Genomic DNA, 52,374 nt, shown 5'->3' with positions numbered 1-52,374 from the left:
TTTTTGCTTATGGCCCTATTCCACGGAACGTTTGTCGTTCATAAATTCGCTAAAACGACCGCTCGTTAACGATTAATTCACGACTATATTTTGCGAACGACAACATATAACACGTGAACGATAACGATTACTTTGCGGTCGTTACATGCTCGTTTAAAACGTTCGCCGGGGTGATAATTTGAATACAACACACCTAGTTTTTCAACACATTGGGTGAACGATTTCACGATTTCTAATTCAACAAAACGATTAGCGAATTATCGTTGAAAGACTAACGATTTTTTTTCGACATGTTGAAAAACATTTTATAACGACTGAACGACGATTTTGCTGTAGTAGTTCGATCGTTTACATCTATTCCACGGAACGATTATCGTTAACGAGCGGTCGTTTTAGCGAATTTATGAATGACAAACGTTCCGTGGAATAGGGCCATTAGTATTTTGGTCAGTATTTTGCAACCAAAACCAGGAGTGGATTGAAAACACAGAAAGGCTATGTTCACACATACTGTTAATATTTAGTGAATGGCCGTTGCACCAAGTGCAATCCTTAATAATGTCCCCCTATAGTATATCACTGCTAAAATAGGTCAGGAACTTTAGAATAGTGTGCAACTTCTACAGCCCAAATATACATATTATCAGTAGAGATGAACGAACCGGCCGAGGTTGGGGTTTGTACGAACCTGAACTCTCGGCTTCTGATTCCCGCTGTCTGCCCGCCTAGGGCTATGGCTGTATCCCAGTTTTCCAGGCGGTCCTCCGGCTGTATCCACCCTCTTCACGGAGCGGGCAGACAGTGGGAATCAGAAGCAGAGAGTTCAGGTTCAGACGAACCCGAACCTCGGCAGGTTCGCTCATCTCTAATTATCAGCTGGGTATATATATATATATATATATATATATATATATATATATATATATATAATTATTTCAGTTTGGATAAATTTCACAGACTGATAGTAATTTGGATTGAGTTAAACTCCAGGTGTTCCCTTGTTACCCATGCAGGATGTTATCTGAAGATGCCTGAGGCTTATATTGTATGACTGAGATCATTGTGTTGCTAAACTTTAGCTATGTGTGCCTATCTGAAGGGTACAGCACAAACTCACCTACTGGAGGGCATCTGGGATTGACAGCGCAACAGCCACATTCCGAGAAAACTCAGATTCCCAGCCATTTGAAATGGAATTCTGGAGAAAAAAAAAAAGTTATGAAATCAACTGGAGCCAGAAAGTTGTACAGAATTATTAATTGTTTCTATTTTTTTTTTTAAAATCAAGTCTTCCAGTATCAGCTGCTGTATGTCCTGCAGGGAGTGGTGTATTCTTTCCAGTCGGACACAGTGCTCTCTGCTGCCACCTCTGTCCATGTCAGGAACTGTCCAGAGCAGTAACAAATCCCCATAGAAAACGTCTACTGCTCTGGACAGTTCCTGACATGGACAGAGGTGGCAGCAGAGAGTATTATGTCAGAGTGGAAAGAATCCACCACTTCCTGCAGAACATACAGCAGCTGATAAGTACTGAATTTCGTTTTTTTTAATAGAAGTAATTTCCAAATATCTATCATTTTTCGGAACCAGTTAATCTGAATAAAATCTAAAAATATATATATTTTAGTACTTAAAAAAAAACATGTTTTTCACATTGCATAACCAGAATATTTTTCTAATAATTCCCTCTTTTTACAGGCATTGTTAGAATGAGATCCTCTTACCTGATCCCCTGCCTGGTGCTTATCCTGATGAATATACACAGCGGCCTCTCTCGTATTAAATCAAGGGGCAAGACATCAAGCAGCGATAAAAAGCCCGGCTCATATCCACGCACCTCAACTGTATCTAAAACTGTCCACAAACCCGGACAGCTCTTCTTTGCAGGTAGTCAACTAACCATCCAATTCAACATGACGGATGAATCCCAGGCTTATGCTGCAAATTACACAGTGTTCCCTGACGGACTGCACTATCCCCGGCCTGGCACAGTCAAGGACTATGAAGAATTCCTGGGTCTCTGCAAGAACTCCACATTGGACCTGGAAGCAAACAAGGACAAGCTGTCAAAGCTCCGCTCAGATGTGGAGACGAGGGTGACATTGCACATTATAGATTTTCTATGCACAGAGAATTATAATAATGCTGGCCCTTGTCCAGGGGGATCATGGGTAGTAACAACAATAACCGCCATGATATTGGTTATCAAAATACTTGACTAATGTGATTGTGTTATGTAATACACTGCGGCTTAATCTCACATTGCTTTCCTGATAAATGAAGTATTTAGGTTATCCATCCTCTTCAAGGCAGAGTTCAGACCTCATAGACACAGCTCTGTTTTGTATGGAGTCATAATAAGGCACCTATAAAATTATAAGGGAGCTATAACGGACCTTTGCATAACAAATCTAGGTGTTTCTAGTCAGATTACATACTGGTCCAAAATGAAAATGTGGTATGCTCCACCTGATGATATGGTGCAGTTATTTTACCTTAAGGGCTTTAACTTAAAGGGGTACTCTGAAGAAAAAAAGGTTTTTAAATCAACTAGTGTCAGAAAGTTATACAGATTTGTAAATTTCTTCTATTTAAAAATCTTGTCTTCCTGTACTTATTAGCTGCTGTATGTCCTGCAGGAAGTGGTGTATTCTTTCCAGTCTGACACAGTTCTCTCTGCTGCCACCTCTGTCCGTGCCAGGAACTGCCCAGAGCAGGAGGGGTTTTCTATGGGGATTTGCTACTGCTCTGGACAGTTCCTGACATGGACAGAGGTGGCAGCAGAGAGCACTGTGTCGGACTGAAAAGAATACACCACACAACAGCTGATGTGTACTAAAAGGCTTGAGATTTGTAAATAAAAATAAATTACAAATCTGCATCACTCTCTGACATCAGTTGATTTTAAAACATTTTTTAATCAGAGTTCCCCTTTAAAGTAGGAATGGAAAACCAAAAAAGATAAGCAAATTTACATTATAAAGCAAAGCACTTTGTTTGTTCAACAGCCGTCTGCCTTTGATTTCTGCGTCACTCCCTGACGCTCTACCCCGGGTGCCTGGAAAAGCTGGATTCAGTCCTGGGAAACTTCTAGTTTTCCAGGACTGAACCCAGCTTTTCCAGGCACCCGAGGTGGAAAGGAAAGGAGCGGCACAGAGAGTATAAACCAACTGCTGAACAAACAAAGCGCTTTGCTTTGTGTGTAATGTAAATCAGCGTCCTCCAGCTGTTGCAAAACTACCATTCCCATCATGCCTCTGTGTCCACACTGTCCGTGGATGATGGGAATTATAGTTTTGCAACAGCTGTAGGGTCAAAGGTTCTCGTTGCCTGCTTTAATATGACCCACAGGTAGAACGGCGCCGCCACGGGGAAGCCGGTGCCGCGGTAGGTTTTTTGAACCTCGGCCCGGTTCCACGGGTACCAGGCCAGGGCCGAAGCACTGAAGGTGGCTGGCCCACCCCCCCAGTGGGAGGGGATTTCCTCCCCTTTATGACGCAGCTCCTTTAGAATCAATGGAGCCACATCATAGAGGGGCGGGGATTCCTTCCACTGTGGGCGAGCCGACCCGCCTCCAGTGCTTCAGCCCTGGCCCGGTACCCGTGGATAGAACGGCACAATACACGGGAATCGGGCCGAGGTTCAAAAAACGGACCGTGGCACCAGCTTTCCCATGGAGGCGCCGTTCAATCCGTGGGTGATATTAAAAAGGTAAGCAGTGTGAAGTGGCACATGAAGTCCGCTTATTGTCCCTGTTCATGGAGCCATTATTGGTAAAGTATTACTTCATTTACTATTTTAAAACACAATAAAACTCAAATTTTCCAAAGACAGACAATCCTATAATGGGCAAAGGGGGGGCGCATATTTCTGGAATGTAATCCATGACAAATGTAATGTAGTAGAGGATAAAGAAAGCTCTGGAATGATTGTATAACTATACCTATCAATGTAACCGATCTCCTGCAACCTATGTATAACAGTCAATACTATGATCATTACTTGAAGCCTAAAGTATAAGCCATGTCTTTATGTATCAATAAACTGGGTCTGTGACGTATACATAAAAAACACTTGGCTCTTTATATAATTACAGTATGATACCGTATAAACACATTATTAGGCATGCATTTTGCCTGTATGTATTAGCTGCTGCTGGATTGCATACAGAGAAGGTGAGCAACAGGGAAAGGGGAACCCCATAAATCTATTCTGGTTCCTGCCATGATCACCACACATTATAACCCTTGGCTAGGACTAGTGTGAGGTGCAAGTGTAAGTGCAGCGTCAAGGAGAGTCCCACGGGATGTGTGCTGTTTCTTGAAAGAAGTCTTCATACTCACGTGTAGATAAGTCTCGGTTATCTCATCTAACCGCCTTCTGCCTACACAGTCTCGGTGATGGCCCTGGTAAGTAGTACTAGTCCCAGGCCTCTGTCTCTGGGTGGAGCTAACTAGTAGAAGTTTTCCCACATATTCGAGCATTGTCAGTAGAGAGCGGCTAACTTGCATCTGTGCTCTACTGCGGTCAAGTCCCTCTTCCTGTGCTTCTAGGGGGTGACTGTTCAGAAGTTAAGTTCCATGGTGTAGTTCCGCTCAAGGCTCAGGCCTAAGCCAAGCCTGCTGGGCTACTGTGACAGGAACTAGTGCTGGTTAGAAAAAGATAAATCCAGCAGCTTCCAACATAGTAGAAAAATCTTCAGCTCTTTATTAGCTCACATGTAAAATATGATGTTTCGACTCTTCGTCTTTGATGCTGGGCGGAATAGACTGAATAGAACACTTGCTGTTGGTGATGATGAGAGAAGTAGTGTCTGAAGAACGACACCCAGATCTTTAAATATAATGAAGAATCTTGAAGATGAGACTGGTCAGGACTGGACCGGAATCTGTCTCTGGAACAGGGGAGCGAATCACCCTGAGTTGCGGCCAGGGCCGGTTTTAGACTAAATGTGGCCCTGGGCAAAGTTGAAGGTGGGGCCCCAAATGCTGAAATATTGTAGCAACAATTTAAGGTCCCCATACATGTTACTCTTTTGTTGGTGGTACCTGTTGCTCCTGGTGGGTTCGGCCATCAGTGTAAGGTGTATGGGGCTCTCTGGACAGTCCTCTGACAGATGATATCAGTGGACATAGGGGATCAGGCTTGGTGGAAAATCAGCCTCTTTGTTCTCAGAGACATAAGCCGCCATCAGATCTGTCTGGCTATGGCTGCCCCCTCCCATAGAGAACACAGGAACACTTAGATGTGCCAAATTTCTGTGTATGGAAAGGATGGGGTCGTATGGGAGAGATAATTGTCAGCTGAAGGATTGTTCAGCCAGCAGTTATTACACGGCCTGATATTCAGGATAAGTGAGTGCCAATCTGGTAGAATGGAGCTCGCTTAGAGAGCCTACTACATGGCTCAATTATCATGCAGCAAAAGCTATGGAGGAGATTTATCAAACTGGTATAAAGAAGAAGTGTCTCAGTTGCCCCTAGCAACCAATCCGATTCCATCTACTCAGAATCTGAGTAATGAAAAGTGGAATATATACAAAGTGTATATATACAGTATATCATTAGTGATGTCTGTGCAGCCCTTGCTGTATATAGTAAACAATAAAGATATATACTACCTGATTATGTTCCCCAGTGTCCTCACAGAGCGATATCGTCCTGATTCGGACAGTTTTCACTCCATGGATTAGGGCCCTTACTCAGTTCAGAAGGTTACATGCCGGGACTGCCCCTACATGCCAGGACTACCGCTACATGTCAAGACTGCCGCTAGTGGTGTAAACACAAAAACTATTTATATGAATTGTTTTAAAAAAATGAAATAAATATCACTATTTCAGAACCAAATATTACCTCCATACCGTTATTGAAGAAAACATACTATATATAGGCCAATATTACCACCATAGAGTGACCACCACATAATGACTATATACACTATATACAGACTAATATTACCGCCATAGAGTGACCACCACATAATAACTCTATATACAGACCAATATTACTGCCATAGAGTGACCACCACATAATGACTCTATATACACTATATACAGACCAATATTACCGCCATAGAGTGACCACCACATAATAACTCTATATACAGACGAATATTACCGCCATAGAGTGACCACCACATAATAACTCTATATACAGACGAATATTACCGCCATAGTGACCACCACATAATGACTATATACACTATATACAGACGAATATTACCGCCATAGAGTGACCACCACAAAATGACTATATACACTATATACAGACGAATATTACCGCCATAGAGTGACCACCACATAATAACTCTATATAAAGACCAATATTACTGCCATAGACTGACCACTCTATAATGACTCTATATACTATATACAGACCAATATTACCGCCATAGATTGACCACCGTATAATGACTCTATATACACTATATACAGACCAATATTACCGCCATAGACTGACCACTGTATAATGACTCTATATACACTGAATACAGACCAATATTATGTGCCGATCAGTCTATGGCTATACTATTGGTCTGTATATAGAGTTATTATGCGGTGGTCAGTCTATGGCTATACTATTGGTCTGTATATAGAGTTATTATGCGGTGGTCAGTCTATGGCTGTACTATTGGTCTGTATATAGAGTCATTATGTGGCGGTCACTGTATGGTGGTAATATTGGTCTGTATATAGTGTATATATAGAGTCATTATGTGGCTGTCACTCTATGGCGGTAATATTGGTCTGTATATAGTGTATATATAGAGTCATTATGTGGCGGTCCCTCTATGGCAGTAATGACTCTATATATACGCTATATACAGACCAATATTACCGCCATAGAGTGACCATCACCTAAGGACTGAATACCACCTTATCTTTTCCTCAATAAAATACACTGTACTGCCTTAGTGATGTCATCATACACTATACATAGGAGCTGCAGCCAATCAGCGGCTTCAGTGGTCACCTGCAGCAATTACATAGGACTGATGAGGCCGGAGAATGGCTGCAGCTCCTATATACAGTCTATTCACCTCAGTGCTCACACAATATATTTATATATATATATATATATATATATATATATATATATACACACACACACACACTAACACATCCATGAAAACACATTATACAGATCCAAACCATCCAGTCCATCCACCACACACATGACATGTAACACACACTACATTCGTCCATCATACACATGGCATTCATACACACACTACACCATACCTCCCAACTTTTGCAAAGAGCAAAGAGGGACATGTGCGCCACGGTCCCCATAGCCACGCCCCCATAGCAACCCTCCATAGCCACGCCCCCATAGCAACCCTCCATAGCCACTCCCCTACAGTCACCACATGCTGCTGACTGAATAGTGCCCTATACAGTATCCAATTCCGCCAAAAATGCCCTATATAGTATCCAATCCCCCACATAGTATCCAATCCCCCACATAGTGCCCCACATAGTATCCAATGCCCCCATATAGAGCCCCACATGGTAGCCTATGCCCCCATATAGTGCCCCACATAGTAGCCAATGCCCCCATATAGTGCCCCACATATTATCCAATCCCCCATATAGTGCCCCACATAGTAGCCAATGCCCCCATATAGTTCCCCACATAGTAGCCAATCCCCCATATATGCCCACATAGTAGCCAATCCCCCCTTATAGTCCCCCACATAGTAGCCAATCCCCCCATATATGCCCCCACATAGTATCCAATCCCCCATATAGTAGCCAATCCCCATATAGTGCTCCACATAGTAGCCAATCCCCATATAGTGCCCCACATAGTAGCCAATCCCCATATAGTGCCCCACATAGTAGCCAATCCCTCCATATATGCCCCACATAGTAGCCAAACCCCCATAGAGTGCCCACATAGTAGCCAATGCCCCCATATATGCCCCATATAGTAGCCAATCCCCCATATAGTGTCCACATAGTAGCCAATCCCATATATGCCCCACATAGTAGCCAATCCTCCATATATGCCCCACATAGTAGCCAATGCCCCCATATATGCCCCACATAGTAGCCAATCCCCCATATAGTGCCCCACAGAGTAGCCAATACCCCCCATTTGTGTGGCCCCAGCGGAAAAAACAATAAACCAGTAACTCACCTGTCCTCCGGTCCCAGCAGCTCCTCTCCCGGCAGAGCGTGCACTCCCGTCATCCTCTGGGGCGGGCAGCGGGGTACAGAGACACTGACTGTACCAGAAGTGATTCATGACAGAGGCTACAGGTCACTTCCGGCACAGTCAGTGTCTCTGTACCCCGCTGCCCGCCCCGGAGGATGATGGGAGTGCGAGCTCTGCCGGGAGTGGAGCTGCTGGGACCGGAGGACAGGTGAGTTACTGATTTATTGTTTTTTTCGCTGGGGCCACATATAATGCGGGACACTGGGGGCTGTTCCGGGACCGTGGGACAGCACCCCGAAAACGGGACTGTCCCGCGAAATCCGGGACGGTTGGGAGGTATGCACTACACTAATGAATTATACACCTATATTCATACACATTACACACTACATGTACAGTATACTTACTCCCTCTACCATGCTGGGTGCAGTGGTGCATCCCCCTCATGTTCCAAAGCAGCAGGCTGTCATCCTCACCCGGCAGCCCTCTCCTCCATCGTCCCGACAGCTCCACACCAGAGGAGGAAGTCACCTGCAGTAAGAGGAGCTGGAGGGAGGGGGAGGGGGAGCTACACACACACAGGGAGCAGACACTGAGCAGCGTCCTGCAGCCTCTGTGTGACCCCTGATAGCAGCAGCCATTAGCTGTAGTCAGGGATCACTGCCAGACGATGCAGGACGCTGTCTGTGCTCTACTGCCCTACTGTAACTGGGGTAGGGGGCGCCTGGGGGATGGGGGCCCTGGGCAATTGCCTTGTTTGACCCCCCCCCCCCCCCCCCCCCCCTAACGCCGGCCCTGGTTGCGGCCTTGCTTGGAAGCAGCAGAGCACGTTCTACCTCCTGAAGGTGGAGGAGAGAACAACACTACCTCCTCTCTTAAGGGTAGAGAGAAGACTACTCAACCTTCTCCCTTGAGGGTAGAGAGAAGACTACTGAGGTAGAGAGGAAGTGACAAACTGACCCCAGCCAAAAGCTCGACAGCTATTGGGGTTACTATGGCAGCCGGGGAAGTCACATGACACTGGCCAGTTGCATCATCATACCATTAAATAATAGGCAAATGAATATGCATAGAGAAATATAAGAAATACCAGACTCGAACACTGGGGGCAGTACAATACAACCAGTTTGCAGTGGCCATTATCCCTTTCCAGTACAGGGACAAGTGAAATACTGATATACACAGAGACATGCAGAGAGATGGAGAAACACAAAGAGAAATCTTCTGTACTGGGACACTGCATGTGTACATTGCAGAGGTGTGTGTGTGTGTGTGTGTGTGTGTGTGTGTGTGTGTGTGTGTGTGTGTGTGTGTGTGTGTGTGTGTGTGTGTGTGTGTGTGTGTGTGATTAGTGGAGGCTGCGGTGATGGTGACAACTGGAAGTTTCTCACATCTGCACACAAGAGGGGAGATTTATCAAACATGGTGTAAAGTGAAACTGGCTCAGTTGCCACTAGCAACCAATCAGATTCCGCTTTTCATTTTCCAAAGAGTCTGTGAGGAATGAAAGGTGGAATCTGATTGGTTTCACTTTACACCAAGATAAATCTCCCCCAAGATCTATAGAGCTAGAGTGACCATTGAGTTCTTTGACACTTCTCTTTCCGAGGCCCTTCTTTCCAATTACCTAGGCTGCATTCACATGTTCCGTGTTCTGTCCGTGAAACACAGAGGACAACATAATGCCAGGAGCGAGGAAACTGATTGAATCGCTGCTGCACTGTAATGGAGGCTAATCATGTTATTGGGGGCATGTTTGTCCCCTTCTCCAGATCTATATCTATTACAACGTACACATAATAAAGTTGTGCTCTCTAGAATGCCAAGGTGGAAAAATTTTGAGGGGTTTTTAATTGTGTTGAGCAGACTTGCCAAACGGTTTGGGTTCGGCAACGTTCTCGCGAACCGCGAATATACGCACGTAGTTTTGAGGTTGATGCGTTCGCTTGAAAGTATACGATATACGCCTGCACAGTGCACACTACGTAAGAGCTTACGGCCGGATCGTATACGGCGCAGTGAAAAATGAACAAGACCATTGTTTGAGGACGGAAATGTTCCAACTCCCGGCCGTGGATTTCCATGCGGTCCCGTACGGAGTACTTATTTCAGCTAAATTGACCCTTGATTTTTCGATTCAAAAGGTTCTGTGAGTTTTATTGGGCTGGGCGAAGATTTCCAAGTAAATGACCTGCCTCAGACCGCTTCAAATCAAGCTAGGGAAGCATAACTGTACTACGGGAATATGTTCGCGGTTCGTACGCATCCAGCCGCATGTTGATTTTTCCCATGCCCGTAGTTTCAGCCGCACATGTACAGCGGCGTACGAAATGCGGCCGGACTCATACGCAGTGTGAACATAGCCTAAAATGGTATAAATGTGCTTTTTAAGGGGTTATCCAGTGCTACAAAAACATGGCCACTTTCCCCCTACTGTTGTCTCCAGTTTGGGTGGGGTTTCAAACTCAGTTCCGCTGAAGTAAATGGAGCTTGCAAACCACACCTGAACTGGAGACAAGAGAGGGGGGAAAGTGGCCATGTTTTTGTAGCGCTGGATAACCCCATTAAACTTATGAAAATATACGACTTGAGGGAACCACTGACAAACCCTTTCAACCATTAGCCATCAGTGAGGAATAAATAGAACATAAGTGGCTATATTGATCCAGGTTTGTCCTTCTTCAGATTATAGATGTTGATTAAATTTTCAAATATCCAAAAATATTATTCTAATAGAAAAAAAAAACCAGGAGGTTAATAATAAGTGTGCAGGAGGTCAAGGAACAAAAATGGAAAACATCCTTTAATGCAACTATCAAGAAATCCTGAGAGGATGTAATTAGAAGAAGAGCTTATTATAGACACACGAGGATGAGAAGGAGAAGATCTTGGCTTCTATTACATTACCTTATCACAGATTTAGGAGATGAGAGGAAACCAGGGATTACACTGCGCCTAATGATAGGTTCTATAACAGGAATGGGGAACCTTTGGCTGCCCCCTGCTGGTGTGATAATCTAAGAAGCCATCGCATATGACAGTCGGTGATGTGAGGGATACTAACAGCTCGTTGACATGTATGTACAGGCTGTATCTGCAACTTTGTAGCTTCTTTGTAATGCTGGGTGGGTTAATCTATGGTCATGTTGCTGATGAAATCACTGTGATTATTATCCTGGCATTACAAAGTTGCAGATAGGGACTCGTTTATATCACCCGTCTCAGAAGGGAGGGGGAAGGGGAGGGAGACGGAGAGAAAAGCTCAGATTTCTGTGTCTTTGGCAGAAAGCAGCAGCTCAGAATTGGGGGAAGGAGAATGAATAGATAATAACAAATATGGAATGAATTGTTCGTCTTGCTATGGGCAACAACATATGAAAAGTTACGTTTCAGCGGAATACCCCTTTAATGCCTTGTACACTTTTCTGTATTATGGCTCTGTATAAGTTGTATGAAGCTGTAATACTCTTCCCATATCAGTCTATGGGTTCCTACTATACCGCTTTTTGTATGAAGACATAGAATCTTCACTGTTGGACTTTACCACTATTTTTTTATAGAAATGTATAAGTAACCAGGTAGACATCACAATGTTATTATAAATTGAAACACTATGTACATTTTACTGCAAAGTGCTTTATTCCAAAGGGAAGGGGGCAATGGGCAAGTAAATCAGCATTCCCTGCTGCAAAAATTCACATTTGTTAGATAGAAAACCACACAGACATGACACGTAACTCAGAAGCTCAGCACATATAGTTTAGCAGTATTACGAAAACACAAAACATTTGCCAACAATGGCCATTTTCATTATACATCTCATTTACTTCATCTACATACAGCAACATCGATCCGGTAAGGTGTCTCTAAAGACTTACTATAACGTCTAGTGCTCCGACAAGTGCCAGCAGTGGCCCCCAAATATCCCTGATACTTCTGGTTGTCATTAATACTTATATAGCGGTGATGACATGCAGGGGCCCAGGAATAGGAATATGGTTTGGGGACCTTAGGTCTTATAGTAATTTTCTGGTTTAGACCTTAAAGGGGTACTCTGGTAAAACAAAAAGGTTTCAAATCAACTGGTCAAAACAAAATTAGCCAATCGACACTCTGAAGATCGGTGGTGCTCGTAAAAGGAGGGAGCAAAATCCCATACATAGTCATTCACAAAAATCTCGGCCAATAGAATTGCTCGTGTTTTATAGAAAATTCAACATAGGAATAATACTCAGGATACGTTTCGGCACAATACCTTATTCAACTGTGGCAGTTGAGAAAGGCGTTGTGCCGAAACGTGTCCTGAGTTTTGTTCCTATGTTGAATTTTCAATAAAACAAATTCTATGGATGAGTGCTGAGTTTTTAGTCACTGTCAAATCAACTGGTCTTAGAAAATTATAATTATTATAAATTATAATTATATTTGTTAGGGATGGTCCGAACCTGCCGTTGATGGTTCCCGCTGTCTGCCCACTCCGTGGAGCGGGCGGATACAGCGGGAGGAACGCCTGGAAAACTGGGATACAGCCTATGGCTATGGCTGTATCCCAGTTTTCCAGGCGGTCCTCCCGCTGGATCCGCCCGCTCCACAGAGCAGGCAGACAGCGGGAATCATTACCGAGGGTTCGGGTTCATACGAACTCGAACCGAACTCGGTTCAGACCATCCCTAATATTTGTAATTTTACTCTCTTTAGAAATCCCAAGTCTTCCAGTACTTATTAGCTGCTGTATGCCCTGCAGGAAGTGTTCTTTTCTTTCCAGTCTGACACAGTGCTCTCTGCTGCCACCTCTGTCACCAGAGTGGGAGAGGTTTTCTATAGGGATTCCCTACTGCTCTGGACAGCCCCTGTGAAAGACAGAGGTGGCAGCAGGATATACATAGATTTGTAATTTATTGTATAATATAACTTGCTGACACCAGTTGATTTGAAAGAAAAAAAAAAATCACCAGCGTTCCCCTTTAAAAATAGATAATACCTGGTCTATACTTTTGCATGGAGATGATACGTACCACCAGGACACTGCTAGGTACACTAGATTTTGTGCATAATTTGGAAGGTTCTTCTATCTTTGGAGATATTATTGCAGACTATACATATAGTATTGCCGACTAAACTATAGCCAAGAAGTTTTGTAAGACTCTAACACTCTGCAAGTACCTGTTACCTCTCCTGACTAGTCTGTTAGTAACTGTTTGTATTCCCTGTAAAATAATAGCTCTTCTTTGTGCTTTTCCTCACTTATGTATAAATACATTGACAGCAGGGTTCAATTCATGCATACATAGGAATGACATGTTATATTGTTGGGAATACAGGAGATAGTCAGGGCAGCAAACAGTAATCCCTTCATACATTCTGTACAGAACCTCCAATGATAGAACTGCTCCCTAATATACCGTAACACTAGGATTGGTCAGGTTGACAAAGGCAAAAATGTATTTACAACTTGTGCATTTGAAACTGGGAAGTTCTGCAAAAAATTGTGTCTTCATTATCATAATTACCCATAAGCCTTTGCTGCAGGCTATAACAGTAGGGATAGGAAGCCATTGGTTCCACATACATTCATATGGTTTATACAAACCTTTCCTTAATTTGGTTAATTTTTTTTTTTTTCAGCATAGAAAAACTTGGTCCATTTCTGTATTGCTACTGGCCGAAGGAAACTACGACATCCCCTATGTATCCTTTACTACCTCTAGTATGAAGTGATAGTTCACCTTTACATCCGTTATACAAGGGCTACCTATTCTAGCTTGGAAGTAATGGTCTATTCCCTGGATGACTGGAAGCCTTACAATACAGCGTGGTTAAGAGGTTAAGCGGAATGTAACGTCATTGTGTTCATATTGGACATCTTGGTTGATTCCTTCCTTGGTGCAAGGCCAAGCAGAGGAAGGATCTGGTATGTTTGATCTCGGCTCATTCACATAGATGGTCTGGCGTCTACATGGTTGCAGGAGTGCGGGCCATGTCGTGCAATCGTTGTTCAATAAGCAGGCGGAGCGACATGTACCTAGAAATAATACAGAAAATAATTAGTTATACAACAGGCATTTAAAGGAGAAGTCCAGGGTAGGACATTTTTGTCAAAAGTCAACTGTCGATCATCAGTTGGAGGCCAAGGGGGGAGGGGTGCAGCAAGAATCCTATTGCCCTGCATATTAAGAGAACAGGGTCCGCTGTCCTCCACTCCAGTTCCTGGTCCTTTCTGTGTAGAGATGAGCAAACCGAGTTCGAGTTCGAGTCCATACAAACATGAACGATCAGCATTTGATTAGCGGTGGCTGCTGACCTTGAATAAAGCCCTAAGGCTATGTGGAAAACATGGATATAGTCATTGGCTATATCCATGTTTTCCAGACAACCTTAGAGCTTTATCCAAGTTCAGCAGCCATCGATAATCAAATGCTGATCGTTCGGGTTTGGATGGACTCGAACTCGAACCTGGTTCGCTCATCTCTAATTCTGTGCAAGTCATGTGGCAGGCCTCTTATTAAATCCAGCCAGGTAAATGATGATGGAGTTTTATTAAAAGGAAATCTGTCACTACCTTTATTCTGCCTTAAATGAGGGTGGCATAAACTAGTGACAGAAATGCTGAACAGATCGGTGTATTACTTACATCATTCTGTTCAGCTGTTCTCCTAATATGCAGGAGAGTAGGATTCTTGCCACACCCCTCCCCCCGCCCTCCAGCTGCTGATTGACAGTTGACTGCCTATACACAGCACGGATAGATAACTGCCAATCAGCAGCTGGTGGGCGGAGTTTTCTGCTTCTCATGAATATCCAGGACTACTGGGCTCATGCACATAATGGAGAGGACTACTTATTGTTTATTTTATTCAGGAGGAAATCTCTGAATTAGCTGCACAGGACAATGAATGTGATACATCATTCTATTCAGCTTTTCTGTTGCTATTTTATGCTACTCTTAGATGGGAAAGCAGAAACCTAGTGACATACGTATGCCAGTCTTGATAAATGTCCCCCTATATATGGTAGAATGGCCTGTGGAAAAGGTCATAATAGTCATGTGTATAGGCACTGTACACTACCACACAAACAGTAACCACTCTATCATATGTATGTGGGGAGAAACAAGCTATTTCACTCACTTATTTTTATGTGGACAGAAGTAAAAATCCAGATTCCTGGCATTACCTTCTCATGAGTTTGGAGATTTCTCTGTCTTCCTCTTCTTTCAGCTTTTCAATGAAACTACTCAGAACTGGCATCTCAAACTTTATATACTGAGCCACCTAAGAAATACAGAGACACATATAAGAACTATATTTATACATCTGGAGGTCCCGAGACTTTGCTCTTATGTGTATGGTTACCTTTAGACCAGGAATGGGGAACCTTCGGCCCTCCAGCTGTTGCAAACTACAATTCCCATCATGCCTGGACAGCCTTTGGCTGTCCAGGCATGATGGGAATCATAGTTTTACAACAGGTGGAGGGATGAAGGTTTCCCATCCCTGCTTTAGACCATGCTCAGTGACCAGAGATTAAGCTTAAAGGGACCTTTACTTATCCACCTATAGTATTAACTCCCCCCATTTCTCCTTTGCCTTCTTCTGATTCCTTTAACAATGACCCCTAAGGCTGTGTCTCCTCCATACATTTCATGTAATCCAGGTTTTTTTTTCCTGTGCTTCCTCCATACTCTGGAACTCGATAAACATAGTATAGAGGGACCCTCTTAGGGATTTTGCATTGGTCCCAGAAGTTTCCAGTTCCTTTTCCTATAACATACCACTAACCTATAATAGCAGACATTGGAACCCATTTATTATGTAGGCTACATTTCTGGATTAGGAAGGAAACTTACATCGTAGGTGATTTCTTCTACTTGATCTTTCTCCATAAGAAACACTTTGGACACTTGTTCACATGGACCTTGCAGAATCCGAGCAATGAGTGGATAATCTGAGTCCTTCAGTTTGCTTTTCTCTTTGCAGGTGGGAGGACAGAAAAAAAGACTATGCAAGTAAAACTGAATGCATTAGAGGACATTTAATATTGGGTACGGGACTACATTGTGTGTAATGGTTGCTGTATCTGCAACACAGGTGTCAAACTCACAGCCCTCCAGCGGTTGCAAAACTACAATTCCCATCAAGCCTGGCCAGCTAAAGCGTTGGCTCTTCATGATGGGAATTGTAGTTTTGCAACTACAATTCTGGTTGTCGTTTTAGGACATCAGCTTATGGGATCATAATGATCCCATAAGCTGATGTCCCTATGTCTGCCCCCTCTCTTCTGTCCCCTGCCGCTGTTACAATCTTGTGAAAGCGACAGGGGAGAGAGGGGAGGGGGCAGAGCTCACAGGCATGCACCCCTGTGCGCCCAGCCTTCCCTCCCCCAGCCGACCTCCATAGCCAGGAAACTGGAAGCCTGAGGCCTCCGGTTTCCTTTGCTACCATCGTCCGATGGACACCGGACAGAGAATTCTCCCTCTGTAGAGGGAGAATTCCCCATCAGAAGCCTTATAGATGCTGCGGTTGTGCTGACCGCAGTATCTATAAAGTTAATTCTTAGCACCGGCGAGAGTTGCTGTGCCGTGGATGACACAGGCACAGCTTCTGTGCCTATGTCATCCTGCATCGTAAATTAACATCACTGCAGCATCAGACATAGGCTGCAGCAACGTTAATTTACAGTGCGGCGGGAGGGGGCTCATTTGAGCCACTGGCTAGATATCATCTTGGAATTGAAAAGTAATTATCATTTAGGGTATATTCACACGGACGGGCTCACAGTGAGATTCTCGCTGCGAGCCCGGCAGGTCCTGGCAGTTCCCATACACTACATACTTGCTGCGGTCTAAACGACCGCAGCGAGTATGTAATCATACCGCCCTTAACCCCTTCTGCTCCCGCCCGGCTCCCCCGCTGTAAGCATACTTTACCTGTCCTTGCTGCACGGGTCCGGCGTCCTGCTCTCCTGTCCGGCCAATTAGTGTGTTTCCCAGCCGCAGCCACTGATTGGCCGGGCGGGAGAGCAGGACGCCGGCCGGACCCGTGCAGCAAGGACAGGTAAAGTATGCTTACAGCGGGGGAGCCGGGCGGGAGCAGAGGGGTTAAGGGCGGTATAATCACATACTCGCTGCGGTCATTTAGACCGCAGCAAGTATGTAGTGTATGGGAACTGCCAGGACCTGCCGGGCTCGCAGCGAGAATCTCGCTGCGAGCCCGTTCGTGTGAATATACCCTTAAACAAACTTCTGACATGACAGAGGTTTGTATCGATGGGGGTCCAGGTGCTCATCACTAGAATGATAGAACAGAAGCACTATGCAGCCTGCGTTTTGCCCCTTCATCTCCACTGTAACTGGGAAAGTATGACAGAATTATAATGGAGCTTACAGAACTTCCGGTAGGCGCGATTGCTGGAAGTTCCCATAGGCTCCATTATAATTCCGTCCACCACTACTTTACCATTGAGAGAGGAAGGAGCGCATGCTGCAAAGCGCTTCTACCACTTCATCGCTGCTCTCACTGGTGAAGTAGCGGTGGACGGAATCATAATGGAGCCCTATGGAACTTCTGGTAGGCGCAATTGCCGGAAGTTCCATAGGCTCTATTATAATTCCGTCCACCACTACTTTACCAGTGAAAGTGGTAGGAGCGCATGCTGCAAAGTGCTTCTGCCCCTTTGCTGTAGCAATCGTCAGGGTCTCAGCACCCCCATCAATATAAACCTCTGACATGTCGCTATGACATGTCAAAAGTTTGTTTAAATGATAGGTACGCTTTAAATTATCTAGGGAACATACATCTAAACTTAGGGCCAAGTGTGAAGGGATATATTTAGTGTTTGCCAACCCAGCATTAAATGTATCCTCCTCGGGAGCTAAAACCTTGGAGTGTGGACAAATGGTCAATTACAGCTGGGTTATAAATATGCCATAAGACAAGCATCAACTGACCGCTTTGTTACTTTAGTAGAAGATCTTACAGTTTTATATGAAGTGATGAAAGGTTATATTTTGATGAGGCAGTCTTGGTTTGTTAATAGTCCCTGGAATCATTTTGTAGCCATTGGTTTATGGTAAACCGCTGTATTGGTATATAACTGATCACTTGTCCACATCTTTAATGAGTGGGTATTGTTATCCACAACGCAACTCTATGAAAGGAGTTATCCAGGACTGGGAAACACAGGTACTTTCTTGCAAAAACAGCGCCACTTCTGTCCTCTTGTGTGTGGTATTACAATTCAGCTTCATTAGCTTCACGTGCAAAACCCACACCCGATAGGAGAGGTGATGTTTCTGGAAGAAAGCGGCTATGTTTTTCTAACCCTGGATAACCCCAGGTTTTCTTACAAGGACTAACGAGTTCTTGTGGCAGGAGCAGGGCCGTTTCTATAACCGAACGAGCCAGGCCATCGCACGGGACGCCGGAAGCTAGAGAGCGCCTGGCAGGGCCCAAGAACGCCCGCCTCCCTCGCACTTAGTGCACGGCCAACATCAGTGAACCCCGACACCACCCCTGATAAACCCCAACCCCCCTTCTCAGAGGGCAGTACAACGGACCTCCCCCTCCTACTCGGTGCCGACCCCTCATCCCCCTCGCTTTTATCAAGATTCACCCTGTTGCCAAAAAGACCTAGAATTTCTTATTTAACGATAAACTGATTAACTTCAAATCCATCCAGTAACTTGTACAAGAACAGTTGGGAACACCTCACTTCTAGCCACAGTGTCTCTTACCTCCACTTGTGTGCACTATATAAAGGGAGAACTCCGAGGCTGAATTCTCAATCTAAAGTTCAATAAAAACAAAAACAAAAAAATTACATTTTTTAAAAAGAAAACACTATGATGGATATAAACTCAATGTTATAGGTATATATGGTCCAATGAAAAAAGTATGGCAATCCCTCAGGATGCACAAAAGAAACACCTAATAGGGTATACTGTATGATTATGGGGGTTCAAAACCAGACAACTCCTTTAAACTAGTAAAGAATTTTTCTAAACAGAATTTTGCTGATTGTCTAAAGTGTATAGAGCGGCTCCGGCGCAGGGAAGCTGAGGACGCAATCGTTTTTTTTAATGGCTCCATTGACCTCAATGGAGCGTATTATTATATTAAAAATATGGCCGTATCTTAACCTTAAAATTGCAGCCCTATTTTTACTCTATTTTACTGTGTGTGGACATAGCCTTACTGTGACCAACGTCAAACAAGGGAGTTATTCTTTTTACAATAGATTTTACATGTACTGTACAATAGGGCAAGCTATTGTATCACAAGAATATGTAATTTATCTGAGATAGAATACTGGCGCCACCTGGTGGTCAAGATCAAGAATGCAGCCATGCTTTATTTTTTATTTTTACAATGTATTCTTACATTTCAGCTAAGCAGTGAAGTTTACTTATTCATTGGAATTGTATGAAGAATAGCATGGAGTGTTGTTTTTGGGGGGTAGGAGGTGTTTTTTTTTAAACCTAACCAAAAGGTAAGCTAATAACTTGCCCTAGATTCAAGAAGACGCCATGGCTGGAGTGTCACTTTAGCTCAGTAAGCAATAGGACACCTTGTAACTCACCTTGAACTTGTTGAGTAGCAGTTTCAGGACCTGCGGAGTGGACATGGTGCTATTTACCCTGACATTGGTTACAGAGCCGTAAGCTGGAGTGAAGACGGATGTCTACACGGAAAAAGATTAAGAGGTCAGCACCATTTATGTCCAGAAATATTATAGAAGAGATTATTATTTTTCACTAGCTTTATACCTTGTGGTTGTAAAAATGTCCATTTATTGAAAACCTATGGCGTTTGATCCGTCTCTGCTCTCCTGGGGTGCGGAGATTACCTCTGCGCCGTACCCCAACATCACTCCTTGTGCGCATGAGCTGGGGTGTGTCATCCTGAGAGCCTTTATCTCCTTCTTCAACATCTGTGGTTAAAAAAGAAGGGTCATAGTCATATGAGGAAATGAATTTCTCGGCACTCACCAATCAAATGAATTTGTAGTATTTATTGCATCTTCAGAGATGAAAAAAAATGGTACAGGACGCATTTCGGCATATTGTCTTGATCAACTGCAATACGCCGAAACACGTCCTATACCGTTTTTTTTTTTCATCTCTGAAGATGCAATAAATACTACAAATTCATTTCATTGGTGAGTGCCAAAAATTATTTTATTAGTTGAACGGGACTTGCTCGTATCTGCGTGCACCACCGGAGAGAAACCCAGTGTGCCGAACTGAACTTTTGGTTTGCTTTATAGTCATATGAGGGTCATATGGATCAGATGAGGGTCATAGTCAGAACCTTGTTCAATGGAGATCTTTGTTCAAGGGATGTTTAAAGAAATGTATAGTAATCTGCATATAATGAAAAGTTCTAGAATTCTACTATATGATTTTAATATAAATTCCTTATAAGTCTTGAAGATCCCTGCTCGCCGTCAAAGATCTCTTAGAAAAAGGTATTTGCTTTTTTCCTAGAACAGTACCACCCCTGTCCTCAGGTTGTGTATGGTATTACAATTCAGCTCCATTCACTTCAGTACAGCTGAGCAGCAATACCAAATCCAAACTGAGGACTGAGGGGTGGTGCTGTGTCTGGAAGAAAGCTGTTACTTTTTTTTTTTTTAATCCTGGACAACCCCTTTAAGGCACTTGGCTAGCCTTTTCCATTTTCCATTTTTTTTTTCTTTTTTTTTTTTTTTTTCCTTTTTAATGTTTCCATTTTACATTCTTTATTCTATAAGGTTTAATTTCTCATCAGTTCTGCCATATTTATGCAAGTCCCTCTGCCATTTATAGGCTATTCAGTATTTGAGTAGGGAAGCAGTGGCTCAGCTTCTTGGTTGAAGAATGCGCTGACCTGACCGCATGGAATGCGCTTACATTTTATTTATTTGCATTCCTTTGTTATTTGCATTCCTTTACTGACAGAATTTAAAGGAGGTTTTGCAACAATGGACACATCTTACTTATCCTGTAGATAGGTGATAACAGTGCTTCTTGATTCCAGTGCTCATGGCCACCAACAGGCCATGTTTTGAGGATTCCCTGAGTATTTCACAGGTATTATAATTATACTCAGTGCATCAGGTATTATCACAGATGTTGTTTGAATGGGATATCCTCAAAACATGACTTATTCTATAAATATATATATACACTCACCGGCCACTTTATTAGGTACACCATGCTAGTAACGGGTTGGACCCCCTTTTGCCTTCAGAACTGCCTCACTTCTTTGTGGCATAGATACAACAAGGTGCTGGAAGCTTCCTCAGAGATTTTGGTCCATATTGACATGATGGCATCACACAGTTGCCGCAGATTTGTCGGCTGCACATCCATGATGCGAATCTCCCGTTCCACCACATCCCAAAGATGCTCTATTGGATTGAGATCTGGTGACTGTGGGGGCCATTTGAGTACAGTGAACTCATTGTCATGTTCAAGAAACCAGTCTGAGATGGTTCTAGCTTTATGATATGGCGCATTATCCTGCTGAAAGTAGCCATCAGATGTTGGCTACATTGTGGTCATAAAGGGATGGACATGGTCAGCAACAATACTCAGGTAGGCTGTGGCTTTGCAACGATGCTCAATTGGTACCAAGGGGCCCAAAGAGTGCCAAGAAAATATTCCCCACACCATGACACCACCACCACCAGCCTGAACCGTTGATACAAGGCAGGATGGATCCATGCTTTCATGTTGTTGACGCCAAATTCTGACCCTACCATCCGAATGTCGCAGCAGAAATCGAGACTCATCAGACCAGGCAACGTTTTTCCAATCTTCTACTGTCCAATTTCGATGAGCTTGTGCAAATTGTAGCCTCAGTTTCCTGTTCTTAGCTGAAAGAAGTGGCACCCGGTGTGGTCTTCTGCTGCTGTAGCCCATCTGCCTCAAAGTTGGACGTACTGTGCGTTCAGAGATGCTCTTCTGCCTACCTTGGTTGTAACGGTTGGCTATTTGAGTCACTGTTGCCTTTCTATCAGCTGGAACCAGTCTGCCCATTCTCCTCTGACCTCTGGCATCAACAAGGCATTTCCACCCACAGAACTGCCGCTCACTGGATGTTTTTTCTTTTTCGGACCAGTCTCTGTAAACCCTAGAGATGGTTGTGCGTGAAAATCCCAGTAGATCAGCAGTTTCTAAAATACTCAGACCAGCCCTTCTGGCACCAACAACCATGCCACGTTCAAAGGCCCTCAAATCACCTTTCTTCCCCATACTGATGCTCGGTTTGAACTGCAGGAGATTGTCTTGACCATGTCTACATGCCTAAATGCACTGAGTTGCCGCCATGTGATTGGCTGATTAGAAATTAAGTGGTAATGTGCAGTTGGACAGGTGTACCTAATAAAGTGGCCGGTGAGTGTATATACAGTATTTGTATATATAGTCCCAGTATGGGTGGTCCACTAAGTCTTATGTCACCTGGGTAAAGGTAACTGTCAGGTATCATACAAAGGGGAGGAAGCTGCCGTTTGCAATTTCGCCATTTGGTGTCTCACTCTCCTGTATCTGGCTTGTAAGAGCACAGCTATAAGTATGCCAAGGGTTAACTATGCTGTTTTATGCTCACTGTTTTCACCAAGCACAGGTGCAGGTACCACACACAGCCACTTCTTCTTACATAGCCCCACCAAAGGGAGTTCACCCCCTATATAATTTTCTGTATAATTTTGGTTAGTTCGTGGTGGTCTTTTGTCTTGTTTATGGTGGAGAGAGCAAGACACCCAGAGAGTTCCTGCTAAAGTGATATCCGGGACTGGCCCAGGGGCCACAGCCCTTGTCAGGGACCAAAAGAGCAAGGGAAAGATTTTCCTTATGAAAGAGACTCTTATAAAGATGAAGTTCTAAACCCACAAAAAGGGTAACAGTTCTCTAGGGAAACCTTGTCAACGTCAGGCATCCTTCTCCAGTATTGTTAGGACAGTCTAAAAGAAGTCAAGGGACTGATCTGCAGTAAGACAAAGAGCACGAACTGAAGTATCTTGCTATCTTAGGAGGTCTTGAGGGGTCTGCTACGCCTAGTTGTATAGGCCTGAGGCTCACTCTACCCAACCTGGCACTCTCTGGACTGGTTGGGCGGAAGGTGTATGTACTGTTCGCCTGTTACGGCGGTAAAAGTGTATTGTGAGGGGACAAACAGCACCATTGCTAATTGGCAATGTCAAAACTGAAGAGTATGGATGTAAGAGGTGATAGTGGATTATGAAGGTTCACAAGGGTGGACCAACACACAACAGTGAAGCAGTTCACCACCAAAATGAACCAGGGGGCTACCAGATGTGTGTCTAAAACGAGAACACTACTGCGTATGCAGCTCTGAAACAGGCGGATGGTAACTTCATCTCTGCTAAAAAAATAAAAAATAAAAAAGTTGCAGAAAAGAACCCAAGCTGGTGGTGGCAGCGTTATGATCTGGGGAATGTTCTAATGGCATCCTCTGGGCGCACTCATCCATGTGGAAGGCAGTCTCAACTAGTTAGGGCATATATCCATCCTTACTTATCACGTACACTCATACATGCTGATGTGGTCTTTTCTGAGGTGGCTTAGATGTTCCAGCAAGACAATGCGACATGTAACACAGCTAGAAATGAGCAACACTGGTTTGAAGAGCATGGCCAAGTACTACCCTGGTCCTGTAATTCTGCAGCTCATTCTAAAGGATGCAACAAGGATAGGGGTTGGCATATTTGGGGGCATGGTTGTACGCACACTGTTCCCCTGAATAGAGATGAGCGAACCTGGAGCATGCTCGAGTCCATCCGAACCCGAACGTTCGGCATTTGATTAGCGGTGGCTGCTGAAGTTGGATAAAGCCCTAAGGCTATGTGGAAAACATGGATATAGTCATTGGCTGTATCCATGTTTTCCAGACAACCTTAGAGCTTTATCCAAGTTCAGCAGCCCCAGCTAATCAAATGCCGAACGTTCGGGTTCGGATCGACTGGGTTCGTTCATCTCTAGCTACAAACTTTGCTCCCTGCTCCAAATGTACATAGCTCTATTCTATTACTGAAAACACAGTGTGGGAAAGTGCAGAACCAGTGAGAAGCTGAAAGACATCTTGGCAGTAAACTTTACAGAGATGAGTCATGGTCAGGAGACGTCATCATGGCGGTCTGGGAGAATATAGTAGAAAAGAATAGGGTATGACTTAAATTGAGGAAAACATCAGCTCTAGTGATAGGATGGAAGACAGTATTCTCTATATACCCTTATTATTGTTTACCTCTAACTGGGAGTTGTAGTTTTACATGGCATATCTCTGAATAACTCTTCCATATCTTTTTACTGAGCTTGGTTCTGGTGTATGTGTCGAGCTTGGTTCTGTTACTGAATTTATAAAGCTTATTCAGTTACTGTATCCTTATAATTTTTTTTTTTTTGTTATTACAATAGTCCTAATTTTTATGGTTGTTCTTATGATAGTGTTGTGTGCGGTGTCCACCTACCCCTCACTGGATGTGTGGCTACTAGCTGCTGAACCATGACAGTAAGCGTCAGACCGTGACATCATCTGCGTATCAGCTCCTTGTGTCACAAATGTGACAGGTCTAGAGAGAGGAATCAGGTTGCTATGAGCTCTGAGTTCAGCAGACATGCAGCGCCAATGTTAGAACCCATTCCTGAATTATTCACATGCCCAGGCTACGACCAGCTGATATCATCCATAATTCATAAGGAAGGACCAGCTGTCGGTGTGACCTTGCCATGAACGAGTAAATCGCTAATGCTTGTGTCATGTGACGATAATGCTGCCAGGCGAGCCACAGTAATTGATTGACTAAACAGGTGACTTCATTGTGATTTAACATGTACTGGAATATAAAGTCATGTGACAAACGTGAAGCAATCCTATGTAAACTTCTAGTGTAAAGTGTGGATATAACAATATTTCCTTTGTCAAATAGTATATAGAGCAGAACAATACAGACGCTTCGCAATGGAAAAAAAAGCCACAAATGTTCTACCACCTTCTAGAAACTAAAAACATTGGTATTGGTGAGGTCACTTGTTGAATGTCGCAAAACTCTCTGCTAATGAATAGTTTTTCTTGAAAATAGTCATTTTGGTGGTCAGTTATGTCACCCTTCCTGTGTGCCAATGTGGATTTCAAATGAGGAATTCCATAGCTTTTTTCCACCTACGCACCACTTATGGGGTCGCCCCTAGTCACTTAGCCAGTCTCTGACTCCCCGCTGGTCTCCTCTACTAAGGGTTGGTGTAAGGGGGTTCGGTGCATTCAGGTTCTCCAGGTCTCCCCACCTCTGGTTCTAAGCCCATGCTACACGAGTCCACTCATGCTGTTCTTGTCTCTGCCTGCAGCACTTGGCCTACTCTCTAAGTGCAAGCTATATAATCACCCCTAGCAATACAGCGCAACAAAATGATCCCCATCAAACAGGCAAAATAAGATGGTTGTATTAAAATAGCCTTAAATCTGTAGACATCATGTTGTAGAGCAGGAGCTGAGCAGATTGATATATGTATATCCTTGATCAACCGATCGAGGGTGCATACCATTGTGGGAGATGTGTGCATGTTGCTGGTTTGGAAGCCCAGATCCTGGATCTAAATGAGCAGCTGTAACGATTGAGATGCATTAGCAAACTGGAAAGGGGTCTGGTGCTCACTGAGCAAGCACTCCAAGGGGTAGATGGGGGAGAGAGTGATAGCATGGAGGTACAGGAGGAAGAGGCAGCTAGTTGGGTCACAGTTAGAAAAAGGGGTAGAGGGAAGAGTGTGAGGGAGGCCAGTCCTGACCTGGCACACCCCAACAAGTTTGCCAAATTGGCGGATGAGGGGGATGTTGATTCAGGGGTGGCATTGCTGCAGCAGGACACTGCCTCTGAAAGCCAGGGGGGTGTCTGCTCCAGTAAGGTGGGAAACAGGAGTTCAGGGCAGGCCAGGCAGGTACTGGTAGTGGGGGACTCAATTATTAGGGGGACAGACAGGGCAATCTGTCACAAAGACCGGGATCGTCGAACAGTGTGTTGCCTTCCTGGCGCTCGAGTTCGTCACATCGCGGATCGGGCTGACAGATTACTGGGAGGGGCTGGCGATGACCCAGCAGTCATGGTGCACATTGGCACCAATGATAAAGTTAGAGGTAGGTGGCGGGTCCTTAAAAACGATTTCAGGGACTTAGGCAGGAAGCTAAAAACTAGGACCTCCAAGGTGATATTCTCTGAAGTATTACCTGTACCACGAGCCACACCTGAGAGACAGCGGGAGATTAGGGAGGTAAATAAGTGGCTCAAGAGCTGGTGTAGGATAGAGGGGTTTGGGTTCATGGAGAACTGGGCCGACTTCTCGGTCGGTTACAGGCTGTACGGTAGGGACGGGCTGCATCTCAATGGGGAGGGTGCAGCCGTGCTGGGGGAGAAGATGGCTAAGAGGTTGGAGGAGTGTTTAAACTAGGGCCCGGGGGGGAGGGCAACTACAATATAGTAAGTGAAGACAGAGTAGATGGAGAGCTGGGCCTAGATTATGGAACTGGGGGTGGAGCGGCGGGAGGGGTTAGAACAGTCACTAGTGACAAGAGGAAAGGGAATATGGACAAATATATTAAATGTATGTATACTAATGCTCGAAGCCTCACTAATAAAGCTGAGGAATTAGAACTCATAATGGTTGAAGAGAAATATGATATAGTGGGGATAAGCGAGACATGGCTGGATGAGAGTTATGACTGGGCTGTTAATATCCAGGGTTATAGTCTATTCAGAAATGACCGTAAAAATAAGAAAGGGGGAGGGGTCTGTCTATATGTTAAATCATGCCTTAAGCCTATTCTGCGGGAGGATATATGTGATGATAATGTGGAGTCTCTTTGGGTAGAAATAAGGGGAGGGACGAAGAATAATAAAATTCTTATAGGAGTGAGTTATAAACCTCCAAGTATAGTGGAAAAATCAGAAAATCTTCTTATAAGACAAATAGATGTGGCAGCGAAGCAGGGGGAAGTCATTATTATGGGGGACTTTAACTACCCAAATATAAACTGGAAAGCAGAAACCTGCAGCTCCAGGAAGGGAAGCGTGTTTTTGGAAATAGTAAAAGATAATTACCTTTCCCAACTAGTAGAGGAACCAACAAGAGGGGGGGCCCTTCTGGACCTGATCTTAACCAATAGGCCCGACAGAATATCAAAAATAGAGGTGGGGGGTCACCTAGGTAATAGTGACCATAACATAGTAAGTTTTCAATTATCCTTCAATAAAATTATTAGTAGAGGGGCTACAAAAACATTAAATTTCAGGAAGGCTAATTTCCAAAAACTAAGAGAGGACCTTGGGAACATAGACTGGGACAATGCCTTCAGAAATAAAAGTACACAAGAGAAATGGGACATATTTAAGAGCATCCTGGGTAAATCGTGTGAACTACACATACCATATGGGAATAAACGTAGTAGAAATAAGAGAAATCCAATGTGGTTAACTTCAGCTGTAAGGGGTGCAATAAATGATAAGAAACAAGCATTCAGACAACTAAAACAAGAAGGTAGTGGGGAAGCATTGAGCAACTATAGACTGAAGAATAGAATGTGTAAAACGCAAATAAAAGAAGCAAAAATAGCAACAGAAAGAAGGATAGCCACAGAAAGTAAAACAAATCCCAAAATGTTCTTCACTTATATAAATAACAAAAGACTTAAAACCGAAAATGTTGGTCCCCTCAAAAATAATCTGGGTGTAATGGTGGAGGGGGAAGAGGAAAAGGCCAATCTACTAAATACATTCTTCTCTACTGTATTCACAGAGGAGAATCCCATAACAGACGGCATGACTAGGGATAATGTTAATCCTCCCATAAATCTCACCTGCCTAACACAACAAGAAGTGGGGAAACGCCTTAAAAACATTAAAATCCATAAGTCACCGGGCCCAGAAGGTATCCATCCTAGAGTTTTGCAAGAATTAAATACTGTGTTGGACAGACCGTTATTCCTAATATTTAAAGATTCTATTATGACAGGGATTGTTCCACAGGACTGGCGCATAGCTAATGTGGTACCGATATTCAAGAAGGGGTCAAGGAGTGATCCTGGAAACTACAGGCCCGTAAGTCTAACATCTATAGTAGGTAAAGTATTTGAGGGGATTGTAAGAGATGCTATACTAGAGTATCTTAATGAAAATAATCTTATGACGCAGCACCAGCATGGATTTATGAGGGATCGGTCCTGTCAGACTAATCTGATCGGCTTCTATGAAGAGGTAAGTTATAGACTGGACCTGGGGGAGGCTGTGGATGTTGTGTATCTGGACTTTTCAAAGGCATTTGATACTGTGCCGCATGAAAGGTTGGTCTACAAAATGAGGATGCTGGGACTCGGGGAAAACGTATGCAAATGGGTAAGTAACTGGTTGTGTGATAGAAAACAGAGGGTGGTCATTGATGGAAAATATTCAGATTGGGTGTTAGTTACTAGTGGGGTACCTCAGGGGTCAGTGTTGGGTCCACTTCTTTTTAATATTTTTATTAATGATCTTGTAGAGGGGCTACAGAGTAGAATCTCCATTTTTGCAGATGATACTAAACTGGGTAAAGTAATCAGTACAGAGGAGGATAATATCATATTACAGAGGGATTTGGAGAAGCTAGAGGCTTGGGCGGAGAAATGGCAAATGAAGTTTAATGTGGATAAATGTAAGGTTATGCATTTGGGCCATAGAAATAATAAGTACAGTTATGTGCTAAATAATAAAACACTGGGTAAAAGTACTTCCGAAAAGGACCTGGGGGTATTGGTGGACAGTAAACTCAACTTTAGTGATCAGTGCCAGGCAGCAGCTGCCAAGGCTAATAAAATAATGGGGTGCATCAAAAGAGGTATAGATGCTAAAGATGAGAACATAGTTTTGCCTCTTTATAAATCACTGGTCAGACCACATATGGAATACTGTGTACAGTTTTGGGCACCGGTATATAAGAAGGACATAGGTGAACTGGAGCGGGTGCAGAGGAGGGCAACAAAGGTCATTAAGGGAATGGGTGGGTTACAGTACCAGGACAGGTTATCAAGCTTGGGGTTATTTACGCTAGAAAAAAGACGTCTTAGGGGCGATCTGATCACAATGTACAAATATATGAATGGACAGTACAGAGATCTTTGTAGTGGTCTTTTTACTCCTAGGTCTGTAACAATGACAAGGGGGCATCCTCTACGTCTAGAGGAAAGAAGATTTCATCATCAGCATCGACGCGGGTTCTTTACTGTGCGAGTGGTAAGACTGTGGAACTCTCTGCCACATGAGGTTGTCATGGCCGATTCATTAAATAAGTTCAAGGGAGGACTTGATACTTTTCTTGAACAATATAATATAACAAGTTATGGGCATTAGATTTCTGGTGATACGTTGATCCGGGGATTGTTCTGGTTGCCATTGCAGTCGGGGGGGGGGGGGGGGGAGGGGGGGGAGTTTCTCCATGTGGTGGGGCGGTTGTCTTCTGCCCCATAGGGGTTTTTCGCCTTCCTAGATCAACACAGTAGGATTCTCCTAGGTTGAACCTGATGGACTCTTGTCTTCTTTCAACCTTATTTACTATGTTACTATATTACTATATCATGTCCTATCATTTATGCAAATTTCTGCTAATTCTGGGCTAAATAGTGAAGTGGGCGGTCCTTCTCAGCAATTTTCGGATCCCTCTACATGCACATGTATACAGAGATAGATGGCAATCAGTGAGTAGGACCGCCCACATGACTACTTAGCCAAGAATGAGCAGAGATATAGTTGAATAATCGACATATTGGAAGTCTTCCTATAAATCTCTATATAAATCTGCCTAGCTCCTTCTGCTGTATAACAAACATGACAAAATATTGAGTGAAATCAGGTTGTGATCTAATAAAGGGGTTATCCAGCGCTACAAAAACATGGCCACTTTCCCCCTACTGTTGTCTCCAGTTTGGGTGGTGTTTTGAAACTCAGTTCCATTGAAGTAAACGGAGCTTAATTGCAAACCGCACCTGAACTGGAGACAACAGTAGGGGGAAAAGTGGCCATGTTTTTGTAGCGCTGGATAACCCCTTTGAGGACAAGGAACGTGGCGCATATAAACACTGCACAATAAAAGGTTAAAAAAATAAGGGAGTGGTGTTTGGTAAAATCCGGACAAAATTAAGGAAATTATATTTTTCACTATTTTTTTATATACAAATAAGCTCTATCTTGTCCCAGACAGCTGTACATACAGCATACATACAAGTGTGTCATTGTTCTTGACTTCTGTTTTGGATTAGTGATCACACATCACATGCTGCCCCTATCTGATGTTCCAGTTCATTGGATTTGTAAAGGAAATGCACTAACCTCAGTGATAATACGATGCTTTATGTAGACTCTTTTAAAGGGGCTACACAGATATAGTTTTACGGTTAAAGGCTGTGTTCACATGTTGTAGATGTAGTGTGGAACTGCTGCGGTTTCACTGCAATCTTTTTATCAAAGTGTGGATATAGCATAAAGGTCTCCATACACCCATACCGGTGGTAATAGTGTAGTGTCCTCTAAGTCCTCTAAGTCTTATACCACCCAGGTAAAGTAACTCTCTCAGGTGTCACAGTCTTTTCAGCTGCAATCTCCACTGCAGCCACTAGGTGTCTCAATCCCCCTGTGCACAACTGCAGTCTGTGTGGTATGTTTTGTATATGTGCAATTGTCTATTGGAGCAGACACTCTGAGCACGTCTACCCTCTCACTTTCAATTCCTGTAAGGAGGGAGTCTTTCGTTAGTGTGTATGAGAGACAGACTCCAGAAACTAGTCCCTGCTGCAGTAACTAAGTGGGCCTGACTTAGGCCAGAGCCCTGAACCAGGACTAAGTGGAGACATCAATTGTTCAAACCTTCCTCGGAGGATATGTTGGCTTTCTGGTCCAACAAAGATAAGGATGGATGGATAGATAGATAGATAGATAGATAGATAGATAGATAGATAGATAGATAGATAGATAGATAGATAGATAGATAGATAGAAAATTCTGGAAACTTACCAACAGGTGGGGTGTCTTCCACCTCTGTCACCTGGATGTCAGGGATGGTTGCTGGCTGAGCAACTTTTCTGGAAGGAAACAGATATTTATGAAATGTATTGCTTCATTTTATAGCTATCAGCACTGTAGATTACACTGATTTTAGAGCGTTTTGTATTTTCAAGCCTATGAATGTACATATCATTCAAGATTAAAATTATGCAAGGGTTAACCTATATGCAAACACACAGCTAGGAACCTTCAAGCATAAGAGGAAGACCTAGCACCTCCAGTGAGAGGAAGAGAGAAGAAGCCTATTCAGTGAGAAGTTGCAGGAGGTAGTCCATGGCAGCATGATAAAAGGAGTCTCTGCTTATAAGCCCGCCCAGCAATCTGTGAGTACTTACTCTTCTAACTACTTACTTATGTAACTCTTATAAGTTTTATCCTGGTTCAAAAAACAACACAGGGAGCTCCAGGAGGATTACCCTCACCATAAGGTAATAGGGTTGAGAAGGAGCAGAAGACGCTTCAGGCCTTCTACTTCCTAGAGCTAACTTCCTGGGTTTCCACATCTCAGGAATATACCTTCCAAGACTGGAGGGGACACGAGTACATGTAACATTGTGCAGCTATTGGTCATCAAGTGCGAGCATCGTCCGCATGTGATGATCGGGACTTACACCTGCTCCCTTCCATCTCAGAAAGTATACTTTCAAGATGTGGAAAGACAGGGCATTAGCACTGTGGAGCAGAAGGCTTTATGCCACCTCTAAATGGGTTATCCAGCGCTACAAAAACATGGCCACTTTTCCCCCTACTGTTGTCTCCAGTTCAGGTGCGGTTTGCAATTAAGCTCCATTACTTCAATGGAACTGAGTTTCAAAACCCCACCCAAACTGGAGACAACAGTAGGGGGAAAGTGGCCATGTTTTGTAGCGCTGGATAACCCCTCTAAGAGCAACCCCAGTAACTGCACTAAACCAAGGAGTCTGGCAGTTTTGGTGGCAGTCTTAGACAGCCCTGCAGTTCCCGACACAGACGTTGATGGTGGCAGAGGGGGCCAGTGTTGCTCCTTATTTGCTGCCAGTCAGCGAATGTTGAATGGTAGATTAAAAAAAAGTATACATTTATTTTCATGATGTCATATTACAAAGTAATATAACTTTATTAAAGCAAAGTATTAGCAAAAAAAAAAAAAAGGTGTCTCTGAAGAACCCCTTTAAGATTGGTAGTGATGGACACACCACCCAGCAGCTACAGTCTCTCTAAGCACATTGTGAGGCATGAAAACAATACATATCTGGTCTAGGTGTAACATTACAATGTTGGTTATACTTTACAATTAACGTAACACTCTGAAAGAGTTAATCGCATTTTGTTGAAAATAAAATTGGGGTTAAAAACCTCTTAAATGAAGCAAACATGAATTTTTCCCTAAGTCCCATGACCACCAACGTCTAACCGCTCCTAAGTGAAGGTTATTAGAAGTTCTTTTGTTCTCAGAGTTCTCTGTCTTGCACAGCTTATGTGGATCATGGAAAGATTGGAACAGAGCTGAGGACTATGGACAATGTTCCAGATGTTTTGCAACGTGTGCTGTTGCTGTTTACAGAAGCATCTGGAATATAGAGAAGAAAAAGGGTTTGCCAAGTTCTTGGATCTGTGAGTCCAATGAAACGTCCAGGGTTTTTACAACAGTAAATGTTTGAATATGAAAAAACACTGTGAGGGTCTAATAGTATAAGGGGATCTTCAACAGGAGAACGTCCGAGATGGTCATATTTACTCCATGTGACGTCTTCTCCCCTTGGTTTTATGAGCAACATATATTGTTCTGTAGCTGTATGGGCACAGAGAAAAGAGATGGCTACACAACATGAGGTAATCCCACATGCTGCTTGGTCTCAGGCCTCCTTGTCTCCCAGGCCTTGGCTGGCAATTGGGACATACTGTAAGAGGGCCTGATATGTATTCACGGGCTAAAGTTTCATAAACTTCTCTTTTGATATGATCAGATAAGCCTACGTTTTTGCAATCCGTTTTTTTTTTATTTATTTCGTTTTTACAAAATAAAAAGATGAAAAATGAAAGGAAAAACACAAATGCATCCGTTTCCATCGGGTTTCCAATATAAAAAAAATGGATCAAAATGCATCTGTGGTCAACCACATTTTTGTGTATGCTTTTTATAATTATAGAAGTCAATGGAAAAACAGATCGAAACGGATGCACTCAAATGCGTGTTTTTCATAATTTTTTTTTTTGTAACAACAAATTTAAAAAAACTTAGTGTGAACCCAGCCTAAGCTGTTAAAGTGAATGAGTCATCAGAAAATTGTTTAATTTAAGATTTTTATATTAAAATATTTTTTCTATTTTTTTCTATGCCCATTCATTCACGTCAATGAAACTGAGCTGCAGTACCAGGCACCATCTGGTGGGGCACTGTTTGGGAAAAAGCTGCCATATTTTTCTAATGTTACACAACTTTTTAATTCCATACCTTCTATGCAGTTGTTTATAACCTAATCTCCTTTACTTACTGTATACAGCACTAATGTACTATGTCACCCATGTCTCTTCATGAGAACAGCAATTTAAAGAAAAGATCTATCAATCAATGTTATATAGGTAGAGGAGAACTCGTACAGGACCGGTGTACTCTGATGACTTGTGGTGTAGAAAGCATGAAAGTGCTGACAGATTCCCTTCAAGATGTGTTTTTGTTTTGCTTGCTGTCTGGACAGTACACTTTTTAGTGAAATGCCCGGAACTAGCTGAATATAAAAATAAAAATATATAAAATATACACTTACCTTCCTGGCTCCCACACTGCTGACAGTATTATGCCACTCCGGCCCAATCAGCTAATCACTTCCTGGCACATATCTAACAAATGTTCTGCTTGGACAACCCCTTTAAGCTTTTACAAAACCATTATACCATGATCAAGTATTTCTTTTAATCCTCTAATAGAAGAAAAACAAGACTGATCCATAATAAACTGATACTCCTATTAGTATGGATAACAGACCCTGAAGCTGTACTGACCCTTGACTGAGCAAGTTGCAGCCCGAATGCCAAGACGTGGATGATGGGGGTGGGCGTATTCTTTCGTGGTCATCCTGCATCTGAAGCCGAATAGGACGTCTCAGGCCCCAGAAGATATTGAGTAATCCTTCCACAATCAACTCCTCCTCTTCCTGCAAAATAAGTCATCATTAGAGATGAGTCCAATTCTTCGGCATTTGATTATCAGTGGCTGAAGAAGTTGGATGCGGCTCTAGGGAGTCCTGGAAAATATACACACAGACTATGGCCATAGGCTGTACACATGTTTCCCCAGACTCCCTAGGGCCACATCTAACTTCTTCAGCCACCGGTAATCAAATGCCGCACAATCAGAGTCAAACATGCTCCAGTTACACTCATCTCTAGTCACCATTACAAGGGGCGACTGAGGAACAAACGAGCGCTGTCAGTTCCCCGCTATTACACGTGGCAGCAGCGAGCGGGTGAGTACTGGGGAGCTGCCCAAGTAATCGCTAGTTCGTCCGGGCAGCCCATAGCAGGTAGCAGCGGTCTGCTGCCACCACTTTTATTCCGCGGAGTGACGGCAGCAGATCGCTGCTATATAAGTAGTTTGTCTTTCAACATGTTGAAAGACAAATGACTGCAAGGATCAGCCGACATCATTCATGTCGGTTGATCGTTGTCTTCTATTACACAAGACGATTATCATCTGTAACGGCCGATATCGTCTGAATACGGCTGATAATCGTTTCGTGTCATAGGGCCTTTAGAATTAGAACAAGAGATACAAATACGAAAAGATCCTGTCATTCAAACACTATGATGTTATATTATCACATTATATGGGCCATGAGATGTCAGACCACATTCTGCAATGAAGTATAAACTCTTATTTTCACAAGGTCTTATTCCAGCTGATGGACTGCTACTCTGCCACCCTTGACTGTGAATTATTACTATTGTGCTTCCATTTACTGAAGTACCTACCTGATGTTTTTAAATCGAGTAATAGGCTCAGCAAGGACTTAAAGGGGTAGTTCACACAAAAAAAGTGCCAGACATTTGTAATTTACTTGTATTATAAAATCTCAAGTCTTCCAGAACTTATCAGATGCTGTATGCCCTACAGGGAGGGGTATATTCTTTCTAGTCTGAAGAGCAGGAGAGGTTTTCTATGGGGACCTGCTATTCATCTGGACAGTTCTTGTCATAGACAGAGGTGGCAGCAGACAGCAATGTGTCAGACTGGAGAGAATACACCACTTCCTGCAGGACATACAGCATCTGATAAGTACTGGGAGACTTGTAAATTTTATAATACGGAGTAGATTACAAATTTCTGGCACTTTCTGGCACCACTTGTTTAGAAAGAAACGTTTTTTTTGTGAACTACCCCTTTAATAAGAATTAGAAAAAAAAACATAGCGCCACTTTTGTCTTCAGTTTTTTGTGTGGTATTGCAGCCCAGTTCCATTGAAGTGAAAGAAGGAGAGTTGTTATACCACACAAAACCTGAGGACAGATATGGCATTATTTATTTATTTATTTATTTTTAAGAAAAAGGCAGCCATTTTTTTTATATTTTGGGTTTATTATAACAAACATTATTAATCACTTAAAGGGTTTTTCTAGGAATATTCCACAGATAGACCCACCATATCTGATCGGTGGGGTGCTGACTACTGGCACCCCAGCTAATCAGCAGAGCCACATTCCAGCGCATTCACAATGAACAGCTAGAAGCAGATGTCCCCATTTATTGTGTAGTGATGGCGCTGAGATACTGATGAGTATAAGGGGAGCTGAGCTGCAGTAACCTGGAGCCACCACTATACAATGAATGGCACTATGAGTTTCTGGCTGTTCACAGTGTATGTGCTGGAGCAGGAAAACACTTTAAAGGGGTTATCAGTGGAAAACATTTTTCCAAACCAACTGGTGTCAGAAAGTTATATAGATTAGTAATTTACTTCTATTTACAAATTTCAAGACTTCCAGTACTTATCAGCTGCTGTATGTCCTACAGGAAATGTTATCTTATGTTCAATCTGACACAGTGCTCTCTGCTGCCACCTCTGTCCGAGACAGGAACTGTCCAGAGCAGGAAAGGTTTTCTATGTCTCCTGTCTCGGACAGAGATGGCAGCAGAGAGCACTGTGTCAGAAAACAACATTTCCTGCAAGACATACAGCAGCTGATAAGTATGGTAATACTTGAGATTTTTAAGTGGATTACAAATCTATATAACTTTCTGACACCTGTTGATTTGAAAGAAAAAGATTTTTGCTGGAGTACCCCTTTAATGTGCAGCTATATTGGTTTATGGGGGATCAGAACACCTTCTTTTAGTTATTATTCATAGTTAAAGATATCCGTGTCATTCTTTACCTCCCGATGTCGGAGCTGTAGGTTCTGTCCTTCATAATATAAATTGTAATTCTTCAGATGTGCCAGTAACTCGTTCCTGGAGGAGACAGATTAAATATTAAATGTCTGCGCGTATGCTGCAAATTCCCAAACGCCTATAGTGAAAACTGGAGCAACTATATATAGAACAATCTGTCATGTGGATGTGTGTACCCTCAGCGAAGGAGGGGAAGAAAGAACAGTGTGTTCCCACCCCTATCCTCACCATGCACGGGGGCAGATAGATTATCTGAGCATTAATATTCAATGGTTTCCTCGGAAAGCCCAGTGGAACCAACCGTTCAATAAGCTTTTTCACTTGGGAGTCTGTAATACAAAGTATATAGTGCAGTGAGGTAGCAAAGTATCTAGGTCACATCAGCCTCGGTGTAGGCGAATCATCCCAGCAGCCTTGACAGCGGACTGACGGCTGGTTACACTGTCTCTGTATATAAGATAATGCTGATTTCATGGCTATTTAGAGACTATAAAGAAATGAATGTCCTTCAGCAGCGAAGCCATTTATAACACAGCAGAAGGTAAAAAAGAGAAGAAAAAAGTTTGGTCTGCTGAGTTAAATTAGGGATGGGGAACCTTCGGCCCTCCAGCTGTTGCAAAACTACTATTCCCATCATGCCTGGACAGCCAAAGCGAAGCTTTGGCTGTCCAGGCATGATGGGAACTGTAGTTTTGCAACAGCCGGAAAGCCGAAGGTTCCCCATCCCAGAGTTAATTAAACAGACCCCTGGATGAACTAATATATTGGGCCATGTGCAATTTATTTATTTTTTTACTACAGAATCCATGGGGGAGATTTATCAAATATGGTGTAAAGTGAGACTGGCTCAGTTGCCCCTAGCAACCAATCAGATTCCACCTTTCATTCCTCACAGACTCTTTGAAAAATGAAAGGTAGAATCTGATTGGTTGCTAGGGGCAACTGAGCCAGTTTCACTTTACACCATGTTTAATAAATCTCCCCCAATGTTTGATAAATCTCTCCTACAAGTGCCTATACACCCTATACTAAATTTGTCCAAACCCACCACTGGGTAAACCATTTTTTCAAACCTAGATAATGAACCCAGCACAATGGTGGTGTAAACCTGGCCTAAGACATGGCTTTAAACAGAGCCTTATACAGTATATAATCCACAAGCCATATAGCAGTCTATGTTCTTTCCACTACACAGCTCCATAAACCCAATAGGAGTAACATGATCCTTATACCCTGTAAACACTGTTTTATGTGCACTCAAAATGTTAATCACCATGACCTACCAAAGGCACAATAAGCAGGCCACAGCTATAGGCATGCAGAGGTAACAGAACTTCTAGGCTGCCTGAGAAGATACCAGTATCTTAAAGGGGTACTCAGGAGAATTTTTTTTTTTAACCAACTGGGGCAGGATTTGTAAATTACTTCTATTTAAAGGAAAAGTGTGGCGTTTTCTAAAAGCCGCCAGCCTGCAGGGGGAGGGGGGAAATTGAGTTCAAGTATGCACTTACCTCTCCCCATGCCTGCGGTGAGTGGCTGGAGTGGCCACCGGAAGTCATTTTCCCCCGAGTTGTTATGAAGTCACAACTTGGAGAAAGTGCGTGTCCCGGCTGATGGACTGGCCGCTCAGCCAATCAGTGACTGGAATTGTCTGGCTGAGCGGCCAGTCCATCAGCCAGGTCGTGATGTGGACACCCCAGAGATCCCAGAGCCTGGCAGGAATCCTGTGGCCACTCCCGACGCTCACTGTGGGCACGGGGAAAAGTAAGTTGTTACTTGAAATTAATTTCCTCCCTGGACACTAGACTTTTCCTTTTAAAAAATCCAGAACTTATCAACTGCTGTATGTCCTGCAGGAAATGATGTATACTTTCCAGTCTGACATAGTGCTCTCTGCTGCCATCTCTGTCCATGACAGGAACTGTCCAGAGCAGTAACAAATCCCCATAGAAAACCTTTCCTGCTCTGGACAGTTCCTGACATGGACAGAGGTGGCAGCAGAGAGCACTGTGTCAGACTGGAAAGAATACACCACTTCCTGCAGGACATACAGCAGCTGATGAAAAAGGGAGTACCCTTTTAAGTAGTACAAAGATAGTATGGAGCCTGTAACAGATTTTGCATTGGGGATGAGTTAAACCTCTGACTATAGGCATGAAGTATGACATCCAGATATGAAAACAAGAAAGCACAGACAGATGTAGAAGTTCTGGAAGAGTGGTGGCTTTATGAATGAGGCCCCTTTGCCTTCATGTCCTTACACTATAGGCAGCAGAGGAACACCCTGACTATATATGAAATGTAATCCCCAACACATATTCTAGGTTATATACGGAGAACATGAACGACTTACACCTAGAATACATCTAGACTCATGACTTCCAGATTCATAGCCTCTGCCTCACGTTTGTTTTAATAATTCTGTAGTTCCCGAGGCAAAGCAGAAACATATTGGCACAAGTTATTTGTATTTGACATTCCTTTAATTCTTTGCAATGTTTCGTCCCTTTTGTGGTGTAAAGTGCGAATCAAGAGGATCTGAAGGGGGCAGAGGAAGAAAAGGTCAGGCGGACAGCCCATCCTACCAGTACACTGGAAATAAACCCTCAGCTAAGAGTCAGGGCTGCACAATATGAGTACTTATCTCCTACTGAAGGTCGGCACCCATTTACCAAGCCTACTACACCGCTCTTTATTGGGCAGTCAGGGCTGTAGAGAATATTTATATATTTATCAGCTGATCGCTGGGCCTATTTTATTTATGTTCTTCATGAAATAACAATTCAGAAACACCATCTCTTTGGACTCTGCATCTTTTATTCCTTCTGTATATGTCTGAATAAATTGATTATAATCTGTTACCAGCTGGGGGCGTGTCCCTACACATTCTGACATTGTCCAATCAGTGCTAACAGAATCAGGCTGTGTAGGGACACGCCCCCAACTGGTCACACCCAGGAGGAGCAGATGAACGACACAACTGCTAGAAACAGTTCTCTACAATTGTTATTACATGGAGAATACAACTATTTACTACAACAGACATTTCAGGAGAGCCGACGGGTCCCCTATAAAGGAAGTCTGGTATAGGAAACCACTGTTTATTTACACTTATCCATGACCTCCAGAATGTCAAAGGCCAGAAGATAAAATGGAGATGTAATAGTGAAAGGATATAGGATGAGCCAAAGGACAGATAATAAAGACAGATGATGAGGCCGGAAGGCATCAATAGGAAGAACTCACTTGGAAATAAACTTGTCCTTCCCGCAGGGGACTAGTGAGGTGTCCAGGAACTGCTCCATGTGTTCATCCCTCAGTCTATGGGAGGGAGAGCCTGAAATAGAATATCATCAGCAATGTGAGTAATATTATTCAGGCCAGGAATACCATTATAAGATGAATATCAGAATGTTATCCCATTATTTCCACTAGAGTAAGGGCCCTATTACACGGGACGATTATCGTGTGAAAAATCGTTATATCGTTCAAATTTAACCAAAGATCGTGCTAGGTAATTGCAGGAAACGATCGAAAAATCGCTAGTATGTCGTTGATCGTTGATTTAGATCTGACCCTAAAATCATCATTAATCGTTCGCTAATCGTTCAGAGTATGGCTATGTTCACACAACGTCAAAAATAGAGAAAAAGTGGCCGATTTTCATATTTAAGATAACAGCCGTTTTTGCCGCGATTTAACTGACTGCAATGGCAATGCATTCAAGTCAGTGGGAAGACGGACGTTCAATGAACTCAGTGTATTGAATAACGGACGTTTTTGCCACGGACGTCAAAATAATCAACATGCTCATTATTTTTGGACGTCTTTTGCAAACAGCAGACTTTTTTATTAGTAGTACACACACAGTTTTCCTTTTTCCACCGTTCTTTCTCCGTCTTTACTATTAAATTCAATGGACTTTTCAATTAAGCAGCACCCAAAGGCCAATTAATAACCCCAAAAAAGGGGAGGTCAGGCTGCTAAATAACGTCCGTTATTTTAGCCTCAAAATAATGGCCATCATTTTAAACGGAGCTGAAAAACCTTTTGTGAACATAGCCTAATGGTGCATTTACACGCAACGATTATCGTTTGTATTTTTCCGATAACGGTTGCATTTGAGCGATAATTGGCTTGTATAAACACAGCGAACGATCAAGTGACGAGCGAGAAATTGTTCATTGTGATCTTTCAACATGTTCTCAAATCGTTGTTGGTCGTTCGCAGATCGTTTCGTGTAAACAGTCTTTCACCGTTTCATCCTATGTGTAAGATGGGCTTAAGCAATCTTAAAACAATCGCAATAACAATTCTTCTACAGATTTTTCTAAAGATTTATTTGTCTAAACACTGATTGTTATAAAAACCAAATCGTTGCTTCAGAATCGTTAACGATTGATTGGGCGTATTATCGTTTTGTGTAAACGGACCATAATTGCACATTGTTCCTTCTTTTGCTGGGATCAGATGGAGTAAACGATCGTAGTTATGATCATAACTAACTATCATTCTGTGTAATATCATGAACGATTTCAGGTTAATGGTGCATTTACACAGGCAGATTTATCTGACAGATTTTGGAAGCCAAAGCCAGGAATGGATTTGAAAAGAGGAGAAATCTCAGTCTTTCCTTTATTACCTTATCCCTGTTTATAATCTGTTCCTGGTTTTGGCTTCAAAGATCTGTCAGATAAATCTGTCTGTGTAAACGCACCATAACAATAAACAATCTTGTTTGCAATTGTTTATGGTTACTCGTTAATCGTTAAAAATTGCTTTATCTAATAGGACCCTAAGGCCAGGTTCACACTAGCAGAATTCCGCCACGGAATGACGTTAGCCTCCCTCTCATAATGGGAGTCTATGGGAGGCGCTCGCTGCTGCTCTGTCCCCGCTGAAGAATGAACATGTTCATTCTTCAGCACGGAGAGACGCTGTGAGAACAGCAGCGCGCACCTCCCATAGACTCACATTATGAGAAGGCGGCTTTCCGTGTCGGACAATACCGACGCGGAATTCCGCTAGTTTTGCTCAGTGTGAACATGGCCTAAGGGTTACATAGTATATTGTCATGCACATACATTCACATACTAATAGCAAATACAGCCCTGCGGGTTTCATCAAGCGTTATATCCAGTTCTCCTGTAGGTTAAAATGGCTTTGGATCAGCCACATACAATGTTTTTTGATACAGTGCAACCACAGTATGCCAGATTGCCACAACTATGTGAACTAGACAGACAATTTTTATATTATGGCCCATATACTGTATGTCCAGTTTTGCTCAAAAATACTGTCTGTGCCCTAATGCATTCTTCCCATCAGTCCATGTCCCTGTTTACAATGTGAGCGCCATGTGTGGACTGATATCACCACAAGTCACCGAATCAATAGACGGGAGGATCAACAAAGAAAAAAAAAACAGAAACTGAGCAGAGGTGGAAGCCGTAACCTCAAATGCTGCAATGCTGCAGAGCAAACCTGTGAGCGACCATCACTGACACATAAGGGGGTGAGCCTTTATAAATGATGACTTTTTATTAGGATTTGTGGATTAAAGTTTTAGTAACTAAAGTGCAAACTAATTGTAAAAACCATTGAGGTTATTATATAATAAAACAATATGCACTATATAACAATCATACTGTATAGGGTCTATTATACACTTAAAGGGGAATTCCAGCTATTACCATTAGTCATCTGTCTAGCAGGTAAATGTTAGATCGATAGAGCTTGGACTTTTTGGTCCGGAACAATCAATGAACACAGGTAAGGGAAAAATATAGTAATATCAATGCAAGAAAAAGATACGGGCACTCACCGATGTAGCTGGAGACTTTATTCAGGCACTATTGACAGCAGGGAAGGGAGGACAGGTGGACTTGCAGGTGGACGCACCTCCACCTGTCCTCCCTTCCCTGCTGTGAATAGTGCCTGAATAAAGTCTCCAGCTACATCGGTGAGTGCCCGTATCTTTTTCTTGCATTGCTATTGCATATGTCCTCCACATTTACGGAGCACCCTGTTGGATCTATTCAACTATCTTTGTCCTACCTGCTTACAGAGCTCTAGTGGTGCCAACCGCAATCTTGTTTTAAAGATATAGTAATGGTTGCGCACATGCTCTATTCTCATCGAAGTCTATGGGGTATACAAAAATAAGCGAAAACACTTGCCTATTTCTATGCCTCCCATAGAGTTAGGATAGGGGTGTATGTAGACTACTGTAAAAAGTTTAGGGTTTGATACATTGTAAGAAAATAAGTGTCTTCTTTATGTCCAAAAGGTTTGCAATAGTGTATCGGCGGGAGCCTAAACTGTTGAGCTCACAGAGCATTGCCTAGACTGTTTTGGCCTCAGGACATCTCTGTCAGTCTATGCAAGCAGAAATCTATTTTCAAAATAAAAAGTTTAAAAACTTGTACTCACATAAAGCTGGACAATTCCTTTAAAGCTAGCAATAGGCCACAAATACAGGTTATCCAAGACACTGTTGGGTTTCCAGGAATTCTAGAACAAATCCCCGATCCATGGCCTGGAAGTCCTCGGCCTAATACTCTCCACAGATGTGCGGACTGAAGCGCCTGGTTACAATATCAGAATTTCTGTTCCTATTTGAAAATTGTATGAGGCTTCCTGTTTGTAGACATGAAACTATAGATGTGGCCTGTCAGGGAGCCATGTGATAGGAGAGTCACTTCCTTCCTAAAGAGTTTCCTCTCTTACATGCTGATGGGGGGAGTAAGTGACAGAGGGTGAATATGTGACAGCTGTCATAATGGGATCTCCTAGTTAGATTATGACTATGTCTATTGTCATTAGAACATGGACAGAACTTTTACCTGAAAAGAATTAGTAACAACCAATTGCAGTGTGACATGTTTGGCTACCAGCGTCAAGTAAAGGAGGAGCTGAGCAGATCGATAAATAGTTTTATAGAAAAAAAAGACAGGATATCTTCATTTTCTTGATTTAAACCTCTGCTCATTCTGGGCTTAGGTGTCCAGTGGGCGGCCCTAATCAGTTACTGACAGCCTTTTTTTTGTATAAGAACTGTCAATCACTGAGTAGGACCGCCCACTTGACTATTTAGCCCTGAATGAGCAGAGATTCACATGAATAAATGACAAAGTTAACCTGGAACTTTTTCAAACAAAAAATATATATCAATCTCCTCAGCTTTTCTCGCTCTCTAACATAACATCAGCAGTTTCCTATTGATAGGATCCGTTTAAAATAAGACCAGACAACATTTACCTCCATATTTCTAAATGTCTTTAAAGAGTGTGCGGCTGTATGGACTTAGTGTATCCGACTGAGAGAGGGCTGCTAGAGACAGCTGGTCTCCCCATAGAGATGGCAGAGATGGTTCTTGACTGCTGGATACATGGTGCTCAATGACACTTACTGCTCCAGGCCCGGCAATGGCATAATCGCCTGGTAGCTGCAGATGCCACAGGGTCTTAGCAGAGTGAGTTCAGCTCTGCAGCATATGTTAGGATCATTATTTTCTCCTGTATCTGAGGTTAAAATGTTCCTGTCTGTTTAAAAAAAAAAAAAAACTTTCAAAATGTCAAAAATTTTAATTGGTGGGAGACAAAGAACCAGCTGGGGGAAGGGGGCGGTTGAATTATGTTATGTCCTATCCACAGTATAACTAAAAGTTTGTGAGGGGGTCTCACCACTGGGGCCCTTAAGAACCTCAATGTGGAGCCCCAAATCCCTGCTGGATGGAGCTGCAGGTCACACGTGTATGCTGCCTCTCCATCCATTCTTTATGGAAATGAAGATGAATGCAGCTTTTGGGTATCTTCAGGGGAGCGGCCATGCACATGCACAGCCCACCACTTAGATTTTGGGGACACCAATCTCAAGATCATGGGGGTCCCCAGTGCACGGAGCCAATGCAATCTCCTAGTTAAAACTTTTTAACTAAAATCTCTTTAAGGAATGGATATTTAAAAAAATAATAATAATAAAGCTGCATTTTTCTGATTATTTTTTCTTCTGTGGTCATCCACATATTTTCTGCTAAAATAAACAAGATTGTATCGGAAGCAGAGAGAACTAGTGAAACCTTTCATTGGGGTTTTTCAATTTCCTTCTGCCGGGATCCAAACCCGCTGATGGCAGAAATACAAGGAGGAAACATGGACCACAAATAACAGCGTGTATATGCGCCATTATAGTGCAGCACTGAGGACCTGTCTACAATAGATACAATGATAAAGACAATCGATTACGTAGGTCATTGATACATATAGGTCATCAATAAGAATTAGCCAGGATCATTGTAAGAAAAGCTCTTCTGTACATACATATAAAGGAGGAAATCACGGTAGTTACAGCAAGAAGTGACAATGACTGCGGTGAAATGTTGACAGGAAGCCACATCACATCGCAGAGAAAAAGAGGAAGTGTTCACAGCCGACAAAGCTCCATTCAGTGCAGCAGCTTCAGATCTCCATTCTCTATGTGTCTCATTCGATCAGGGATAGTGATGAAGGTGGTATAAGATTAGAAAAAGAGTCTACTGCTTTCCCCAATCCATGGGCTGTGCCTGGTATTGCAATTGAAAGTTGCAATACCAGACACAGCCAAATGACCAAAGGGGAGCTGTTTCTGGAAACAAACGCAGTATTACCTCTGAGATACTAGGTTTTGTTTCTCATTGAGTATTAAATATAGTGAGAAACTAAGCTTGTGCCTAAAGGTCCGATCCCACATTGAGATCACTTCATACGGACAAAACCCCACCACCATATGGAGGCCAGTGGCTACAATGTTTTATGGGCTGATCACCTGAGCTAAGAGCATTATAGGGATCCATTATGCTTTTAGGCCATGTTCACATGATGTAAAACAGCAGCCGTTCTATGACATGGCTGTGTCAAAGAACGGCCGCTGTCTGTGTTGTTCAAAGCGGGTCGGTACTGCAGTGTCGGCTGGGTTACCATCACTTCTTCTTAATTGAAATATGGTTCAGGTGTGCCCACACAATTAGCCAGAACAGATAATGTAAAGTACAACAACCAGAGTCGTACTTTACATTGTCTGCACAGTCTATTTCATGCAGCCTCTGTTCAATTTATGGCCTGGATCCATTTTTTCCAGGACTCCCTAGGGCTGCATTCAACTTCTTCAGCCACCAGTATTTAAATGCAGAACGATTGGACTTGAGCATGCTGCAGTTGCCCCTATCTCTAGTAATCATCCATAATATGGCCCTCAATATAAGGGAATATTATGGATGATACATCATCAGGCTGGGTTCACACTACGTAAAAAACACGGCCGTATGTCATAACAATGGCCGTATTTGTGCAAACAATGGCCGGTATTCGCAAAATAACGGCCATTGTTTGCGCAAATACGGCCATTGTTATGACATACCGCTGTGTTTTTTACGTAGTGCGAACATAGCCTCAGTGTGTATTTACATGCATATTTTTGTGTTATGTTATGGACACAAGTTCCCAGCCTGACAGTATTTCTGGTGACCGGAAGTGACAGCTGTCATACTATGCCATCAGACCGGTGGGCAGATCGGGACCTATGGCGGTATTACGGCCTTAGGCAGGAAATTAAACTACTGTTCGAAAAGTAAATGCAATACAGATGACATGCTGAGGTAATACAGAGCACATATGGACGTTTCAGTATTTTAATCCCTCTCTCTATACTTTAATAGACATTTTCCGGACACAAAACAGATAAAAGGAGCACATGATTTGCATTTTAAATCCCAAGTATTTTATACACCTCTGTGAATAGTGCCAGGGGTGCATAAAGGTGGTGCAGGTAATACCACTATTGAAGTGTTGTAAACCGTCATCCATAATGTACCACTTAATCAAAAGCCTATGTGACGGTGCGGTGTAGGGAAAACAGAACAGGCAAACTGGAAAATATTAACAAACAAACTTGTGTCATGTTTGAATTTATTCTAAGGGCCATACTACACAGAGCGTTAACCTGCCGAATCAGGTCGATTGGCTGATCTTGTCTTTTGGACCGTGCCTTGCTACATGTAATAGGGATACGTGGCCGACGGCTGATGAATGTGTAAAAAAATTCACGGAATGGCCGGTCTCTGAAAAGATCATCCCGGCCGATACTGCAGTACCAGCCGGATGATCTTTAGGGCCGCAGAGTTCTGATGCGGGCGCATCCGTGCAACCCTGGCATAAGAACAGCGGCGGTAGGGATCCAGGCCGGAGCGTATAGCATGTGTATACGCTCCGTCCAGGATCCCATAGACAGAGAAGTAGTGTACATTTTTGTAATAATCACAGCCGTTGTACAACGGCTGTGATTTTACGAAAATATACATTGTGTGAACATAGCCTTAGACAGCAGATTGGCGCTTGTTTACATTAGTGATTGGGCCGTGTAATACAGCCCAAAAACTATGTTCACACAATGCACCTTATTTTCAGCAGTTGTTTTTGATTCCCACTCAATTTTTTTTTTATCTGTATTTTTCACCTTATTTTCAGATAATTTTCTTTGTATGTTTACACAGTTTTTTCAGCCATTTTTGCTTTTGGTTTATACAGCTCAAAATGAGGCTAAAAAAAAAACTGGTGTGCAAACATAGCCCAAAGCTGGTTTTACACCGCATTAATCAGTAGTTCTGTATGTCATTTTGGTCTCTGTCTGAGGTGTGCAGCAAAGTCTGTGGGGTGGAATAGAATGGATCTCTGTGGCATTCCATTGAACTGGATCTTGTAACAAAAAAAAACAAAAACAATATACTGCACATTATATATTTTTTGGTTATGGGACCCTATTTATGATGGATGTGACATCAATCACAAGTTTACATTGGATATTGGGTACTTTCTATGACATTAGAGATGAGCGTACCTGGAGCATGCTCGAGTCCATCTGAACCCGATCGTTCGGCATTTGATTAGCGGTGGCTGCTGAAGTTGGATAAAGCCCTAAGGCTATGTGGAAAACATGGATATAGTCATTGGCTGTATCCATGTTTTCCAGACAACCTTAGAGCTTTATCCAAGTTCAGCAGCCCCAGCTAATCAAATACCGAACGTTCGGATTCGGATCGACTCGAACTTGAACCCGGTTCGCTCATCTCTATATGACATGTTACCAAACAGTTCAGGTTCGGCGTTTGACTCCCAAAAGTTGGATAAATTGGATGCCACTCTAGGGATTCCTGGAAAACATTGATACAGCTAGAGATGAGCGAACCTGGAGCATGCTCGAGTCGATCCGAACCCGAACTTTCGGCATTTGATTAGCGGTGGCTGCTGAAGTTGGATAAAGCCCTAAGGCTAGGTGGAAATCATGGATATAGTCATTGGCTGTATCCATGTTTTCCAGACAACCTTAGAGCTTTATCCAAGTTCAGCAGCCCCCGCTAATCCAACTTCAGCAGCCCCCGTTCTGGTTCGGATGGACTCGAGCATGCTCAAGGTTCGCTCATTTTTAGCGGCATGCAATTTCTCCAGCTGCTGGGAGTCAAATGCTGAGTATTTAGGTTCGGAGAATAATGCCAAATTTGAACAGTTTGGCAAGTCGGCCTACCACAGTGTGAAAGGTGCTGTAGTGTTAGGGCTCATACACATAGCTGTATTCTGGATATGAGTTGTATAGCAGCAAATCTTGTGCGTTCATGTCTCTCTGATTTATACAAAGCTGGAAAACTCCCACTGCAGTGTTTGTGCCAAAAACCAGAGGTGGATCCAACAGGAAAGTGAAGTCCTCCCTTTATAATTTCCATCCCACTGGAATCCACTTTTGGCTTTGGCACAAAAACTGCAGTGTGTGAAACCAGCCTAATAGGAGGCTCTGAACCCTCATGTTCCTCCTAACAGCATGACCACAGTAATGAGGCCTATACGTAGAGTGCACTGCCCCCTATTTATATAAATGGGTCTGAGAGAAGCTGGTAATACCATAGACTTTGGGTGAATACTGGACTTCAATTTAACATTCAACATTCTCTGAACCTGAACACTTGGCATTTGATTCCTGATAGCCTATAACTGTGTCCTTGTTTTCTAGGACTTCCTAAGGCGGCATCCAACTTTTTCAGCCGCAGGGAATCAAGCGGCAAATGTTCGGATTTGGAAAACGCTGCAGAACCTTAACAGACTCAAGCCCCCTATTGTACTGACCCTAGTAATCAGACACTAATCTCCTATCCTATGGATAGCTGATACTTCTTCATTGTAAGACAACCCCTTTGCCGGTGACATACCTATAGTATATATAGAGCTTCAATTCATCCACATTAGTAGGAAGAAATGGCAGTGTTGTCTGTGATAGTTCCTAAATCGCTTCTTATTTTTTGGCTTAGTTTTCTTGGTGGAGGCCCAGGTTATTATGAATCTTAAGCAGTTATGTAAGTTTGTTACATTTCCTGTATCAACCCCCCACATATGAATACGGCTGACCACATCCACCTGTGTGCTATATCCTGCCCTATATCACCCATTACAGACAAGATTACGATAATATTCTATTTCGCATTTTTACACATACTGTGTTGGTTTCACAGTATTAGGTTAGGTTCACACACACGTAAAAACAACCGCCATATTTCACACCAACCGCCATTATTTGTGCATTGTTATTAAATACGGCCATTGTTTCTACATAGTGTGAGCCTAGCCTTAATGTAACTCAACACATCATCCTATCACTGCCATATATGTCAGATAGCTAACTCGCCTCTGCTACATCTGTGCATCACCAATGTACGAACGCAGATCTGAAGACCCATAAACCTAAGAATCATCAATACAGGGGTTAACGCAGAACGAGCAGTGTCAGGGAATGTAGGAAAGTTGCCGTCCTGCCAGCAGAATGCATTTTACTCACATACACAGCCTGCGCGCCAAGGAATCAGGATTAACCCTTTCTACCAAGACAGAAGCAAAGAGATTACAGCACGCAACTTATTTCTCTGCAAGGCCTGGCTGTATATTGCAGGGTAGTATGTATTTTGGCGCAACTCATCGTAATTTCACGGTGCATGTTTTTTTTTATGAGACCTGCTGCATTATCTCAGCTGCTTATCACGATGACGCGTCGCATAGTGAAATGACAAACTGAACTCTGCTACATCTGTAGGTGTCTACGGTATGGCTGAAGCACACGAGGAGATGATACGACAAGGATGGGTTAGGAAAATAGATGCAGATAGGGTTATCAGCAGACAAAACCAGGGTGGTAGAGACATGGGGAGAAATGCAGCGTTCTCACCGTATAGTGTCCTCCGGTGTATACGTCCTCCCAGGGTGCAGTCTCTGCCCCTCTCCCCATCAATATAGGGAAGTCAGTGTATGGGGAGCAGGCTGTATACTCTATACACTGTGATAGATGGCTCAATATTCCTTCCTGCTGCCCAATAACAGCTGGTGGTGGTGCCTGGGCCGGCCGCTGATTGGATCGCCTGGGATCAATTGGGCGTACACTCCTTCAGACAATGCTAAGAAAGGGAGGGGGCGAGCTGGTCACAGCATCTGTCTGAGAAAGCAGCAAATACTGGTGCATGGCAGGAGGAGAGGGGAGGGGGTGACAGCCTTTGTCATACTTCAGGGGACGTGGGAAAGTTGCTAAGTGATACATAGGCCATCCGATATGCTGGCGGTCCCAGGGACATGGAACCTATCCAGCCAGTAAAGCCCACCAGTGCTTATCAAAAGAGGTAGGGGGTGGGTGTACGGACAGGAAAGTTTACAGCAGGCATCGAGTATAGAGATGGCCAAAGGGGATAATACAAGTGCGGAAGAAATGCAGAATCTGTTTGCCAAAAGTCTGAAATAATGGACAATGGGGTCTTTAAAGAACCCCCATTCACATGCTGCATCTGGGAGCTTAGTCACATGGTAGATAGAATATATAATGTATCATCATAGATGATAGATAGATAGATAGATGATAGATAGATAGATAGATAGATAGATAGGAGATATATAGATAGATAGATAGGAGATAGATAGATAGATAGATAGATAGATAGATAGATAGATAGATAGATAGATAGATAGGAGATAGATAGATAGATAGATAGATAGATAGATAGATAGATAGATAGGAGATAGATAGATAGATAGATAGATAGATAGATAGATAGGAGATAGATAGATAGGAGATAGATAGATAGATAGGAGATAGATAGATAGATAGATAGATAGATAGATAGATAGATAGATAGATAGATAGGAGATAGATAGATAGATAGATAGATAGATAGGAGATAGATAGATAGATAGATAGATAGATAGATAGATAGATAATAGATAGATAGATAGATAGATAGATAGGAGATAGATAGATAGGAGATAGATAGATAGATAGATAATAGATAGGAGATAGATAGGAGATAGATAGATAGATAGATAGATAGGAGATAGATAGATAGATAGATAGATAGATAGATAGGAGATAGATAGATAGATAGATAGATAGATAGATAGATAGATAGGAGATAGATAGATAGATAGATAGATAGATAGATAGGAGATAGATAGATAGGAGATAGATAGATAGATAGGAGATAGATAGATAGATAGATAGATAGATAGATAGATAGATAGGAGATAGATAGATAGATAGATAGATAGATAGATAGATAGGAGATAGATAGATAGATAGATAGATAATAGATAGATAGATAGATAGATAGATAGATAGATAGATAGATAGGAGATAGATAGATAGGAGATAGATAGATAGATAGATAATAGATAGGAGATAGATAGGAGATAGATAGATAGATAGATAGATAGATAGATAGATAGATAGATAGGAGATAGATAGATAGGAGATAGATAGATAGATAGATAGATAGGAGATAGATAGGAGATAGATAGGAGATAGATAGGAGATAGATAGATAGATAGATAGATAGATAGATAGATAATAGATAGGAGATAGATAGATAGATAGATAGATAGATAGATAGATAGATAGGAGATAGATAATAGATAGATAGATAGATAGATAGGAGATAGATAGGAGATAGATAGGAGATAGATAGATAGATAGATAGATAATAGATAGGAGATAGATAGATAGATAGATAGATAGATAGATAGGAGATAGATAATAGATAGATAGATAGATAGATAGATAGATATGAGATAGATATGAGATAGATAGATAGATATGAGATAGATAGGAGATAGATAGATAGATAGATAGATAGATAGATAGATAGATAGATAGATAGATAGATAGATAGGAGATAGATAGCTAGATAGATAGGAGATAGATAGATAGATAGATATGAGATAGATAGATAGATAGATAGATAGATAGATAGATAGATAGATAGATAGGAGATAGATAGATAGATAGATAGATAGATAGATAGATAGGTAGATAGATAGATAGGAGATGGATGGGTGGATAGACAGATAGATAGATAGATAGATAGATAGATAGATAGATAGATAGATAGATAGATAGGAGATAGATAGATAGATAGGAGATGGATGGATGGATGGATAGACAGACAGCCGGATGGATGGACGGACGGATGGACGGACGGATCGATAGGAGATAGATAGATAGATGAATGGATGGATAGATAAATAAATAGATATAATAGGTAAATAGTAGGTGTGAAATAGATGTATAGATAGAAGCAACATATACATATAAATATATATATATATATAGAGAGAGAGAGAGAGAGAGAGAGAGAGAGAGAGAGAGAGTATATAATTTGTATAAGGAATGGAAGATCTTAAAGGAGTATTCCCAGCAGAGAGAGTTACTGTA

At 42.6% G+C, this 52,374-nt stretch overlaps 1 protein-coding gene across 2 annotated transcripts; it reads right to left on the bottom strand.

Annotated features, from left to right (window-relative positions):
- Positions 1-12,456: 12,456 nt before the first annotated feature.
- On the bottom strand, positions 12,457-50,010 carry RASSF2 (Ras association domain family member 2). Of its 2 annotated transcripts, none has more exons than XM_069943171.1 (11): positions 49,849-50,010; positions 39,856-39,946; positions 36,594-36,669; positions 34,224-34,375; positions 31,191-31,258; positions 19,927-20,090; positions 19,740-19,841; positions 18,895-18,946; positions 16,009-16,130; positions 15,336-15,433; positions 12,457-14,184 (listed from the first exon to the last, which is right to left on the bottom strand). In XM_069943171.1, exons 2-11 carry the CDS (start codon positions 39,912-39,914, stop codon positions 14,115-14,117), a joined length of 963 nt encoding a protein of 320 aa, XP_069799272.1. In that variant the 5' UTR covers positions 39,915-39,946; positions 49,849-50,010; the 3' UTR covers positions 12,457-14,114. The 2 variants fall into 2 exon arrangements, with proteins under 2 accessions (XP_069799272.1, XP_069799281.1); XM_069943180.1 differs by lacking the exon at positions 49,849-50,010 and adding an exon at positions 43,042-43,175.
- Positions 50,011-52,374: the final 2,364 nt, after the last annotated feature.

This window comes from Dendropsophus ebraccatus, chromosome 1 (genome assembly GCF_027789765.1).
Source record: "Dendropsophus ebraccatus isolate aDenEbr1 chromosome 1, aDenEbr1.pat, whole genome shotgun sequence".
NCBI classification, from domain to species: Eukaryota; Metazoa; Chordata; class Amphibia; order Anura; family Hylidae; genus Dendropsophus; species Dendropsophus ebraccatus.
This window is presented reverse-complemented; position numbering and strand designations above follow the sequence as displayed.

What these genes read in the sequence shown, in the direction of transcription:
- RASSF2 (XM_069943171.1), bottom strand. Translation starts at nt 39,914, where the DNA reads ATGGAGCAGTTCCTGGACACCTCACTAGTCCCCTGCGGGAAGGACAAG. An exon ending in TGCAACTTGCTCAGTCAAGG is followed by an intron (nt 31,259 to 34,223) that starts GTCAGTACAGCT and finishes GTTTCCTTCCAG; the next exon opens with AAAAGTTGCTCAGCCAGCAA. An exon ending in ATCTCCAAACTCATGAGAAG is followed by an intron (nt 14,185 to 15,335) that starts GTAATGCCAGGA and finishes TATTATTTCTAG; the next exon opens with GTACATGTCGCTCCGCCTGC.